The following is a 72,089-nucleotide window of genomic DNA, read 5'->3' as shown; positions in this document are numbered from 1 at the left end:
TTCCTCGTATCAGATTTAGTCTACTCCATTGGAAAAAGCCACATCCACTTTTCTTTTAAAGATAGACTTCTGTCTCTGGATTTGCTCATAGCTAGCCTAGTTTTTATATGATGGACGGGTTCCAAAAGCACCCAGAGAATACATCCTTGTGCACAAGCACTTTTCAAGCCTCAGCTTGCATCAAGTTTGTAAACGTCCCATTGGCCAGTTCAAGTCACATGGCTAAATCTACATTCAAGGGATGTTAAAAGAGACCTCACCCCTTGATGGGATGTGTTGTAAAATATTGTGGACATTTTTTCACAATTTACCACGTTATTTAGCAAGTGATTTTTCTTGATTTGTGTTTGCTATAGACTGAATGTTTGTGTCCCCCAAAATTCATCCATTGAAACCTAATGTTCAGTGTGGGGCTTTGAGGAGGTGATTAGGTCATGAGAGAGGAGCCTTCATGAATGAGCTGGTACCCTTAAAAAAGAGGCTCCAGAGAGTTCCCCTGCCCTTTCACCATGTAAAGTTACAGGAAGAGGATGGCCAATTATGAACTGCAAGTGGACCCTCATGAGACACTTAATCTTCCAGCGTCTTGATCTTGAACCTCCTAGCCTTCACAACTATGAGAAATAAATTTCTGTTGTTTATAAGCCACTCAGTCTGTGGCATTCTGTTACGGCAGCCCAAACTGACTAAGATAGTCTTATCTATGAAATAGCTTTTAATATGGGATTTTATTTTTCAATTCTATCTCATTGTGTAATTACCTGATGATTATTATGATGATTCTTAGATATGGTTTGTTTCAATGAGAGATAAGGTCCGAAGAACAGGGCATTCCACATCAGAACTACACAGACACTGTCCTCAGGGGAGCAAAAGATAAAGACTGGGTGAAATATACTAAAACGAGACCTGAGTATTTCCACACAAAGGTTACTCTTCCTCATTACAAAAGCGTCTGGATAGAGCAGCCCTTGTCATACAAGGGTTGCCATTCCATTTTCTGGATAAATTCTGTCCTTGTGGTAGGAATTTCTCTCCTTAGAAGAGAATAGCATGTTTCTATTTGGAATGAGTATGACCTAGCTCATTCTAGAAAGATGGAATCAAAAACTTGAAGGAGTCAGAAGTGGCTCATCTAAAGAGAAACGGGTAGACTTGAGGCAGATATTGCCAGGGGGTAAGAATTTGTTGCCTACTCCACTTCAGTGGTCCATAGGTAAATGGACCCACATGTATGCCTAAAGATGTTCACTGGGTGCTGTGGCCTGGGAGATTCACATAAAGAACCTCACGCTCCAGCCTAGATAGGAGGAAGTGGAGGCTCCTGCCCCGCAGAAGATGATAGGATCTTGGCCTATGAGCTTCTCCCCAAATTATATATTTTATAACATTCCTCAGCAGTCTTCTATCACCTTTTGGTGGGAAGACATCACACACACCCTCAAAAAAAAAAAAAGGACATGAGACCAAATTTCTTACCACACAGGTGAGAAGAGACTTGGAAGCAAATTAATTTAAAAAGGAAAATTAATGACATGATTTTTTTGCTTCCAAATTTTGTGGAGCAATTTCATTTCCAAATTATCTGTGTCACTCACAGTTGCTTCTCTGAAACTTATCTGCCTAGAATTCCTGGAAGACAAATCCAATTTTCTCTCTATCCAGGTCTGAATGAATCAAGATTTGGCACCTTGGGGGCAAGGTATTCAGCCCCTCTAGACTCTGTATATAGTAATAGTACCTACTTAAAGCATTCTTTGGAACATAAAGTTAGATTTTTAGCACAGTGCATGGTACATACTGAATGCTTAGTATATATTAGACAGTGTTATTAGAGCCATATTTAATTGAATGTTGGTAATTCAGATATTACATACCCAAAATGGAACATTAGTATACGAAGAAAGTTGAAACTTGTTCACACACTGGTATCTTGTTTGTTTGCCTCCATTTATACAGATATGAACAGGCTTTTAGAGGAGAAATGAGTTTAGTTTGACATTGTTAACAGGATGCTTTTGTTTTGGTCAGGCTCCTGGAGGCAAAGCACAAAACACTAAGATTTCAATGCTCACATTCCAGAACAAAGTTCTAAACTCTTTACGTAGGATATGTTGAAAAAAACAAATTTGTCTTCAGCTCACAACTCATCAAATACGTCTCACACAATACACCAGTTACAGGAGGAAGAGGAAGAGGAAGTATAAGCCATCTCTTTCCGGTCTCCTCCTTTGTGATCTGGGTATTGGGTGTCAGAAGTTGGTAGAATTGATCAAGAGACCATGGAGGCATTTTGACATAGGTGGAATTGTTTCTGGGACAAAGTTTAGCCCTACCTTCATAGATGATTTGATGCTCTTCTAGCACCCTGACGACTGGAAGCTTTCATAGCACCTAGACCCAGCATCCTTGTTATGAACATTGACATTCCCATAACAGGTCATGGCACAAGTGAGGTTTCTTCAGAAGACACTGGAAATAGGTAAGTGAGAGCAAGAGCACAAGAAGCAGAGCATGCAATGGGAGAGCTAAGAGGGATAGACTGGCTTTTGAACACACATGAAGACCTCCAGAGTATACTCTCTGGTATGACTTGGTGACATTATGAAGGGTGGCTGGGAGAGCAGTGAGGTCCTGCTAATACCTGGGAGGGAGCTACTGAGCCAGCAAGTATTTGGGTTAAGCTGTTATTGTTATTGTTATTACTAATATTCTGAAGAGTATTTGATTTCTCTCAGTTATTGAGGATAACTTAGCTCCGTGAACTGGAGTGGGTTTGTTGTTGTTGTGTGTTTTGTTTTCTGAATGTGAGACTGCAAGAAGCAGCATTTACCTTGGGTGCCTCACTTCTTTGCAGTTATCAAGTATGTGAATAAGTGGGATTCAGATATGCTCCCCAAATTAGCAGCCAGTGAATACACTTGATAGGGAGCAAATGAGATTTTCAACTGCTTCACAGAACCAATCCAATAGAATTTTAGAGCAAGCCAACTGAAATTTTAAAATGCACTTTGAAATAAGATGTTATTGTGCATAGAAATGTGTTACCTGTTAGTCTCACCAGCTATGTATGTGGATATGACACCCTATCACACTTTCTGAGAAAAGATTATGCTAGATTATGCTAGAAAACATGTTCCCAGTCATCCAAAAAAATTCACTCACAAATGAGTGCTGACCTTTTTGGGAAACTCCAGTACTCCTGGTTATTAATTTCAGGCCATTCACTGAAATAGTGGTCCTCAAACTTTAGCATGCATCAAAATCATCTAGAGGGATCATTAAAACACAGATTGCTGCACCCCATCCCCAGAGTATCTGATTCAGTAGGTCTTGGGTGGAGCCTGATAATTTGCATTTCTAAGAAGTTCTCAGGTGAAGCTACAGCTACTGCTGATGGGGACCACACTTTGAGAACTTTGGCACTAGAATAAATTACCAGATTTCAGCCAGAATTCCATGAACTGCTGAGGGATCAAATTGAACAAACCATGGAGGTTTACTAAACATTTTAGAGGACTACTGGAATCATCAAAATTGCCTCATCTTCAAACATCATGGCTGGGCATCTTCAGGTGTATACTGAATGTATTGTGGATTTAATGAAATCATAAAAATTACGTCGGCCCACCTAAACTGCCACTGGGAACTTCCTCATCTCTACGAAGAACTTTGGTATTGTAGGGGAGGAAGAACATTGCCTCTACCCACTGGGTCCTTCTGACTGGGCTACAAATTAAATTGACATGAGACAAAATAATGAGAGAAAATTAAACAAAGCTTTATACCATATATACATGGGAGAGACCCAGGAAAACCGAGTAACTCACCAAAATGGCAGAGGCTCTCATGTTAAATACATCTTCGGCTAAAGACAAAGGAGGATGTTGGGAGTAGTGGTTTGGGATTTCAAAGGGGAGAAAGGCAAATCACATGGGAATGGCAAAGCAAATGTCTGGTAAATAGAACTTTGATAAGAGTGGGCTTAGCAAGCATCCTCCCAGTCTACTGGATACCCAAAGTTATTTATTGTGATGACCTGTCCTGGGGACAGGGCTTTATTTTAAATTTCTTTTAGGCCGTTAGGGGGAAGGTCAAAGTTGCTTTCAGAGTCTTTTGTTTCTAAAAGTAATCAAGGCAAGGCAAAGAGACGCACTTTGGGGTGGCCAATTCTGATCACCCACAGTACTTACTGCCTTTGATGTACATGTGGGATGTCAACTTTGCTGGTCCTTTCTGTCCTTCAAGGACTGTGTTCTCAGAACTGTTCCACAACCATTCTATAGGAATCAGCATTCCCAGTGCAACTAGTAATGCATTTGCACCAGTTGGCATCTGTTTCACTTACATAGCCTGCAGGATAAATTTGGACAATTGTCAGTATTCAAACTACTAGATGACTAGAGAGGTTTTTAGTTTGGATTAGTTTGGTTTAGTTTAGATTCCATAGGTTTACAACCCAAATGTCTATTGAATGACTATTCAAAGTAATTCCTACTTCTAAGCAAAAGAATCACCTTTGCTGTTTTGAAGATGTTGGGAACGCTAGTAGGGCAGCATTGCTTTCTTGGTTTTTATCTGAGAAAACAAATGCTAGAAGCAATGTGGCTACAACTGCACGCACTTCTTGGGCTAATATGTCCTGGTTACCTACAGCAATGTAACCTGGATGTAACTGTCTGGAAGTTGATTTTGCCACCATGTGAGTAATTGTTGTAGATTATTACTTCATGACTGTGTGTGTGTCAGATACCTGTGACCATTCTGCACTACCAGTACTACCCTAAAATGCTTGAAGTCATCAAAGCAGGCCTTCCTTAACTTCCTGCTAATCTACTAACAAACTTACTTGAATTCACATTCATACTTTCTTTTTTTCCTCGTTGTCACGAAGAGGCCTCTGCATTTTCTCCCATCAACAAGGCAACCAAACCACTGCAGCTCTAGATGCTTGCATCCTTCAAAGCTCCTTGCCCAATCAACTATCTCTTTTCTCTGCTTTCTCTTCAGTCTCTCTCCCTAGAGCAGAGTGTTACTCAAAGTGTGGTCTTTGAGTCAGCATCATTAACATAATGTGGGAACTTTTTTAAAAGGCAAATTAGTGGTCCCAACCCTAGACCTCCTGAATCGGAACCTCTGGGGATGGGGTCCAGCAATCTGTGTTTTAACAAACTCTCAAGGTAATTTTAGTCATCACAAAACTGTGAGAAGCACTAAAATAGAGCTGGGGTTCTCAGACTTACCTACACACTGGAATCACCTGGGAGCTTTAGAAAACTATTAAAGCTTTGGTCCTAGCCCCAGAGATTGATTGCATTTATCTAAGGCACAGCCTGAACGCCGGATTCTTTTTTTTAATAGACTTCTTTTAAGAGCAGTTTTAGATTCACAGCATAGAGATTTCCTGTGTATACTCTGCCCCCACAAACACACAGGCCCTGGAATTTTTAAAGGCTCTCCAGGTGATTCTCATGGAATGACTCCCAAGAATATTTTTCTTCTCGGAATGTAAACATGCTCAGGATTCTCTCGTTTTTCCTTCAATTTCCCTCAATTGTAGATCTACCTCCACCTTTGACATTTTGGTGTTGTTCTTTCACACTTAAGCTTGAATTTTGTCACCTTTCTTTCTCCACATCCTCGTCTCCTATTCATCGTCCAGCTCGCTGTGATTTCTCTCTCATTTCCACCATTCCCTTATTTTCACTAAGGGATCCTTTTAAACCTTATCTTACTTGACTTCTCTAGGGCCTTGGTGTTGCTGACAACCTTCTTGAACTCTTCTCTTTCACTGGTTCCCAGACAATCCATTCTCTGGAGTTGATTCCCCACTTCTCACTCAGTCTCTATTAGGATTTCCCCTGCGCCCAAGCCTTAAATGTTGATCCTCCTCAAGTTTGCATTTCAGGCTCTCTTCTGGACTAACCAGCTTGTCACGAAGCAGGAACATTTGGGGCACATGGAGAATTTTTTTAAAGTAACTTTTGTTTATTAATGAAGAGCATATAGATAGTATAAAAAGCCAAACACTGCTAAAAGACTTAGAAGTCTCTGGCTATTCCCCTCTACCCATTTTCCACAAAAACAAACAAGAAAACTTTCTGGGATTTTTTTGGAGTTTCCTTGAATCCATAGAATCAATTTGTGAAGAACTGACATTTCAACAATATTGAAATATCGAATCTGAGAATATGGTATATTTTATGTAGGTTCTTCTTTAATTTCTGTCATCTCAGTTGTGCAGTTAGAAGAGTAGAAGTCTTACACATTTTTCATTGCTTCTTTTTACTACGTATTTGATGTTTTGATGCTGTTGTACATGGCATCTTTTAAATTATCTTTTCTAATTTTGATTTCTTGTATAAGGAAATACGATTATTTTTGTGCATGTTATCTTTCATACTATGACTTTGCTAAATTCACTAATTAGTTCTAGTAGATTCTTCATAGAGTCTTTTGGATTTTTTGTGCACACAACTGTCATTTGTGAATAAAAATAATTATACTTGACACTTTCTAATCTTTATGGATTTTCTTTCTTTTTCTTGCTTTTTTGAATTGGATAGGACCTCCAGTATAATGGTGAATAAAAGTATTGGCAGTAGACATCTTTTCTTTGTTCCCAAATTTCTTTAAGGGAAAACCTTTTAATATTTCACCCTTGTATATGTGATTAGCTCTAGGTTTTATACTCTTAATCAGATAGATACTCTAAATTCCTAAATTACTGAGATTTTTACCAACGTAAATCTAATTAAGTGATTTTTATGTATTTGTGATAAGATCATATGGTTTTTCTCCTTATTCTGATCAACTGGTGAACTACATTGATTGATTTTGGATTATTTACCTAACCTTGCATTCTTAAAATATCAATCATATTGCCATATCCCACTTGATCATAATGTTTTGTTAATTTTACTGGGCTATAATGGCTGATATTCTGTTAAAGATACTCACATCTATGTTCATGAGTGATTTTACTCTATAATTTCCTCTTCTTGTAATATCTTTGTCAAGTTATGGAATCAGGGTTAACTGACCCAGTGGTGTGCTGGTAAACATTAAATCATTGGCTTCCCAGAGGAATCAAAGGCCATATTTTATAGTGATTGATGATTACTTTGGTGAACATACTCTCATCATAGCTGATTTCAATCCACCAATGGGATGTCACTGAATGCAGAGTTGGGAAGGGATGCTCACAATTGGCTCTTGTTAGGCTTTGCAAGCTGGATCCAGCATACCACTGTTCTGACCTAAAAAAAACAAGTGGGGGCCCTGTTGCATATAGTGGTTAAGTTTGCATGTTTCACTTTGGTGGCCCAGGGTTCACGGTTCAGATTTCAGGCTTGGACCTACATGCCTCGCACTAAGCCATGCTGTGGCAGTGTTCCACATACAAAATAGAGGAAGATTGGCGCAAATGTTAGCTCAGGGACAATCTTCCTCAAGGAAAACAGAGGGGAAGATTGGCAACCAGATGTTAGCTCAGGGCCAACCTTCCTCACCAAAATAAAAGTTTGTAATTGTTCTATCATACTTCATACTCTGAATGAATTAGTGTAATATTGATATTTCTACTTCCTCTTTAAATTTTTCTTAGCATTCATAGGGTTGTAATTAATGAATTTGAATGCTGATCCTATTAGTCTTGAAAAAGATAAATGTATTTTCTTTTTCTTAATGTAAAAGAAATTTCCCTCTCCTACAAAGAGCATGTCCTCAGTTGTACTGTGTCTTTTGAGAGAAGCTCTTATTTAACATATAAGTGCCATATTTCCATATTCCAGGAAAAAGAAACTCAAATGAAGAAAAAGGCAAAAAGAACCTCAGGATCTTCCTACCTGACAACTACATTTGCAGTTGGCTAAACAATTAGCAGTGGCTTTTGTCAAATGCTATTGGAGAAAGATTTACACTAATAATGGTTCACTTTGTGTTATGCTAAGACATTAGCTTAATCAGTGGCTTACTTTCTCTTTAGCTAAAACATTAGCTAAATCACATTGAGAAAATAAAACCCAGAGGCAGAAACTAATTGGAAACATTGCTTTTAGGTAATGAAGCACTTTACACATCCATTTTGGGATTCATTAAGTTTTAGTTTGGAGAAGTTTTCACATAACTCACCTAAAAAATGCATAATTGTGACTGAGATATATAATTGCCAAAACCTGCATAAAAATGGGAATTTGGCATTTCATTTCACCAAACGTTCCATCAAAATTTTGACTGAATTTTAGGGGTCTGAAGATAAAAAAGATGAACAAGGCTGTATTCCACTACTTGAGGAGCCTAGTAGAGGATGAACACATTTAAACTAGTAACAACTTTACCAGGTGATAAAGGCAATTAAAGAGATTTATGCGAAGCACTGTAGGAACACAATGAGAGAGCAATCCGTTCTTTCTAGCTGGGAGACAAAGTCTATTGACAACGTTATAGCCTCCGTCTCTCTCTCAGCCTCCCTCCCTCTCTCCCCTCGTAGATTTAGTATTTTGAAGATCAATTTAAAGAAAGGTCAAGGAATCCCTTCAGTAAACCAGAGGAAGTCACTTCTGTCCCAAGTCCTGTGTTTGGTTAAGAGGTTTGCTCAACCCAAATGAAGGGGAATTCATTCCCAGTGGGAATGTTCCTTCCTTTGGAGAAGTCCAGAAGCATCACCGTGGGTGGAGAACACTTCAGCAACAAGTGAGCACATTCAGGGTCAATGAGTACCATTCTCACAGGAAAGAGAAAACTGATATCCGAGAGGAATAGCTGTTTACTAATGATGAAATGCAGCAGTCCCAGAATTGTTCAGGAACAATCTTGCCTGTTGATTGGGATAGGTTTTATCATAGTTTTAAACATGAAGACTGTTCAAAGAGATATTGAGATATTTTCTAGAAGCAGGACCAGCTATGTAATTTGCTGGACCCAATGCAAATTAAAAATGTAGTGCCATTTGTTTAAACACCTTTAAAATTTCAAGATGGCAACAGTGTCACATTGAACCAAGCAGGGGGTCCTGAATGACTGCACAGCTCCCGGCCTGTGAAGCCAGCCTTGACCAGAGGGCAGTATCACTTCATATATTAAAGCAAGATAAATCTTTCTTGATTGGTCTAGAACGGGAAACCATAAGCTTTAAAATATAGCAAATACAAGTCTGAATTCTGCCTTCATTGCACATTACCTCCTGGACATTGGACAAGTTTTGAAAATTTCCATTTCCTCACTGAAATGTGGCCATACAATTTAAAACTTCCATTGCAAGTTCCAACAATATATATGAACATACATGCGAATTTTCTATGGGTGAATTTACAAATAATTATATGCATTATGAAAAAAAAGAGTGTGCAAATTAGTGGCGTTACGATATTGCAGTTAGTTTTAGAAAAATAATGTAAATAATGTTAAATTAAAAGATTCCTTTGATTTCTTTCTTTTTAAACTTTCTTGTCCATTGCTGACATTGCTCATCTCAGTTGTGAGCTATCAGTCACAAGTTAGATCCAAAAAAAAGATCATTTTAAGATCATATTTTTTAATATTCAAATAATTTATGTATTTAGGATTAGCAACATCATATCAGGTGTATTATATATTCTGCATATTATATTCTTCGTTATTCTATTTCACCATTACTTTTGGTTATTCATAGATAGGTCCATTTAATTTACATTGTGTTTAACAATTTAAAAAATTATTTGCTAAAATAATATGGTGTTGGCATAAAACAGACACTTAGATCAACAAAACAGAACAGAAAGCCCAGAAATAAACCTACACACATATGGTCAATTCATTTACAACTAAGGGGCCAAGAATGTACAATGGAGAAAGGAGAGTCTCTTCAATAAATGGTGGAAAAACTGGACAGCCACATGCAAAAGAATGAAACTAGACCACTATCTTATACCATACACAAAAATTACCTCAAGATGGATTAAAAACTTGAATATAAGACCTAAAACCATAAAACTTCTAGAAGAAAATACAGGTAGTAAGCTATTTGATATCAGTCTTGGTGATGATTTTTTGGATTTACACCAAAAGCAAGGGCAACAAAAGAAAAAAAAGTGGAACTACATTAAACTAAAAAACTTCTGAAGAACAAATAAAACCATCAACAAAATGAAAAGGCAACCTACTGAATGGGAGAAAATATTTGCACATCATATACCTGACAAGGAATTAATATCCAAAATATATAAAAAACTCATACAACTCAATAGTAAAAAAAAAACAAACAATCTGATTAAAAACTGATCAGAGGATCTGAATAGACTTTGTTCCAAAGAAGAAATACAGATGGCCGATGGGTATATAAAATATGTTCAACATCACTAATCAGCAGAGAAATGCAAATCAAAACCATGAGATATCACCTCACATTTGTTAGAATGGCTTCTGTCAAAGGGACAAGAAATAACAAGTGTTGGCGAGCACGTGGAAAAAAGGGAGCTCTTTTGCACTCTTGGTGGGAATGTAATTGATGCAGCCAGTGTGGAAGTATGGAGGTTCCTTGAAAAATTAAAAATAGAACTGCCATTTGATCCAGCAGTTCCACTTCTGAAGGAAATGAAAACATTAACTCAAAAAGATATAGGCAGCCCCATGTTCGTTGCAGCATTATTTACAATGTAGTTTCCATACAACATATGGAAACAACCTATGTGTCCTTTAATGGATGAATCGATACAGAAAATGTGGTGTATATATATATATATATATGTATATATGCACACTCACACACAATGGAATATTATTCAGCCATAAAAAAGAAGGAAATCTTACCATTTGTGACAACATGGATGGACCTGAAGGGCATTATGCTAAGTGAAATAAGTCAGACAGAGAAAGACAAATACCATATGATCTCACTTATATGCGGAAGTTTTAAAAATGAGCTCATAGATATAGAGAATAGACTGATGGTTATTGGCAGTTGCGGAAGGGAGTGAAATGGCTGAAAGGGATCAAAAGGTACAAACTTCCATTTATAAAATAAACAAGTCATGGGAATGTAATGTACAGCATGGTGAGCATAATAAATAATACTCTATTGCATGTTTGAAAGGTTCTAAGAGAGCAGATCTTCATAGTTCTCACCACAAGAAAAAAACTTTTTGACTATGTATGGTGACCCATGTTAAGTAGTCTTATTGTGGTGATCATTTCAAAATGCACACAAATACCTGTCTGGAATCATTATGTTGTACACTTGAAACTAATGTACTGTTAGATGTCAACTACACCTTCTTGTTCAGAAAGATAGGAGTGCTAGTTCTTGACTGTGGTCCTCCCTCTCTGGGCGGCCTGGCAGCTTTGTTCACTGTCTTCAGGTGGCTATTAGACAGCTGGCTTTTTCTAGCTCATCAAGAATCTGGAACCACATCTTCAAGTATCTATTCCTCTGAGCAAAATCACTGTTATGCTCTCTCCATTAAGAAGAGAAAGCAGCAGGGGGCAGAGTAACTTTGTCAACACCCGGCCCCGTGGTCCAAGCACATTTCTCCAGGAAATTGCAAAAACAGGGACTCATGCTCCTGATGAAACTCATTATGTGATGCTTACTGCTGTCTGCCTGAGCCTTTGCAAGACAGTCCTCATTAAGTCACCAGAAGATAACAAGGGCAGGAATTATTCATCTCCTTTTACTAGTGAGAAACGTAAAGTCAGATGAATGAAGTGAAACACCCAAGGTCACAAATCTAGTGATCAGCATTGATGTGCCAAAATATACAAAGAACTCATACATCTCAACAACAAAAAAATTAACAACCCAATTGAAAAATGAGCAAAAGATCTGAACAGACATTTTTCCAAAGAAGATACACAGATGGTAAACAGGCACATGAAAAGATGTTCAACATCACTAATTATCAGGGAAATGCAAATGAAAACTACACTAAGATATCACCTTACACCCATTAGAATGGGTATAATTAACAAGATAGGAGATAACAAGTGTTGGAGAGGATGTGGAGAAAAAGGAACTCTCATACACTGCTGGTGGGTATGCAAACTGGTGCAGCCACTATGGGAAACACTATGGAGATTCCTCAAAAGATTAAGAATAGAACTAACATATGATCCAGCAATTCCACTGCTGGGTATTTATCCAAAGAACAAGAAAACATGAATGCCTAAAGATATATGCACCCCTGTGTTCATTGCAGCATTATTCACAATTGCCAGGACTTGGAGGCAGCCTAGGTCTTCATCAAGGGACAAATGGATAAAGACGATGTGATATATATACACAATGGAATACTACTCAGGTATAAAAAAGGATGAAATCTGGCCATATGTGACAACATGGATGGACCTTGAGGGTATTATGCTAAGCAAAATAAGTCAGAGGGAGAAAGCCAAACACCATTTGATCTCACTCATAAAAAGAAGATAAAGACAACAACAAACAATCACATAAAGACAGCGAACGGATTGGTGGTTACCAGAGGGGGAAAGGGGGAAGAAGGGGAGGAGTATGAAAGGGGTGATCAGGCACACGTGTGTGGTGATGGATTGTAATTAGTCTTTGGGTGGTGAACATGATGTAATCTACACAGAAACTGAAATATAATGATGTACACCCAAAATTTATATAATGTTATAAACCAATGTTACCACGATAAAAAAATAAATAAACAATGCAAGTATACTGGAAATGCAAAGGAAAATAAGTTTGCTGAAAGATAAACATCTCCAAGAGAAAAAACTTCATATAATATTTTTTTATAATCAGAATAAACTTTTAATTTTTACTGGATGAATATTTAGCAGAAATGCCTTTAAATACATGTTGCATTAATTCCTTTTTTCTTTATATATATTTGTTTCTTGGCTTTACCTAGAACCTTGCTACCTAAAGTGGGGTTCAATAGGCTGGTAACATCAGAACTACTTGAGAGCTTGTTAAAAATGCAGAATCAGAGGCTCCTTCTTAGAATCCATCTATCAAGTCAGAATCTCCATTTTGCTCGGGAGATTTGTATGCACATTAAAGTATGGAAAGCGCTACTCCAGAATTTAAACTTCTAGAGAGCAGGCACTTCACTCTTCTGTGTTCAATCTCCTGTGTTCTTCCATGTCATCCAGCACCTGGGCTAATGGGAATCACTCAATATGCCAAGCTGCACCAAGTATGAACAGAGCGCTCCATTATCAGACTATTTATCTCTAAGCATTAGTGCTTTTCCTTGGCATTTGTGTTGTTGACTAGGGAAGTCCATGTGGCAGCGAAAATACTACATGTTCACCAGCAATAGTGTATTAAAAAACTACATTTCCCAGCCACTCTTGCAAAATTCAAGGCCATAGTCTGAGTGTTGGCCCATGGGGTAGATCCGTGGCTGGAAGCTGTGGGCATGAGAGTTCCTATGCAACCCTCAGGACTGACTAATAATTTGTGGGGCCCAGTGCAAAGTGAAAATGCAAGGCCTCTTGTTCAAAAATTAGGAATTTTAAGATGGCAAGGGCAGAGCATTAAACCAAACACTGGCCCTTTCCAGTGGGGACTGGGTGGGCGGTGGGGGTGCAGTGCTCCTGCACAGGGTGCATGCCATGGAGCCGGCTCTGGCAGCACTCTAGTTCCTCTCTTCTCTGGCCCTGGCGACTCCTGAAACCATGTGTGAGATTGTGGTATTACAAAATGCTGGAGCCTCTGTCAACCTCAGTCCCTGAGTTACCCTGGGGAACAGAGCACCTGCCAACACTCTTTGGACATAGAGTGAATGAGGAAAAAACCTTTTGTTCCTGAAAAAAAATAATAGATAAATAATAAAAATTTTAAAAATTAAATTTACTCAAATTCTAAATTTGTCTCTACTGTGCACAGATTTTTAAAATTTTTTGCTTTTCTAGAAGTGCTGAAGCTCATATTCCTTGGAGGAGGCAGAACATAAATTTAATGAATATATTCATAAACTAAACAAATAGTAAATAAGTAAAATATATAGTATTTGACAAGACAATAAGTACAAGTATTCGAAAAAGTAATAGGTGCATGAGAAAAAAAGGATCAGGCAACTGGGATGGAAAATATACTGTAGTGCTAAAAGTTTAGATTGAATCATCAGGAAAAGCTTCATATTTAAGAAAAGGTTTGAGGAGGTCAGAGAGCAAAACTTGTGGCTATGGGGGAAGAGCATTCCAGTCAGAGAATGCAGCATTTGCAAAGCGCCTGCAGTGGGGTGTGCCTTGGATGTTGAAAAATCAGTAAGAGACCAATATGTCTAGAGAAAAAGCAAGAGAGTGAGAGAGTAATGGGAGGTGAGGTCTGAACTGCCAGATTGTGCAAGTCATTACAAGGAATTTGGTCCATACTTTGAGTGGACTGATGGGAAAACAGTAGGCAATTCACCTGTCTTTTTCTGAGGCAGCTGGAGGAAGACTCTCAACACCCAAGTCTACTAGGGTTCTCCTAGATGGCGGGTCATGAAGGTCAAGTTCTCATTAACTATGATATGTGTGTTCTAGCTTTTGGGGATCACCAAACCCAAATATACATGGTTCTACATAATTAAGTATCATCATCGTCATATTCATAGACAAGCTCTTCCCATGATTAAAGTCTTCGTATGATCTCTCACACTAAGAAGAGAACCTCTCTCATCTTCTCTTCTCAGGTTAAACTGCTGGGAGCTGGGTAGGGACCACGCATGACTGGAATCCTTTGTATGATGTATTTGCCAGACAGCCCTTTGTGACAGCGTATGAGGTAGCTCTTTAAAGCTTTTGTAATGATTAGAAATGACATCTTAGATCAAGTGAAAATCTGTTGTCCATCCCTGAAAATTCTTTTCTTTGTTTTCAACTCTAATACACTGAGATGCAAAGACACTTCTAAAAAGTTCTTCAAATGCTTCAAGACAATGGTCAAACTCATCCTCTACCCTAAACCTTTAGTTTTAGGGGCTAAGTATCCTTGGTGTTAGCTGTTTTTCAAATGAAGCCATGCTCAGGTGCTCTCTGACTCCAATGGCTATTCTTTAAGATATTCTCACCCCCACAACCCCATTTGAAATGAGGCTCCAGGAACTAAGCATGATATTCCCAGTAGATTCTCATCAGTGCAGTGTACTCATATACTAATGTACATGACGTTGGCATCAATTTCTTTGGAGCCATATGAGATGGCTCACTCATCCTGAGCATGGAGCTGGCTGACTTGTCTATTTATTTCCATTTCAGTAACCAAAATATAAGTATATGACTTACATGATTAGTTCATGGAAATTATGGCTATGCTTGGAACAAGAATTAAAGCACTGTAAAGTTTTAAACACAGCCAAAAACTAGCAGGATATTTAATCATTTATTTAAACGGATCGCCTAGTATTGTCAGAGTTGTTTTATATCTTACTTTAGGAATTCTGCTTACGGTTAGGAACTCACTAGGGAAGGTCCATCATCCATTCTCTCCTGACTTTCACTGAATGCAGTTGTTAAAAGCTTTGCCTTTGATTTCAGCCATAAGAAATGATGGGATTTGGATTAGCCAACTAATATCCTTCGGCTAAAGTCAGCACACACGAGATGGTTGAAATCATAGAATGATTTGCTGCTTTGGAACCATTTCCCACTGAAGATGAGCTATTCCTCAGCTGAAACTGAAAAAATATATACTCAGCCAGGCTCACGTGCTCAGGGTCCACATTAGCCTTTAAACAGAAAGACACTAATATAAGAAAAAAGTCCAGGGCACTGCAGGTCCCACTGACACTTCTTCAGTCCCCAGTACTCTCCTCACTGCTGAGACTCAAAGGCTCACATTTCATTCATTGGAAACTTACTAGCACTCTTGAAGTTTTGCTCATGAACTCTATAATTGGGTTTCAGGATATGTTCACATGCTTTGTCTTATTTGAATCTCACAATATTATGGAGTGAACAAGGAAGGTATTAGCTTCTCCATCGTAGAGACAAAAACACTGAGGCTAAGAGAAGTTAAGTAACTAACTCCAGGCCACACAGCTAGTCAATAGTGGACCAAAAATCCAGGCCCAGATTTTCATGTTTTCTAACACCCATTAGTCACTATAAAAGAGAAGGAACTGAGCAGTGGTTCTCAACCCAACTGCACATAAGAATTACCTCGAGATCTTTTAAAAATGTACCAATTCTTGAGCCCCATCTCTTAAGATTCTGTCGTTTTTCTGCAGCCCTGACATCAATATTTATGGAAAACTCCCCAAGTGATTCTAACACTTGTCATTGTTAAGAACAAATGCCAGAATGTGTCTAAGCACCCAGACTCTGCAGTGAGGCCGCCTGAGTGCAGATCCTGGCTCTACCACGGGAGAGCGTGTCATCTTGGGCACGTTATCAACCTCTCTGTACTTTGATTTCCTCATCTGTAAATTGAGTATCATAAGAGAATCCACTGAAGTTCAGTCCCGGGAAGACAAAATGTAATAATCCATGTGATCCACTTAGCACAATGAATAACAAATAATAAGCACTGATAAATGGGAACATCCATATTGTTATGGTGCTTTGCAGTTCTTAAAAAGTTTTCATGATCATTATTTCATTTGTTTCTTGCAGCAACACTGTAAGATAAGTTATGAAATTCAGATTTAAAATTGGAAGACCACAGCTCAAAGGTAGTTCTGGCCTGGGGAGACCAACTGTCCAGTTTGCCTGGAACCAAGAGGGCTCTTGGGACACAAAGCGCTAAAGTCGGAAAGTCCTGGGCAAACCATAAGTTCCTTTGACCTGAAATATGAGACCTTTTAAGGATGTCGTGCTTCTGAGTCAGGCTGGGAACTGCTCAAAGAAAGACAGTGCCTTTCTCTGCTCGTTTCCCCACTACAAAGTACTCCGCCCAACCTCCACTAAAAAACTCACCCATTTTCTGCAGAATTATGAACTGAGTGATTATTTAACTAACTGGTAGATTAAGGCTAATGAGTATATAATGAAAGTAATTCACATGATGTAGACATTTGCATATATACAATTCCCTTCTGCTAATAGCCAATTGTGTGCCTAGGAGTTATTTGTTAGTGTTCAGGCTTGGTTACTATACTGACCCAATAGTTAGCTTTTCTTCTCTCAGCGGTTGTATAGTATAGTGAGATGCAAGTAGCTGACTGCCTTCAGCTCTGCCTAATCCAGGGAAAGTTTGTCTTCTCCAAGCTTCAGCTGCCTGATCAATAAAATTAGAATAATAAGACCTACATCACGTGTTTGTTTTGAGGATTAAATGAGACAACAAATGCAGGGCTACTGGCACACTGCAGTGTATGATAGTTTTTTATGAATTTGTAGACAAGTTGATGCTTTATGTATGTGTTTGTTTGAATTTAATTGGACATTCTTGGGTAAGAAGAGGGAAGTTTTTGCCATACGCCAATCACCTTCCTTGTTCATCCTATCACACCACACACCTGGGGGTTGCTAATTCAATCTGATTTCAACACACCATTTGGTCACATTTGGTGATGGGTAGAGTCAATATGTTATAAAGATCGCATATATGGATGTGCCATTCTTTCCCCTGTGTCCCCATGTATGTTTAAATAAGTAAACCAGCCATCATGCTCACTCTCCTGCTCATGAACTGGTGTTAGGTTTGGGCCAAGAGGGAAGGAGAGGCTTCTAGCCAAATTATCCAACGAACACTGAGTTAGTGCTTATAGTAATAAGTGTGGATAACAGTAAAGTGTTAACATTAAATTGGCACACCTCTTGTTGTTGCTGTGGACCTGGGACTCCCCTCCCCAACCAGGAGATACCAAGGCAGGCAGGCAGAACTTAGCAATTGGGACTCAGCTACAAGAACCCTGGCCCCAGAAAACTCTTTGCCCCTGCTGGCCTGAGACTCTTGCCCCACTGGGTGACACCTGGCAGCCCAGCAGCCCAGCCTGAGGATACCCCTACTTCACCCTCAGGCAACACAAACAAGGGCTAGTGGAGGCTCTATCAGCACAAGATCTATTAAAGCAGACAAAAACAGCAGCACAAAAGCTTTGAAAAACTAAATGATTATTACAAGCACAGTCCAAAAAAGTAAGCCAGGACCTTCTTGCTAGACCTAAACAGGGTGATTGTCTGCTAAACATAAAAGATTTAAATAGGACCTAGAGTCCCACACACCTCATCCAGCACCTGAGAGAATTCCTATACAGGAAATCTGCAAGGATGTAGATGATCTGAGGAACACAATCAACAGGGAATAATTGACATATAAAGAACTCTCCAGCAAAGAACAGTAAAATACATGTTTTTTCAAGTGCCCATGGAACATTTGCCAAGATAGACCACATTTTTGATCATAAAATAAACTTCAACTAATTAAAAAGAATTGAAATCACACAGAATGTGTTCTCTGATCATAATGGAATCAAACTAGAAATCAGAAACACAAGAGGAAAACCTCTAAACACTTAGAAATTAAATGACACACTTCTAAACAATCTGTGGGTAAAAGATTACATAAAAAGCATACATAGAACTGAATGAAATAGAAATGCAATATATCAAAATATGTGGGATGCTGTTAAAGCAGTGCTGAGAGGAAATTTTATAGCATTAAATTCTTATATTACAAAAGAGGAAAGGTATCAAGTCAATAATCTAAATTTCTACCTTGAGAAATTAGATAGAGAGGCAAAATAAGCCCAATAAGCAAAATAAGCAAACAGAAGGAAGGAAGGAAGAGGATAAAAGACAAGCTCCAGACCGGGAGAAAATATTTGCAAACCACATATCCAACAAAGACCTATAGAGTACAGTACAATGACATTAATGTTGTTTTCATGCCTGTGAACACAACGTTCATTCTGGCCCATGGATCAAGGTATGCTTTCTATTTTCAATTGTTATTATCCAAGAAATACATTTGTTAAGGCTATAGCTACCATATGTGGTGATTCCTCTGATGGATCTAGGCAAAGTAAATGGAAAATCTTCTGGAAAGGATTTACCATTCTACATACAAGTAAGAACATTCTTGATTCATAGGAAGAGGTCAAAATATCAACATATTCAGGAGTGTGGAAGAAGTTGATTCCAAGCCTCATGGACGACTTTGAGGGGTTCAAGACTTCAGTGGAGGAAGTAACTGCAGATGTGGTGGAAACAGCAAAAGACCTAGAATTAGAAGTGGAGCCTGAAGATGTGACTGAATTGCTGCAATCTCATGATAAAACTTTAACAGATGTAGAGTTGCTCCTTACGGATGAGCAAAGAAAGTGGTTTCCTGAGATGGAAACTACTTCTGGTGAAGAGGCTGTGAAGATTGCTGAAATGGCAACAAAGGATTTAGAATGTTACATGAACTTAGTTGATAGAGCAGGAGCAGTCTTTGAGAGGATACTCCAATTTTGAAAGAACTTCTACTGTGGATAAAATGTTATCAAACAGCTTTGCATACTACAGAGAAATTGTTCTTGAAAGGGAAGGTCAATTGATGCAGCAAACTTCACTGATGTCTTATTTCAAGAAATTGCCACAGCTACCCCAACCTTCAGCAGCCACCAGCTTGATCAGTCAGCAGCTATCAACATCAAGACAAGATCCTCCACCAGCAAAAAGATTAGGACTCCCTGAAGGCTCAGATGACGGTTAGCATTTTTCTTAATGTTCTTTTTTTGTGTGTGAGGAAGATTTGCCCCGAGCTAACATCCATTGCCAATCCTTCTCTTTTTGCTTGAGGAAAATTAGCCCTGAGCTAACATCTGTGCCAGTCTTCCTCTACTTTGTATGTGGGATTCCGCCACGGCATGGCTGATGAGTAGAGTAGGTCTGCACCCAGGATCCACACCCAGGATCCAAACCCGCGAACCCGGGGCCACCAAAGTGGAACACATGGAGCTTTACCCACTCAGCCACGGGACTGGCCCCAAATAAAGTATTTTTTGATTAAGGTATGTACATTGTTCTTTGGACAAAATGCTATTGCACACTTAACAGAGTACAGTATAGTGAAAACATAACTTTTATACGCACTGGGAAATAAAAAATTCATGTGACTCACTTTGTTGTGATAATCACTTTATTGTGGTCTGGAACTGAACCCATCATATCTCAGAGGAATGCCTGTATAAAGAACTCTCAAAACTCATCAGTAAAAAAAGAATACAATTAGAAAATGGTAAAAGACACAAACAGATATTTCACTGAAGGAGATACATAGATGGCAAATAAGCTTAGGAAAAGATGTTCAACATCATTAGCCATTAGGGAAATGAAAATTAAAACTACCATGAGATATCACTATATACCTATCAGAATGGCTAAAATAAATGTTGGCAAGGATCCAGAGAAAAGGCATCACTCATACATTGCTGGTGAGAATGTAAAATGATAGAGACACTCTGGAGAAGTTTGGCAGCTTCTTATAAAAGAAGACATGCGTCTACCATAGAACCCAGAAATTGCAATCTCAGGAATTTATCCCAAGAAACAGAAACGTATGTTCATACACAAGTCATAGCAGCTTTATTCATAACAGCCAAAACCTGAAAACAGCCCAGATGTCCTTCAATAGATGAATAGTTCAGCAAACTGTGGTGCATTCATAACATGTAATACTACTCAGCAACGAAAAGAACAAACTATTGATACAAGCACCTTGGATGGAATCTCCAGGGAATTACATGGAGTGAAAAAAGCCAGTGCCTAAAGGTCACATACTATATGATTCCATTTATACAACATTTTTTCAAATAGCAAAATTTTAGAAATGGAGGTCAGATTCCAGGCTTCCAGTGTTAGCAAGAGGGAAGAAGGTGTACAGGGCAACTGGAGGGAGGTGGGCATGGTTAGGCAAGGGCGACACGAAGCATCCTTGTGATAATGGTGTGTTCAGTATTGTGACTGTGGTACTGGATGCCCAAACCTACAATTGTGATAAAATTATATACAACTAAGTCCCCCCCACCCCCCGCATGAATGTTCTACCTGAGCCATCTGTTTGCCTGATGTACAATTTTACTTTAGAAAGTTCTAAAGTTCTCTTTTTCTTTTCAGCCAGTCATTTCTGTTTTTGCCTTCCCGAGGTGACATTTGTAATCATTTTGACTTGAGTTCCACGTGTTCCCCAAACACTTACGTCACTCTTTTCCATTCTCTATTTCCATATTCTTGGAGATGCGACTCACTTACCCTCCGTGTATCAAAGACAATTTGATCTAGATAGTATAAATGAGTTCAAGCTTTTAAAATCATATAATCTACATCCATGGACACAAAATAACATGAAAACGTATTTTTGAAACCACTGTCAATTATATTTTCAACATCATAGAAAGTGTGAAGATTCAGAAACATAGGGAGAAACAAACTCTCCCAATTCTCAAAAAAAGAAAAACAATATTGACTTGTAGAAATGGCACACACACTTTGTGTTAGGTTTCTATGGCTGCCTTACCAAATTACAACAAACTAGACCACTTTAGACAACAGAATTCTGTTCTGTCACAGCTCTGGAGGCTAGAAGTCTGAAGAAAAGGTGTTGACAGTGTTGATCCATTCTTGGGCACTCAGAGGAAGAATCGGTTCCACGCTTCTCTCCCAGCTTCTGGTGCTTGCTGGTAATCTTTGGTGTTCCTTGGCTTGTAGACACATCACTCCAATCTCTGCCTCCATTGTCTCACCATGCTCTGCTGTGTGTCTGTCTCTGTTTCCAAATTTCTCTCTTCTTATCAGGACACTAGTCATTGGATTAGGACCCACCCCGATTCAGCATGGTCTCATCTTGACTTGATTACATTTGCAAAGGCCCTATTTCCAAATAAGGTCATATGCACAGGTACCAGAGATTAGGGTTTCCACAGACCATTTTTGGGGATATAATTCAACCCACAATCCACTGCAATGTCAATTTCAAGCAAATGTATAATATAATTTTTAAAAACAATAGTAAGTGAACATTTAGCAAAGGGAGTGGTGAACATTAAAAGTTTTGTATTCTCAGATGTTCAATTTCATAAAATGGACACATTTCCCTTTCCTTATTGTTACTATAGAGGAGTCATGAGAACACCACAATGAACATTGCTTTTAATATACATTAAGCAGAAATTTTAATTTTCTTTACTGGGGGCAACAAAGAAAAAAGCAGATTACATAACAAGATAGTCTAAGTGGATTTTTAGCTGATTGAATAACTACAGGAAGTATTGATTATTGAATTTCTGTCACCTTGGAAATTAGTCTCTAATAGTGACCTATTGGATTCTTTATTTGTCCCAACATTTGTCTCAGTGACATGAAAGCAGACATAAAAAAGCAGGATTACCAAATTTCATATGACAAAATCTAAGAAAAAAGCTAATATGATAGATTAACGGAATACAGATTCAAATTAACCTTAATAGGCTACATCTGACTTTAGTCATAAGGCTGAGAAGCTAAATGGGCTTAACGAAGAAGATGACATTATACAGCCAAATAAGAGTTTCTGTTTCTAAAATAAAAAATCAGTTGCCCACATAGACACCATATCTGTAGCCTTAAAGAGCTGATTTGATGATATTGCCTAAGCATGGCTAATCAGATTGTGTTCTTAAACTGCCACTGAAGGAGTCTGTGGCTGAGACCTCCCTAAATTAGCCCTAAACTGGCGGTAGAGTTACAAAGAGCACAAAAAACTTCCATTATAGGCGCTGTAGAGAGAAACAATTTTGTTACAAGGATTTCCACTTTTACTTACTTTTCCTGGTTAATGTGCCAGGGAAGTTAGTTTGAAACATAATAACATTGGTGTCAAATCCATCCATAAGGTAAAATGTAACAATGAGAAACCTTACTCTGAAACATATTGTTGCTGGCATCCTGTTCATATCTAATATGCACACATATAGAAATATTTCCCATTGCTCAAATACTCTCCTCACATTCGTTAGTTGGGAGTAAAGTTTATGGTCTCAGTCTATGTTACAATGTGTGAACATTGTGGAAGCCCTGGAGTACTTTGACTCCAAAAATGGTGAGGACAGCAAGGAGGATTAGGATTGAAAATGGTGGACCATTTGACTTATATTGTTTGCTGGCAAAACCATCAAGCCACTATTTTGGTTGCTGCAAAGAGACTCTCTCCCAGCATGCTCATCTCCCCCACCCCTAACTTCAGCCTGCTTTCAATTCTCATCCTCCGTATCCTCCTTTGTAAAATTCTTTGCGTGTCATTCTCCTTATCCCTTACATATAGACCTTACTGGACTAAACAGCTGAAGTCAGGAAACAAAATACTAACAATTATAACAATTTCTCCAGTATACAATGAAAAGACCCACTCCAGGGTAACTAATGTTGCAGTTTAACTGCCATAAATATACTATAAGTGATTATATGTCAATAAAACTAATGCAGTTGGGCCTCATTAGTACAGCCTTATGGATATTTCATTGTATTATATAAGTATCAGACCAAATAGTAGAAGGGAATTAATAACCCTAAGGAAGATAATCTCAACATAAGGAATCAGGAATGAAGACAAAAAAGTAACAACAAGCAACAAAATGGGTTTTCAGTCTTAAGAAGAAAATATTTAAGGAAAAGTGGATAGCTACTTACAAAAATGTAAAGGTTGGGGCCGGCCCTGTGACCTAGTGGCTAACATTTGGTGTGCTCTGCGTTGGTGACCCAGATTCAGTTCCTACTCACCTACCCCACTCATTGGCAGCCATGCTGTGGCAGTGATCCACATACAAAACAGAGGAAGACTGGCATAGATGTTAGCTCAGGGTGAATCTTCCTCAAGCAAAAAGAGGAAGACTGACAACACATGCTGGCTCAGGGCAAACCTTCCTCGAAAAAAAAAAAAAAAAGTAAAGCTTTATTGAATTAACGTAAGAAATACATTCTCTTTTGGAACAAAGAATAGAATCAGGAAACAACAAAGAATATCTTGTGAATATAGGTTTTGCTTAATAAAAGAGCTTCCTAACAGTTTGGCTTATCTAGCAATGAACTACTTTAAACTATTAGCAGTTTGTGAGAGTTAGAGTTCCAATAATGATAAGATAGCTTGTATTGGAATAACTTGCCCATAGATAAAAATAATGAATATAAAAACAACTATTTGAAGACATTGGAGAGCAGTCAAAACCAGAAAGAAACTGTAGGGGCCTTGACCAGTAAAAGAAGGCAATTATGATAACTGAGAGCCATGTTTATACAGCCTTTCCTGTGGGCATTCCCTAGTCCTCAGGTGCAGGGCAGATAGAACTCAAGCAGAATGCTTCAGTCTTATTAACTCATGAGGTCAGTGAAGAGATTTCAGGTTGCTAGGGATGCTATGCATTGAGGATAATCTCAGAAAGTAGAGTGACACAGAGAGAAGACATTAACACCTGCCTATAAACAGCCTTCAAATCCTTGATTAGTGTTTAACTATATATGTATTAGGGAGACAATGATGCCAACAGAAAGTAGTAGCTGAAAGGACTGAAAGAGATTTCAGTTGCTATGCACTGCAAGGAAACAGAGTTTGGAATTCAAGTATTGCCACAGATAGAGAGGCTTGGCAAAAACCTTCAGGCATTTGACAGATTGGCCTTAACAAAGTATAAAACAAAGACTCCAGGAGTTAAAGATGATCAGCCTTAAACTGCTTGCCAGAGAATAATTAATCCCTTCAGAGGAAGAAGACAGGAATCAGAATCTCGACAATATATTATCCACAATGTCCTGCACACAATAAAAAATTAACATACAACCTAAGAAACAGGAAATTGCTACTCGTTAAAAAAAAGAAGCCTATAGAAACAGATACCAAAGTGAAACAAATATTGGAATAGAGTAGTAAAAGAGGTATTATAAGCATGTTAAAAATTTAAAGAAAATGATGGCCACAATGAATGAACAGATGTAGAATCTCAGCAGAGACACCAAGGCTGCAAAAAAGAACCAAATAGAAATACTAGAACTTAAAAGTGTAATATCTATAATGGGCTTAATAGCAGATTGACATAAAGCCAGTAAATTTTGAAGAGCAATCCACAGAAATTATTCAATTTAAAGAGAAAAAAATTGGAAAAAAGGAAATAAAATCTTGGTCACCTGTGAGGCAACCTTAAGTGGTCTATCATACATTTAATTGAATTCACAGAAGAAAAGGAGAGAGAATGGGTTAGGGAGGTAATTTAAAGAGACAATGGTTGAAAGTTTCCCAAATTTGGTGAAAAATATCAACCTATATACCTATGATGCTCAGAGAACTCCAAGTAGGATAAATAGAGCAAAACCACACATCATAGACTAACTGGAGAGAGCCAAAGCAAAAAAAGTTCATCTTAAAGCCAGTAATACAATTCCATCAGAAATGGAAGTCACACTGTTGGGGAAGAAAAGAAAAACCTGTCCACCCAGAATTCTATATCCAGTGAAGATTCACTTGTAAAAAGCATGCAAAATAAAAACAGTTCTGATATAAAAAAAAAGAGAGAATATTTCTCTACCTGTTCTGCACTGCAAGAAATATTAAAGGAAATTCTCCAGCCTGAAGGGAAGTAACAACAGATAAAACTCATATCTATAAGAAAAAATGAAGAGCACATGAAATAGTGTATATAAGGGTAACTATAAAAGCTATCTTTTTTCTTCTCTTAATATCTGCAAAAGACACCTGACTGTTTTAGCAAAACAAAACATTTTATTATATAGTTTATAATTTGTGTGCATGTAAAACATGATAGCAGTGGCACACAGGATTCAGGAACTAAAAAGTGCTGTTGCAAATTTCTTAATTATACACGAAGACGTACGATATTAACTCTAAGCAGACTCTGGTAACGTAAGAACCACCAGTAAAAAGAAATTAACACAAAGAGATGTAGCTAAGGAGTGACAGAGCAACTAAAATAGGATTAGTATAAAATATAGTGAATTTATCACCCCCTAAAGTATTCAAGTTGAAACGTCATCAGAACAGGAATTTCAGAAAGATATGGGTTTGAATCATCCTTCTTTTCCTCAAAACTTGTGATTTGGGGCATATGACATACTTTCCATTATTTGTTTATTCACTCAAAGCAGTATGTTTCACCAAACATGTTTTGTTCTTGAATTTTTTGCCCTCTTTCATGTGGCCATTGGGGTGTCTACATTCATAAGCTATAATTTCTTAATGACTCTCATGAATTTAAAACAAAGCTAATACATAGTATTATATTTTGCTGTAGTTTTGGCACTAGTTTCTTTGTTTTATGCTTTCAACACAAGACTATTTCTGTATTTGAGTAATGTCCTGTACAATTACGACTGAGAAATACAATAGGAGCTTTAAAATCTATTCTCCCATGCATACTAACAAATAACATCTACAAAGGAAAACGGAAAATTCAAGACCACTCCCATATGCCTTCTCTATCCAAACTTCTCTCATAGTGGAGCACTGCCAAGTACCCGTCAAGCTTAATCTAATTTATTTCTGTCCAGTAAATTTGATTCTTTATAAGGTCAGGAACATTGAGATTCTCCCAGTTCAGGTCAGTGAATTGTGCTCCTCCCCATAGACCACGGAGGAGAACCCCATTAGTTTAAAAAAAAGCATTTGTGCCTAACAATGCCAATTCACAAATGGCATTTTTCTCCGTGTCAGAAAACACAGGCGACCCTGCCCCCTTTCCCCTCTTTCCTGGCGCCCCTCCCTCCCACATCAAATTGGTCTGCTCCAATGCATGGAAAAGAAAACAGAAACGCCTGGGCGGCGAGCCTGAGCGTTTCCAGCCGGCACTGCACGGCCAAGGTCAACTCTCTAAGCCCAGGGTCTGCGGGCGGGAGAGGATGCAAGTCAACAGGGCCCTTGCGGAAGAGGGCTCTCCTCGGCTCCCTTCCCTGCTCAGATCTCTCAGCAAAGCCCTCCCTCACAGACTCCAGGACCGGCCTTGCTCTGCTGAGAGGCCACCGTCGACCTGCCCTCATCTTCTCCTGCACATCACTTAAGGTTTTCTTCACTTCCCGCGCCCCTTCGTTTATTGAGAAGCTGACTCCAGCGGAGTCCCCCTCCCGGGCCCCCTGGCGGCTGCTCCGAGGCCCGGGGGCGTGTCGGGGGCGTGTCCGGGGTGCAGGGGCCACGCCCCCAGCCGCGCACCGCCCCCGCCCCTCGGGGCTCCAGTTTGTTTTTAATTTGAAAAATCCTCCTCTTCCTTTCCCCGCCCCCTCCCCACTCTCTCGCCCGCGGAGGAAATTCGGCCCCAGGCCTGGCGTCGCGGGCCCCGGGCGGACGGCGGCCGGGCGGGGAGCGGGGCCCCGGGGGCGGTGTCCTGGCCCGCAGCCCGGCCGCGCGCCGCATCCTCAGGTGGTTGCCGCAGTTGCGGGGGCAGCGGCGGGCGCGCAGCGAGCTGTCTGCAGCCCGGGGCTGGGGGTCGGGCCCTGGGTCTTCACGTGGGAGGCAGGGGCCGGGATGGAGGCTGTGGGGGGGGGACACGGCTCCCCACGAGCAGCGTCGTGCCGGGGCGAGCTGGCTGCCTCCGGGTCGCCCGGTCCCGTCTCCGGCGTCCCCCGCGGGAAGAGGGCGCGCTGTGCGGGCCGAGGGCGACCCCGCACGTCTCTGTCCCGCAGGCAGGTCCCGGGTGACCGGCTCCTCTGCGTCTCTCGCCGGCGTCGCCGCGCGCCGCTGCCCCGGACTCGGGCCAGGCCGACTCGCAGGTAAAGGGCTTTCCGATCACTTCTCTGCAGCTTGGCGGGCGGAGGGGCGGGGCTTCCGCGAGAGACCCCGGTCTCGCTGGAGCAATTCTGGCCGACGGGAGAGAATTTGTTTCGGGATCTCCTTGCATTGTTTCTGTAAAATAAAACGTTTATATTTCAAAGCTTAGATTTTTTTCCTTCATTTATTTTCTGGTCTTGTTTATCTTCTCTTAGGACCCGCGATTTGAGTTTGTAGTTTTATGTTGCATATTTAAAATGTAGCCGCCAGTTGGAGATATGCGCTAAGGTCGATTTCCCACCTACTTAAAAGGATATACATTCAAAATTTTAAATTGGGTGTCAGTACATTAGGAATAGAAAGATAACCTCCATCTATCTGTCTCACTATTGTGGTTAATCTTGAAACACTAGCATTACCTCCATTAAATTTGGAAAAGTCAAGAATGCTCATCATCGCTCTGCCATTGTTGTGAACTGTATAGGCTAGTGACATTTGGCAGGAGTGCACCTTAACATTCTGCCTAGACAAAAAGGCACAAACATCACTTTTGCACATTATGTGATTGTACACCTTGAATGTCTGCAGGAAACAACTGAAAATCTCGTAATAGAATTCTGTAAAATGTCCAGTTGCATCTAACCCTAATTTACAGATATCAGTAGATATATACATAAAGTAGGAAATACAATGGACCAAAATAAACCAATTTGGAGTGAAATAACACAAAATTGAAAAACATTTAAAAAATACGTATGAAACTCCAGGGATACATGAAAATAAATATATATATATAAGAATGTATAGGTAAAATAACAAAAAAGACTACATAACAGTTTTCTAGATAACAATATCATTTCTCTAAAAGAAGATTTAAATTGAATAGATTCCTAACTGATTTTTTTTTGTTTTTAAAGCAACTGTTTAGCTCATGGAAAAACAAACACTTGCCAGGAATATTTCAATTAAAAGAAAAATGTGCATATATATGGGGCCTTTATTACATAAGAAACGGTATTATAAAGCTATAGTGATTAAAAGGCAATTAAGTAGGGAATAGACCTACTGCCAGATAAATCAGTGAAACTGAAGAGACAGATTTAAGAGTGAAAGGAAAGCTGACATTTGATAAGCATACATTTTAAATCAGGGGGTGGGGAAGAAATAACATTTAATTGATCATGTTTGAACAATCGGGAATTTATTTGGGGAAAGTAATAATAAAACTGGAACTTTCCCTCGCTCTTAACACACAAGTGTAACCTAGATGACATGCTAATTTAAGTCTAAATGTGTGAAACCTAAAAGTAAAAGAAGAAAACCTGAATGAATATTTGTGAGCATGGCGTGTGGGGAAAGCATTTTTGAGATTGAGAGAAAAACCAAGAGCCCATTTAAGTATGTGATTCTTATTAACGTTTCCATGCAAAAAACAGTTTCAAACAGGGAAATTATAACAGAAAAAGAGCTGATTTTACTAATATGCCTAGAACTCTCATTAATGACTTAAATCATTCCAATTTGAGGATAAAAAGTCACATCAAAGCAAAAGAAATGCAAATGATAAGCAGTACACTTAGCCACACTAATTATCAGAAAAATTCGATTAAAATAAAAAAAGTTTTTGCCCGTTTTACTGATTTTGAAAGTCTGATAATACTCAGTATTGTTGATAACATGATGAGAGAACAAACTCTTATTGGAAATGTATTGGTAAAACTTTCTTATGGTAATAGCTATTAAATTTTTCAAATATTCATCCACTTAGTGGAATTTATCATGCTCCTAAGTGTACAAATAAAAATGTGTCCCAGATGGTCACAGTAGGATTGTTTGTAATATAGAAAACAAACAATTCTACAACCATTGATCGGGATTTGGTTGCACAATTTATGGTACATCTGAAAGTGAAATAACATGTAGTTTACGAATTTTGATAGCTCTAAATATCCTGACTTGGAAATACGTTCAAGGTATAAGTTGAAATGCAAAAAACAAGTTGAAACACAGTATATATGTTATATATATTTATATGTAATATATAGTGTATGCAAATAATGTAGAATATAGACTGAATTATGTATATTCGTGTTCTGTGATATAGTTCTATAATGTGTGATGTTTATGAGGAAAAAGTGACATTATAATAGGAAAAATAATAAAATAATAAATAATAAAGATCCTGAGAATGTAATTAGTAATTTATGCAGAATAATTCCTTTCTAGATATATTGTCATTCACTGTAGAAGAAATGTTTTCTTTTACAATGCTTTCCATATTGTTCTTTTCATTTACTTTCTCTTAGAATATCGTCTTTCAGCTTCTTCCTTTGAAAATCCCTTCCTTTATCTCTTTCCTTAGTCTCGATTGCTATGATGCTTCTTGTAGGCGCACAATGGGAGGATTTTGACTGTTAACTTTTCACAACCTGTTACCTTTTTGGTAAACAGCAAATGCAGGAACGGTCATACTCTATATTTCAGCAGCATTGTACTAAAATTCACCTTTATAGTACTCATCTTTCTGGATGAGAGAGATGCAGTAAAAATAAATGACAAATTTGGAAAAAAATCTTAAATTCTAGTACTATTCATATGAACAACACAAGAAGAAAATAAACTAGCAAACAGAAAAATGGACAAATGACAGACAGTTCACAAAAATGGTGATGCAAATGACTTTTAAACATAATAAAAACTACTCAACTTCCTCATTATATGATATGGAAAATAAAACTAAACTGTATTTACCTTTCAGATTGGCAATGCCAAAAGTTTTCATAAAACATCGTATTAGGAATATAACACATTTTTGTCTGGTATGTGAATTGATTCAAATTCTTTGGAGTACAGATTAACAACATATGTCACAATAAAAATGCACAATACTTTGACCCAGTTCTGCTTCCAGGAATTTAATACACAGGTACATAAAGAAGTATGTGTGAGTTTATTTCAGCATTGTTTGTCATAGCATACGTTGAGGAACAATTTAAATTTTCATCAAGTGGCCAGTTAAATTGTGGTGCAGCCATTGAAAAGAATAAGGTTCTATGAACTGAAATGTAATCACATCAAGATATTTTAATAAATGAAAAAACAAGATCCAGAAAGGTGTATAAAAGACTTCCATTTGTATTAAAATGCATATATTTTAGTTTGTGTATGCTTAGAAAATCTCTTGGAAGACGCAAAAAGTCTAGTCTCTGTGGTTGCCTTTGGAGATGGGAAACGGGGAGCTAGTAGGAGGAATTCTTACTACTCAAGGTATAAATATAGGTGCTGCTTGACTACTTGATTTATTCCAGTGATTGTTTGCAGATAACATTTAATTTAAAATATCTGTTTTTATAAATGTATGGTTTTCTTATGAAAATGATTTAATTGTAGGTCATGTGACATCCAGTTATAATTTTTAATATTAGAAAACTAGCCAGAAAATGGCACAATAAGACATTATCTGGTAATCTTCCAGGTACAATAATTGATATAGTAATGTTTCCTTCAGTGTATCATATAAGCATTGTTATAACAGTTTTCTTTTGATATTTTTTTGAGTATATACATTTTTTTAAAGATTGGCACCTGAGCTAACATCTGTTGCCAATCTTCTTTTTTTTCTTCTTCTTTTCCCCAAAGCCCCCCAGTATATAGTTGTATATTCTAGTTGTGGGTCCTTCTAGTTCTGCTGTGTGGGACGCCACCTCAGCGTGGCCTGATAAGTGGTGCCATGTCTGTGCCCAGGATCCCAATCAGCGAACCCCCGGGCCACCGAAGCAGAGTGGGTGAACTTGACCACTTGGCCACGGGGCCCGCCCCTTCTTCTGATATTTTTTGTACTCCAGGTGACAAAAATATTTCCCCCTTGAAAACTATAATGGGGAGACCTGATATTCTCTTGAAACAATTTAAACTAATTTAGTCTGTTTAATAAAAGTTATCTATGAACTGTGGCTGTCAGTTTGCTCCCATTTAATCTCATTCTCATTTTAAAATAAAGCCAAATAACCAACCTCCAGGATCTTAACATTCGCTAAAAAGAAGGAAATAGCCTACCATAAGCCTTTTGTTTGGAAGGAATGATGGTGTGACTAAAGTAAGAAATACGTTTATACGGATTATAAAAATATAGCAATATAAATTGATCAGATTTTGCCAGCATTTTCATTTGTTCGTGGTGAAAATTAATCACAGTTTCTCTCAAGTTTCTTGTAGGATTGATTTCATGCAAAGATATAATTAAATAAATGTATATTCCACGTCGAGTTCTAATGAAAGAGTCTGCGTTTCTCTGGGACATTTCTACTACGTGTTTCATCCCCAAGTAACAGACCTATGTTTATCCTGTTAGCGCAAGCCTCTGTGATTGGTTTTTGAGTAGGATAGTTTCTTAATTCCAGCCCATGTGATGGCAATTTGTGAAGTTGCCGAGATGTGGAATGGGAATGACTGAATCCTTCACAATCATTGGGCTTTCATTCATTCATCCTGACCCCCCTCAATTATCCATTTCCCTAGTAACCAAGAAACCCATAAAACAAATCGACACCATATACCACGGGAGCCAAGATTTTGGCTAAAGTCTATAAAGAGAAGGGTGTGTAAAACCCTTCATCTTTGGTGAACCCGAGGTCTTCTTAGTTGTAGATTCACAAGAGGGTAGCTTGTTAGTTCTATTTTTTTTATTCCTTTTTTTCTATTCAGATTATAAAATCTATTTTACATTTTTCTAGAAAATTTAAAGAGGAAATGTTTTTATGTGTTAGCATATTCTCTCTAGGTTTTAAATACTTTTTAAAAACAAGACTACATTATAATTAAGCAAGTTATTATAAGCATTTTAGTGATTTTTACAGAGCTATCTGTGACATTATTTTGTAAATGAATATGATTTTATGATGTTTCACTAAAACATACTTTTTAACTGTGGTGCTAGTTATTTGTGTGGTTTACAATTGCTATGGTTTACATCCTATATTCCTTCTATGAAAATGAGAATGTATCACAAAACAAAAATCTTACAGCAGATTTTGGATTTCTTTTGAACCTTGCAGGAAATTTACTAGGGCTCACAAATGAAGTTTCAGGAAAAATTTAGATAGGTATTGTATTAATAAATTGAAGATTTAATTGAGTTTATTAAGTGTGATTCCTTTAGGAGGTGGATTTTTATTTGAATGGGGAAGGGATGTCATAGATCTGTAACTGACCTTGTGTGGGGGGGTTGTGAGGGGTATTTCAAAATCACTTGGGAAATGGTTTCAAGAAGAGAAAGAAGTCCTCTCGATTAGGGGTTCTCAAAGTGTGACCCTGAGCCAGCAGCATCAGCGTCACCTGGTCTGAGATGATCAAAGGCATATTTGGAATAGCTCCGAATTTCTTTTGTACACTCACCTCCCTTCTCCGGGAGAATCATTTTACTTGATTGCTGAGCTACAGAATTTTTGTGGAGGAAGGAACTTTGGAAATCACTTTGTTCAAGCTCACATCCTTGTGTACTTAACACATACTTGTCTGTATGTGTTGTGTGTGACTGAAGCTGTTATGAAATATTTGCATAGTTTTTCTTCAGTTTCAATGTGACAATTTTGTAATTTTTACACTGTCACGAAAACTAACTGAACCATATTATTCAGTAATATATTTAGCAAATTGACTTTCTTAAATATTCTTGACAATATCAGAGCGTTTAAGAAGGCAAAGGAATGTCTGCATTCATTTTGGAAATAGTAACATCAAATGGTGAGCTAATGTTTGGAAAATCCTTGTAGAAACATTCCAAATCCTATTAATCATTGTTTTAAAAACTTCTACTGTGTCAAGTACCTTCGAATAGCATTTTGACAAGAGTTAAAAAAACAAACACTTGCTTTAATGTTGTAGTCTAAGAATATTTATCTATTTTAAAAATATCCTTAACAACTTGATCCAATTTAAAAATCTACACAGAACATCCCTTTCAGATTTGGCTAGGAAAGGTGTTAATTTTTACTTTAATTTTATTTTCTGAATTGTTTCCGTATTGTTTTAATGTGGGAGGTTTATATACTCATAAAAGTTTCTAAAGATGTTTTCCCAATAGGAAAATAAAATTTGATCATGTCCCAGATTTTTGGAATAATTTTCTTAGTTGTTTATAATATGTACGTAAATATTATATGTTTCTATATTTGAAAACTTAAATGTGCACCGTAGAAAATATATTTAATTCCTATACTTAAAAATATATATATTTTCTTCCTGACTGGGTTCTGATGTCAGTGGCAGGCCCTTATCCAAGGAATAATAAGATGTATTAAAACGGGTGATGACTTTATTGAGAGGCGATGAAATGGATTTTTCTGGGCTCATGATGTTATTTGTTTGTGATACATGTGCAAAGTGCTTAACCTAAACTGTGTGTGCAATGTTTTGGAGCAGAATTCATCTTTGTGAGAAGAATTGACGCCAGGCACTTGGACTCTAATATACGATCATTGCAGTAGCTAAGTCACAGGAAGCTGTTGACTGATCATCTTGCCGTGGTGCTATCACATTTTTTAAGAGGAGAAAGAAATCATCTATTAATATTTTTTAGTGGTTCTCTAAATTTAAATGGACAACATAAATCAGTTAGTTGGCAAGTAGAGAATACAAGATGGTATCCGTAATATTTCAGCTATACAACGGAGTTACATTATCTGTAGTTGGAATCCGGTATATGAGGTCAGGCTCGGGAGAAATTGCTCTGTGAATTCCTTTGAGTTTCTAAGATCCTTGGAAAACATACCTACTTCTGGAGAGTTCACCACATTTATGACCTATCTTTGCCATTCATTTCAAAGTATTTTCTTATTTTTCTTGATACATTCTTTTTGACTATGGATTATTTAGAAGCGTGTTGTGTAATTTCTAAGCGGTTGGAGATTTTCCTGTTATTCTTCAGTTGGTGATTCCTAGCTACATTACGTTATGGTTAGAGAATGCACTTTGATTTTAATTCTTTATAGTTTTTAAAGATTTTTTTTTTTTATGATGCAGAGTATGGTCTGTCCTAGTGAAGGTTCCATGTGTTGAAAAGAATGGGTATTCTGATGTTGGGTGACAACTGGCAGTGTTGGTTGATGATGGTGTTTTAGTTCTTTAGTATCATTGCTGATTTTCTCTCTACTGGTTTTATAGATTACGGAAAGAGGAAGTGTTCAAGTCTCCAACTACGATTGTGTGCTTGTCTGTTTCTCCTTTCAATTCTGTCAGCTTTTGCTTCATGTATTTTGAAGCTCCATTGTTAGGTACAATCACATTTACTATTGCTATGTCTTGTTAGTTTACTGACTCCCACTTTTAAGAGATGTCCCTCTTATGTCTGGTAATTTTCTTTGTTCTGAAGTCTACTTGTGGAATATTTATATCCAGCTTTCTTTCTTTTAAGAACTTTTGAGATATAATTGCCATATTATAAATTCACCCATTTAAATTTTATTGATTTTTACTGTATTCACAGTTTTGCGGCTATCACCATAATCTAATATTAGAACATTTTCATAATTCCAAAAAGAAACCCATGCCCAATAGTAGTCATTCTCCATTCCTGCCACTCTTCCTCCAGCCCCTTGCAACCACTCATCTACTTTATGTCTTTACAGACTTGCCTGTTCTAGTTAGTTCATATAAATGGAATCATACACTATACGGTCTTTTGTGACTGACTTCTTTCACTTAGTTAACGTTTTCAAGGTTCCTCCAGGTTGTAGCATGTATTACTACTTCATTACCTTTTATGGCTGGATAATATTCCATTGTAGTGATATATCGTATTTTGAAATTTATCCATTCATCAGTTGGTGGACATTTGAATTGTTTCTGCTTTTTGGCTATTTTGAGCAATGCTGCTATGAACACATTTTTTGTGAGGTTGTAAGAATAGATCTCTAGGTCATATGTTTAATCTTATTAATCATATTAAACTCTATATTTAACCTTTCACAGAACTGCCAGACTGTTTTCCAGAACAGCTGCGACATTTTACATTGTCACCAGCAGTGTATGAGGGTTTCAATATCACCATCTATTTGCTATCAGTTGGTATTGTCTTTTTGATTATAGCTATCCTAGTAGGTGTGCAAAGTAACTAACTGTAGTTTTGATTTGCATGCCTTTAATGACCAATGATGTTGAGAATCTTTTTGTGTCCTTATTGACCATTCGTATATCTTCTTTGGAGAAGTGTTCAGATCTTTTTGGCTATTTTTCAATTGGGTTGTCTTTATTATTAAGTTCTGAGCACTCTTTCTATATTTTGGATAAGAGTTCTTTACCAAATATATGATTTGCAAATATTTTATCCCATTCTGTGGGTTATTTTTTCATTTTCTTGATGGTATCCTTTGAACCACAAACTTTTTTAATTTTGATGAAGTCCAATTTACTGATTTCTTTTTATGTTGCTTATGCTGTTGGTGCCATATCTGTGAAACCATTGCCAAACCCAAGGTCATGAAGATATACTCCTGTTTCCTTCTAAGATTTCTTAGTTTTAGCTTTTACACTTAGATGTATGGTCCATTTTGACTTCATTATTTTGCATGGGATGTTGTAGGGGTCCAAATTCATTCTTTTGTATGTGGAGATACAGTTTTTCCGGCACCATTTGTTGAAAACACTATTCCTTCCTCACTGAATGGTCTTGGCACCCAATTCTGTCCCACTGGTCTATTTGGTCTTTGCAGTAAATTTTGAAATCAGGAAGTATGAGTTGTCCATCTTTGTTCTTTGTTTTCAAAATTGTTTTGACTATTATGGTTTCCTTTTGTTTCCATATGAATTTATGTTTAGCTTGTCAATTTCTAGAAAAAGGCAACTTGCATTTTGATAGGGATTACACTGAATCTGTAGATCAATCTGGGGAGAATTGCTATCTTAATATTAAGTTGTCTGATCTATGAGCTTGGGATGTCTTTCCTCTTATTTAACTCTTTAATTTCTTTCAACATTGTTTTATAGTTTTCAATGTATCACTACAAAGTACACAAACTCAGTGTACAAAGTATAATGTATAAGTTTTGTTAAATTTATTTCTAGGTATTCTATTCTTTTTGATACTATTGTAAACAGAAGTGATTTGTTTGTATTGTTCATTGCCAGTGTATAGAATTGATTTTTGGATATTGATTTTGTGTCCTGCCACATTGCTGAATCTGTTTATTAGTTCTAATAGTTTTTAGTGGATTTTTTGGAAACTTCTATGTACAAGATATGTCACATTTCTTCATTTTCAGTCTAGATGGATGCCTTTTATTTCTTTTTTCTGACCTTATTGCCCTGGCTAGAACCTCCAATACAATGGAATAAACGTGGTGACAGTGGATGTTCTTATCTTGCTTTTGGTCTTGGGGGAAAGCATTCAGTCTTTCTCCATTGAGTATGATGTTAGCTGTGGGGCACTTTATAGGTGCCTTTTATCAGCTTAAGGAAGTTTCATTCTACTTCTAGGTTGTTGAACAGCATTTTTTTTTTTATCATGGAAAGGTATTGAATTCTGTCAAATACTTTTTATGAGTCTATTGAGCTGATTTTGTGGGTTTTGATCTCTATTTTGTTGTTAAATCACTCATTGATTTTTGTATGTTAAACCAATGTTTTATATGGGTGTTTATAAATCCTGCTTAGTCATGGTGTATAATCTTTTTTATATGTTGCCAGATTCAGTTTCCTAGTTTAGTGTCTATATTCATAAGTGGTATTACTGTAGCTTTCTTTTCTTGTGATGTCTTTGTGTGATTTTGATATCAGGCTCATAGTGACTCGTAGAATGAGTTGGGATATGTTCACTCTTACTTTTAGAAGAATTTGTGAAGGATTGGTTTTTATTATTAAGTGTTTAGTAGAACCCCCAGTGAAGTCATCTGTGCCTGGGCTTTCTGTGGGAAGTTTTTTGATAGCTAACTCAATCTCTTATTAGGACTCTATTCAGGTTTTCTATTTCTTCTTCAGTCAGTTTTGGTAATTCATGTCTTTTTGGTAATTTTCCCATTTCGTGTAGTTTATCTAATGTTTAGCATATGGTAGTTCATATTATTCCCCTGTATAGTCATGTGTCACTTAATGATGTGTATACGTTCTAAGAAATGCGTCATTAGGTGATTTCTTCATTGTGCAAACATCATAGAGTCTAGTTACACAAACCTAGATGGTACAGCCTGCTACACACCGAGGCTCTATGGTGCTAATTTTATAGGACCACTGCTGTATATGTGGTCCATCACTGACCAAAACATTGTTATGGGTTGCATGACTGTATATCATATAAATATATGTGAATCTGTAGTATAAAATATAGGTAAGTAGTATATTATACATAAATAATTTAACACATTCAGTTGCCTCTATACAGCAGGGTTGTAGAGTTAGTATGTGGTCAACAGAATTACATTTTATAATTTATATTATGAGCAGAACAATGTAATAATATAGACTAATGCAAAAGTGCCAAAAACGTGCAAATTCAAGGGAAGTATCTCCATGTGAATCAACTACCAAAAAGCTTTTAAATAAAGAAATTTAATTTAACTTAATTTTATTCTAAACGTATTTAGAATACACAGCCTCCCTTTTTTCAGAGAAACTGATACATGTAAAGTGTGTTAATCCTGTGGTCTGTCAAGATCCAGAATGTGTAGGGAGTTATTATTCAGAGGAAAGAAAAATACACCAAGAGACATAGAAGAATAATTCAGGCTTTTAGTGTAAATTTTCTTGAAGGCTATAGCGTCCAACTTTACACAGTGAAAAGCTTCATTTAAACAATATTTATGCTATGAATGGGAAAAAAAGTTAAAAATCTCTTTCTTTAGGGAAGCTTACCTTCTAGTTGGGGCTTCCACTGAAATTTAATCTTCTTTAAGGGTCTTACCTCTTCAAAACTGCTTTCTCTTGTAACTGCTGCTAATTTTCTCTCTCTCCCTACTCTCTGTAAGCTTCCTTACCAGGGGGCTCGCTCTCCACTGCCCTACCTCCTCTTCTCCACTCTCTCTCCACCAGGGGCATCACCTCCAAGCCAGAAGCCTGGGGGTTTTTTTTGGTCCAGCGCGTCTATTGGGCCACAGGACAACAGCCAAGACCCCAGAACTCCATTTCATAAACATGATCTCCTCCTGGGCCAGTTTCCCAGGGAAGCCCATGAAAAGCATCTTCTTCACGATCTCTGTTTGTGTCATGAGAAATCTTGCTTCAGAATTTTTTGTGGAAGGAATTCTTTACCTACCTCGTCACATTTACTAGAATACATAAACTGATTTGGTGTACAGCTAACGTTATCCAAAGTAATGTCACCTATGAATTAGTGTATTTATAATCCACAAATCTTTCACTGAGCCAAAATAGATGGGTAAATATAAAGGTATCACCTTTACTATAAGAACATTTCAAAGACCAGACCCACCCAATTATGAAATGAATTTCATATTCAGAGAGAAGCGTATTTGAGCTAGTTGTTTCTGCTTTTTTATTCCATCAAGTCTATCACCAGAATTGCTGTGTTTTACGGAGTCAAGGAAAAGTGGCTCATTAAATTGTATTTATTTTTCTATTCTTTTTCCACTCCACCCTGCTTCAGCGGTAGATATTGAAGAGTTCTGGTGTGGCCGAAAGGCAGGTGGCTGCAATGGATGTGAGACAGGCACAAGTGCAGCTGCAACATTTTGTCGTCTCAAGGGGACCAGACTGCCAGGCCAAACCCTGGCCGTACTTCTCACTAGCTGTGCAAAACCCTTTAAATAACTTCTCTGTGCCTCAGTTTCCACTTCTGTTACAGTACCTCTTTTATAAAGTTTTTTATTAAATTAGTATTTGTAAATTGCCTATGAAGATGTTTTCAAAGTGTTTTTGTTAAGATAAAAAGGGATCATCAATAATGGGACATCAGATTCTGGTTTGATATAGTGACCATAAAAATGATTATCAGTTCTTGGGCATTCCAGCCTTTTTTTATCCATTAATGTAAAGCTAAGAAATTTAAAAAGGAAAGGAAACAAAGGGACACATAGTCAGTCCACTGAGTTTACTGCAAAAATCTAGTTAAACCCTAATGTTTAGGATTTGGGAAGGACCAGAGGCCACGTTTCTGGATGTTGCTATCAAATCTGACTGGAACTAGTGTGGCCATTAGCGGTGATTTCACAGAGGCTGCCCCTGAACATGGTGTTAATTTGGATTTTCTCTCTTTCAGACAGTAGTAACCTAGAGATTTTCATATTCAATCCAGAATCCACAGGCAAGCTAAATAGAAACATAATGCATCTGTTACTTTTAAACCTCCAGTTTGGGGGCTGTCTCCGTAGGCAGCCATTAAATTTCCATTTGTCTTTGTCTTCCTTAATTTGAAGAGGTGAATAAAAGTTTTATATGTTTTAACTAACAACAGGTTTTTAAAGGGTCACTTAAAAAGGAGGGATCAACAATCCTCTGAATCTGTTAATAAAAATTCCTTCCGTACAGTACTGAGTACCTGCTGTTTTGTAATATTTTTGCATTAGCGATTCTTTAAAATCTATGAAGCCACCATATCAAAGTTTCTCTTTCAGGAAGCACAGTATTATTTTTAATATTTAAGGAATTAAGAATTATATTTAATGGCATGGTTATACAAAAGGAAATTTTCATTTAGCAAGTTGGCAAAGATTAAAGGGAGATAAATTTAATACTGATATGGTCCCTCACATATGATTTAGGTTTAAAATGAAGGAGCCTTGCTACAAAGAAAATAATTTGGCAAAATGTTCCCAAATTTTAAATTGTAAAAAGTTCTCCTATAGAACATGAATCCATCGTAAATTATTTATCATAAGGGAATAGCCAGAGGTAGGTATAAATATTTATGGGAGAGGAAATTTTATAATATTAATTATAATACCAAAAAGATGTAAGCAAATGGAATAGATTGAGTAAGTTAAAGTTCGGTCATTGGTACCTTACATTTAAACAAATATATATTAGTTTCACAATATTTCTGATCATATTTATTATAAAACCCCCATACATACACACAGAAAGATAAACATAAACACACATACACACACACAGGCCATTCACCAACATTTTAATAGTAGTTATTTTGGCAAGATTGGTTTAAGCATTATGTTCCTTTTTTTTTTTTGCTCAGCGAGATTCACCCCGAGTTAACATCTGTTGCCAGTCTTCCTCTATTTTGTATGTGAGTTGCTGCCACAACATGGCTGCTGATGAGTGCTGTAGGTCCATGCCTGGGATCTGAAGCTGGGCCACCAAAGCAGAGTATGTGAAACTTAACCACTAGGCCAGGGGGCTGGCCCATTATGTTCATTTCTTTATACTTCAGTTTTTGATTTTTTACAAGTGATGATATATTACTTTTGTAATCATATGTATATACATAGCACATATATGTGTGTGTTTGTAATAGTTTAGCAGCTTTTCTAACAAACTAATTATAATTTGGTTCTGATGCTAAGCACCCGGAGTTAGCACAGACTCCCCACTAAGACTGCTTTCATTTAAGATGCCAGCCGTAAGTTTGGGGGTCTCCAGGCCACCCACACATCTGAGCAACTGGCTACAAATTCAGGTGTTCCCATCACCCCCTCAGGTTTGATCATTTGCTAGAATGACTCACAGAACTCTGGAAAGTGCTACATTTATGATTAAAGTTTTCTTACAAAGGATACAAATCAGGACTAGCCAAATGAAGAGACACATCGGGTGAGGTCTGGTAAGATCTGGAATTCAGAACTTTCATGTCTCCTCCCTGTGGAGTCTGGATGTGTCACCCTCCCAACATGTTGATGTGTTCACCAATCAGAAGCTCACTCAAACCTCGGTGGCAGAGTTTTTATTGGGTTTCGTTACATAGGCGTGGTTACTAGAATCATTGGCTGAGTGGTTGGACTGACTCTCCAGCCTCCTTCATCTCCCCAGAGCTCAGGGGATCAGTCACATATCACGTGGCTCACAGCCCCAGTCCTCTTAATCACATGGGGATGATCCTAGGATGATTAGCACATTAACATCTTCACTCAGCATGGATCCTCGTGAAATTAGAAGTTTATAAAATTTGAATGTTTAAAAAAAATATCAAAATTTACATTTATTAGGAGTTTTATCAGGCTGGCCCTGTGGCCTAGTGGTTAAGTTCGGTGTGCTGTGCTTTGGCTGCCTGGGTTCGGCTCCAAGGCATGGACCTACACCACTGGTTGGCAGCCACACTGTGGTGGTGACCCACACACAAAATAGTGGAAGACTGGCACAGATGTTAGCTCATGGCAAATCTTCCTCAAGCAAAAAGAAGATTGGCAACAGATGTTAGCTTAGGGCAAAAGAGAAAGAGTTTTATCAAGGCTTTCAAGAAAATTATAAGTAGTATTACTTTTAATCACTTATACATATATTATCTCATTTGAATTTTATACTGTGAAGTACTACACTAATATAAACTTAAATGTTCAATCTTTCATATTGCAGGATAATTAAATTAATAACCTCAATATTTGTATCTTGGAGATGTAATGGATATTATATTCGTCTAATTTTTAGAAGATGTCGTTAATGTAATTTTAATTGCTCTTTTTAAAGTCCATTTCTAGATAAATCCATTCAGGTGAATAATATAACATAATTAATGTCACTATCTTACGCTAAAGGCAAATCCTGTAGACACTTAGGCTGTACTCTAACCCATCTGTCTTTCATTTAGCTACAGGTAGGAAAAAGCTCTCCAGCAACATCTTCATTTTCTTTCTCCTAGTTCTTTCCAGTTTCAAACTCATTACAAACGGTGCTCATAAAATCATATCTGCTCGAACCATCCTCACTGGTGGCAGAAGATGGGAGTCACTGATGTCAGCCTGGAACCCAGTATAAAGTGTTACGCACGGTTGCTCAGTAATACATGTTAAACGGCTGACTGGCAGACAGCTCTTCTTTATACTACATTTGAATAAAGATAATTATTCTCGGTCTCTTCACCAGTTGGTTTATTTTATGTAGAAAATTATAGTAATAATGTGTATTTGTTGAGGATTTGCTATGTGCCAGGTACTGTTACATCCAAATGCAACCATTTTAGTCTTCACAACAGTTCTCTGAGGTGGATCCAGTGGTCATCATGCCCATGACACACAGCATCACCAAGAACAGAGTGTTCACTCAAGGTCACACAGCTATGAGGGATACCTAGGATCTGTCTGTCTATCTGAACCACTGTCCATACTGTCTGAAGTATGCTGCCATACACCTTTTACCAGCCATCAAATCTTCTGCCCTCCTCCAGTAACTTACCTTTTATACAAAGGACAGCATCTTCTAACATTTACATCTTAAACTCAAATAGGGGATTGTGGTAGATGAACCAGGACTTCACAGGAACTAGCTGTTTTCCTGCCCTTGCTGAGAAGCAGAAGGAATTGTACAGTGACCTCCTGCTTTCTTTTCTGTCCTCTCACAGCTGAAGGCACTGGCAATAGGCAGAGCCCAAGGTTTTAGTTTGCATATGCGTGTTTCCAAGCCCTGTGCCTAGAGAACTGCGAGATTCTCATGTGTCCGGAGGCTCCTTTGCGAAGGGGCGAGGACAGTGTCCAATACGTACTCAACTGCAAAGCGCTACTCATCATTCTCGGTTTTGTAACTGAAGTTTCAAATCCCCATGACGTGGCTCTGAAGCTGTGGTTTTGTTGAGCTTTGCTAACCTGTCCCTGTTTACAAAGCTGAAACTGAAGAGCGAGCATGTAACACAGCTGCAATGTTGGATGCGGCAAGTGGTGTCCATGTAAATGGTCTCCTGCTGTAGGATGCCACTGACAGCATCAGGGCTGCCTTGCAAAGCAACAGACCACAGCTTCACCAATCACGTCCTATCCAGGCCGTGTCTTCTTTTCCCCTTTATTATGTTCCAGGCAGCGTAGATTCCCCTGTATGTGGCTTAAGCCCTGAAAATGCAAAAGGCCTCTGCAGTTAAGAGCTCTCAGGACCAATGAAACGCTGGCCTGTTGTGGAGGCACAGTTCAGTTTTCCAATCTGGTTTCCATCTGAAGTAAAGCCAAAGTCAGTCTCTCCTCAACCTGTGGCACTTTTGGCCCTTGCTGAGTGATTGGGAAATCTGAAAACAATTCCCCGAATGTTAAGGGAGGATTAAGTTCCAACAGTCATGCTTGTACCAGCTGGAAATTATCCTCTCTTATATAACGTTTGGGAAAAAACTATGTTGTAAAATTTTATAAGAAAGGGAAGAGAATTTAACATAGTAAAAAAGAAAAACTAGAGGCTCCAAGGAGTGGGGAGGTAAACAAATTCTTGGAATACTGGTGGCTTGTCAGGCAATGTGTGGGTAAATTTTACTTAGTTCAAATTCATTGATATTAGTTTTTTAAAACATTTTTATAGATTTTTAAAATTTTCAAGATTGGTTTATTTTTTTCCAGTTGTTACTCAATCACTTGAATCAGATTTGATTCTCATTTCTGCCGGCATGGTTGAGAACTGCTCTTTTGCTTTTCATAATGTCAGTCTCAAACATGCCTGATCACAGAGACCACCTGGGACAGTGAAAATCTGTAAAAGTACATACTTCCAGGTCTGGACCCCAGAGGGACTATTCATTTTTGGGATTCAGAATTCTGGATTTTTTCCTTCAAGTTTTTATTTTGAAAATAAAAATATTCAGATCTCTATCTTCACCTAGATTGAGCAATTGTTAAAATTTGCCTCATTGCAGTATGCTGCACCGTTTGCCACTGTGGATAGCCGGATAGATGATGGATGGATGGATGGATGGATGGATGGATGGATGGATGGATAGACGGATAATGTGGCCCCTTTTCGACAAGGCACTTAATAATCTGTTCTAAGTAGTTTCCATCACGGTTCCTTCACAGTTTGCAGTCCCCATGGGTAATGTAGAAACGAACAACAGATGTTTAGTTAGAAGGTTGCTCTCAACATATAACTGTAAAATGATTCTTTTTTATTGTGAAATGATGTCATATATATAAATATGCATATTTAAATATATATGGCCTTTAAAGACTAGTAACATCCCATCGCCCCTATTCCCGCCCCCCCATTACTACTAGAATATTAGCAGGAACCTCAAGCCCCTGGGGCCGTGGCTACCCTTGCCCGCATCACTTCTCCTCCACATGTTACCATTTTCCTGAGTTTTATGTTACTAATTCCCTAACTTTTCTTTAAAGTTTTCCCCTATAGATATCAGAAAAAAAAAGTGTTTTTGTCTCATTTTCCTCCTTTTGAACATTCTTAAATGCTATCTTGTGTTCTCTGATGACTTGCTTTTATTGTTTTGTCCTGTGTTGTCATTTTAGGATTCATCTCTGTTGATGCGTATGGCTGTAGTTTGTTTGTTTCGCTACAGTATACTATTGCATCATATGACTGTCCTAGAATTTGTTTATCCAGTGTACCACTGATCGACGTTAGGAATGTTTTCAGTTTCTTTTAATATGAACAGTGTGTCAAGACCATTCTTATATATGTCCTTTGCATACGTGTGCAAGAGTCACTTGAGGGTACATTCCTAGGAGTGTCCAGAATTTAAGGTTCTAGAAATGTGTGGTCATTCTCCTAAACACCAGAGATTACCATCACTGAGGGAATAGGACCAATTCCTTTGAACTCCTTTGGTTGGCCCAGTTGGGTCTGGCTTTTTGGTGTGCCGCAGGATATTTTTTTAACCTTTAAGACACATGGGACACTGTACCACTAACTCCAGCTCCAGAGGTGAGTGGAAACAGTCCAAGACTTGTGGAATTCTGACCCATGCTTGGCAAGACAGTCATTTGTTCTGGGAATCTACATACTGGCTTACGCCATGGGGGTGCCCCTTAGTCAGCTCAGAACCCACATTGACTACTCACTCATATGGTCTTCTGATGCTTCTTTGACATATCTACTCAATATTGGTGACTTTCTACACTATGTGAAAACACAAATGACCACACTCTGTTCTCTGATAAACAGAACGACTCATTGGAAAGAAAATGGACTTTGGATTTAGAAGTACTTGACTTTAGCAGGGCTGGCCATTTACGTGTTAGAGAGATATTGTTATAATTAGAGATAAAATATGAAAAGTACTCGGCCCTTTGACATTTGATAAGCAGTCAGTAAATTATAGCCTTTGTTAATGTTGTTCTTGTTATTTATCATCGTTCAGAACGCAGAAGTCCTAAAATTCTTTTCTCTGATAACTTCTTTTTTTTTCCAATCTTGATTGAATCCATGAAATCCCTCCCCCACCCCTTGTTTCAAGTCTCATCTCAACTTCTAGTTGACTTCTCTGAGTTATTCTCGTAATGTTCACATTTACACATTTTTTATTCAAATGTTTAACGTGTCTTCTTTTGGCCTCTCCTTAAACATAACATGTCCCAGTTTGAACTGTTGATTCCTTCCCTCCCCAGTCCCCACCATTTTCCTCTCTATTTCGGTTGATAACATCCCATTAACCCAGTTTCCTGGCCTAAAAACTGAGACTCATCCTTGGCTCCTTTCTTTGCCTTAATCCATCAGCAACTCCTGCAGGTTCTGCTTCCACAGTATGTCGTACATCTGACCATATATAACCCTCTCCAGCATTCCCTCCCCAGTTTAAGCTCTCACCTGGATTACTGCTGCCACCCCTCCCTCACTGCTGCTTACTTCCGTTCTTGCCCCCTCAAGATAAAGTATAAGTCAGATCTCATCACTCCACTGATTAAAATCCTCCAAAGACTTCCCAACTGCAATTACAACAAATTCCAGACATTTCCGTGTGGCCCTCAGATGTGATCACACTCTGTCTCCATCTCTTACCTCTGTTCTCTTCCTTTGTTGCGTCTCAGTTGCACCTGACCTCATTCTCTCCCTTGAATATTCAAATCTCAGTGCCACTGCAGGGCCTTTGCACTTACTTTCCTGTCTTTCTGGAAGTCTCTTCCCACATTTTTAGTGTAAAGCCATCTTTCATATTTCAAATAGCTCAAAGGTCACCTCCTGAGAGAGACATTCTCTGGACTCCCCATCCATATTTTTCTTGAAATTTTTACTTTGTTTTCTTCATAACTGTGTTATCTAAATTTAAAGTTACATATTTGTTGACATGTTTTTTAATCTCACCCTGGGAGAATGTAAGCTCCAGTAGTGTCTGTCTGGTTCACTGCTGTATTTTCAACATCTGTAATAGTACCTGGTACATAATAGGCACTCAGTAAATATTTGTTGAATTAATGAAGGAATGAATGAAAGGTAACTGGAGGCTAAAACAATTATAGAACTTTACATGTATCACTAAGTAAAGTAGTAACTATATATATTTCCTGAGATATTAAAATGTTTTATTTTTCAGGACTAATTGGAACTCTTCAAAATGTCAGGTAAGTTTTTGTGAATAAATTTTAATATGCTTTATTTTCAAATGTGAATTGTGTGTTGCTTTCCTTTAAAAATTGGAGTTTATTTCATTTGGAAGTTTTTTATTGTTGTTTACCATTTGAGAAAAAAAATATATATATAAAAAAGTATATACAGACAGTCCCCGACTTACTATTGTTGGACTTATGATTTTTCCACTTTACAACCATGCAAAAGCTATACTCAGTGAGTAGAAACCATACTGTGAATTTGGAATTTTGACCTTTTCCCAGGTTAGCGATTCCTGGTGCATCCTCCATCGTGATGCTGGGCAGCGGAGCCCCAGTGGCTCCCAGTCAGCCCGCAATCATGAGGGTGAACAACTGAGACACATACCACCCTTCTGTCTGTCACTTTCAGTACAGTGTTCAGTGAATTACATGAGCTACTCAACACTGTATGATAAAACAGGGTCTGTGTGGGATGACTTTGCCCAACTGTGGGCTCCTGTGAGTGTTCTGAGCACGTTTAGAGTAGGCTGGGCCGAGCTATGGTGTTCGCTAGGTTAGGTGTATGGAATGCACTTTCATTTATGATATTTTCAACTTACAATTGGGACGTAACCCCATCCTAAGTCTAGGAAGATCTTTGTGTGTGTTTGTATATGTATATGCACATTTATAACACAAGCATTCTTATCTGCCTTTGATAGAAAAAGATTAAAAGAGATTTCTATTGGCACATCTGTACCAAAAGGTCTCTAAAGTATGTAGGGAAAATTAAGTAAAGGAAAAATGTGGGTAAGAATCTAAGTCTGCAAAGAGAGGTCATAGTAATAAAAAGCCCGTGACGCCAGCCTTCTTTCACAGAGGAGGGTTCAAAAGTAGGCCTGAGTTTTCAAGCAATGGAGAAGATGAAAGAAGGAGAGAATCACCGCATTTATGAGATTTATGTTTTTTATAGATAAAAGTCAACCAGTTAAGAAATTGAGAACTTCTCCTTATAGTGAGTCCAGGGAGAAATTTCTCTAATTTCAACAAGAGGACAAGGTGTAACATCATGAAAAGTGACTTCAATACAGTAGTCTCCCTTTTCATCCTGGGGGGATACGTTCCAAAACCCCCAGTGGATGCCTGAAACCACAGACAGTACCAAACCCTACATATACACTATGTTTTCTTTATACATAAACACCTATGATAAAATTTACCTTATAAATTAGGCACAGTGAGAGATTAACAATAATAACTCATAATAAAATAGAGCAATTATAACAATATACTATGATGAAAGTTATTGTAGATCTTAAACTCAGCATATGACTTTTTTCTTTATTAAGTTGAAGACTTTCACTTTTTCACTTAAAGGAAGCACTTTATGGCTTCTCTCTGCATATCCAAATGGCCAGCGTCACTACTCTTGTGCTTTGGGTCCATTAGTAAGTAAAATAAAGGTTACTTGAACACCAGCACAGCGATGCTATGACAGTCGAGATGATAACCGAACCGGCTTCTAAGTGACTAACAGGCAGGTGACGTCTACATCGTGGATCCCGTGGACGAAGGGATGATTCATGTCCCAGGTGGGACAGAGCAAGATGACCCAAGATTTAATCACGATACTCATGATAGCCCACAATTTAAAACTTATGAATCGTTTATTTCTGGAATTTTCCATTTAATATTTTCGGATTGTGGTTGACTGCAGAAAGCAAAACTATAGATGGGGGGGGGGGGCTGCTGTACCTCCCTTGTAGCAACTGCAATGACCTGGATTGCTTTCACTGGAGATGGAGGCTAAACCACCTCTTACTGAGTTTTGTGTGGCACTGCTGCTTTTTAAACCATTTAGTATTTATTGTGTTATGTTTTGAATTTATTTAAACACAGTCATTTTCCAAAAAGGATTAGGGAAAAAATCAGATTCACTCTACGTATGACTGAGTTTTCCATATTATATAATGGGAAAGAATTTTTGCCATTGTGCAGGGAACTTACATGGGTAGGAATCAGTCAGGTCAGCTGAAGCACGAGCATGAAAGCTCTTTGCTTTAATCATTGCACAATATAATTGCTTAGTTTTATTTTAAAATCTATATTCAGCCTGAAAATTCATCAAATATATTAATAGGTTGATGTCTAATAAGCATAATGAGTTATGTTTTTTTGTAAGAAATATGAGTGTATTTCAGATTGATTATACTCACTGATGCATACCAACAAGAAAAAATGAGCATATTCTGTCATCATATTATCATTTCTATTGTAAATCATGTCCCCTCGCTCTCCCTCAAGGTGTGGTCCCCACAGCCCCTGAGAAACCTGCAGAGGAAGGGGAGAACCGAGTAGAGGCTCCTGACCCAAGGCCTGATAACCCTCCTAACTACAAGTCCCATTGTGTGCAAGGTAAGTTAAATGTTCAGAGAGGATCTTTCCCTTCTCCAGAAAAACCATACTAATAGTTGATTGCTTTTAAAATTAGCCAATTAGTTGAGTGATTCAATAAATAAATATTCAATGCCCACAGGTGCCCAGTAGTTTACTAGACGTCAGTTAGAGCATATTCGTAGGCTACTGAGGAAGGGAGCTGTCCAAACATTGATGGTTTCTCTTCCTGTAGTTTGGAAACATGACGAGAGCGCTGTAGGGGCGCAGAAGACAGTAACTGACTCTACCAGGGGTTTAGGGGAAGCCCGAACTGAGGAAGTTAAGTTTTGTTGGCATGATGAGCTTCTCAATCAAAGAAGAGGGAGTGGGGCTGGTCAGGTGGCGCAGCGGTTAAGTTCGCATGCTGCACTCCAGCAGCCTGGGGTTCGCCGGTTCAGATCCCAGGGGCAGACCTATGCACCGCCTATCAAGCCATGCTGTGGCAGTATCTGACATATAAAATAGAGGAGGATGGGTACAGATGTTCGCTCAGGGCTGATCTTCCTGAAAAAAAAGAAAAAGGGGGAAGGGACCATGCCAGGCAGAAAGAACAATGTGTTCAAAAGCACCAGATCATGAAGGTCTGGTATGAGGCTGCATGGGACAAATGGCAGGCACAGTGCAGAGAAATGGAGGTGAATGGCCTTGAGTGTTGATTAAAAGGTTTGTGGTTCTGCAAATATTTTTCTAAGTCTGAATACACTACTGGTGGTGACTCAGGAAAATGGACACTCATACTGCTAGTGGAAATTTGAGTTATTATAGTTTTTTTAGAAAGTACTTGGGGAATATGTAAAGTTTTAAAAATTAAAAATACACTTACTTTTAACTAAGGAAATAGTTTTAATCAGGATTATATTTTAATACATTTTAAATGACTTAAAAAGTGATAGATAAGATGCAGAAATATTTCTTTAATGTATATTTAAGTGTCTATTTAGAGGTGGAACAGCAGGGCTTCCTTATCCCCTTTCCCTCCTGTGTCCCTGTGTTGTCTAGATCTGATCCAGTATAACCCCTCGTTACAGACTCAAGCCCTGCTAAATCCAAGGTCTGGACAATCCTAAATTATAATCACGCTATATCTGGCGATTTCTCTAAATTTACTTCAATGACTACCAACATGATCTATATAAACTTCTTTTTTTTTTTTTGGGGAAGATTAGCCCTGAGCTAACTACTGCCAATCCTCCTCTTTTTGCTGGGGAAGACTGACCCTGAGCTAACATCCATGCCCATCTTCCTCTGCTTTATACGTGGAATGCCTACCACAGCATGGATTGACAAGTGATGCCATGTCTGCACCCTGTATCTGAACAGCTGAACCCCAGGCTGCTGAGAGGCGGAACATGCGAACTTAACCGCTGCACCACCGGGCAGGCCCCCATAATCTATCTTATATTCACCAATAACTCTATCCCCGAGAACCTAGATTCCATTAGAACAGAAGTGCCACCGTTTCTAAGAAGTAAACATTGGTTATAAATCACATTCTGCTCATCTGGGAAAGTGTCTGTCTATTCTTCTCTATATCAAAAAATTAGCAAGAGAGTAGCATACAGCCTTCAAATTAAATGACTAGTTGAAAAATACTATAGTGCAGAAGATACAACTGATGAATTTTCAGTTGTGAAATATAACAAAAATTTACTGTGACCGCCACCTAGTGGCTGAACTATATACTTACTTATGATGCCTGACAAATTGTGTCCCTGTAATTCACATTAAGGAACTTGAAATACTATACTTCAAATATTTGGCATTAATGAATTTCTTTGAGTTCAATTAGGTAATTTTCATTTGAATTATAGTACTGGATATGTGTTGCCATTGAAAATAATATCTTCCATATATGTTTAAAAGTATGCTTAATAACGAAATCTTTATTGGATGTAGTCTATTTAAAGAGAAAATGACACAATTTCTTGAAATAAAAAAGGATGATTATATTCAAAATAACTAAGAGCACAAATCCCATAAAGCAGTATTTCTCTCAGTGTATTGGTAGGGCAATTCTCCATAACAGACTTTCTTTAAATAAGCGTGGAATCCTATAGTTACACAAAATTAAACGAGTTTTTTTTTCCTGCAGAATGAATCAGAACTCTTAACAGCAATTTCAAAGCTCAAAAGGGAGTAAAATAGGCTTGTTTCCCAAACATAATTTGATCATGTTTTTTCCTTCACTTCTCTTAAAATCTCTGAATAATACATACTTATAACAAAAATCACTTGGCTACATAAATTTGTATATAATTTTTCTTAGGAATATAATCTTTATACTGAATAGCCCCATAATCTAAATTATAATTTTCTTTCTGGTTTATTGATCCTCAAATTTTATTACATGAGAGACTTTTATATTAAAATCACACAGTTAATATCACAAGAATTAACCATCTACTCATTGAAATGATATAACAATTAGTATTCTTAAGATAGTTTATATGACTTTTAGTTGCATTGTTATTTTTAATAATAGTTCTTAAAAAGTGAGGAGGGATATCTGATTTCCAGTCCAATTTGAGGATTCTAAAGAAATTGAAGTATATTCTTCAGGAGCAACTGAAGCATGTAATTTCCTCCTTTCTTTTCTAAAGACATTGGGTCTTTTTTTCTCCCTTAGCTTTAATTTGACATTGCTTTTCTTACTGTTATTTTTCCTTTAGTCTCTCCTGACTCTCAGTCTCTATCCAGAGCTTGTATCCCCTACCTTTGAAAACTGCCCTTCCCTGGAGCTCCTTGGTCCACTGCCCTGCCCTGCGCTGCCCCGCCGCTCGGTCTCACAGATTCCATTCCCCCTCCATTTACATGCTCTCCTCAGAGGTCTGGGTAATACTCATGGTTTCATTTGCCTTTAACAACTTATGAAGCTCTTATCCCCTGCCGGTATCCATCTCCTTCCTCTAAGCTTACATTTCTAACTGCCTGTAGTCACTTCCCCTGGGTGACCCTGGACTCAGACTCAATGATCTTCAATCCGACTTTGGTGTTTTGCTCCTGAATACATACCTTCTAAATTTTCTGTACTCTGGAGATGCAGAGGGACCCTAGTCAGAAACTTGAGACTCTTTCCTTGCCGCCAGTCTGTTTCTAAGACAATGTTGTCTCTTGAGTGTCGATTATTATTTCTCCACTTTCTGCTCCTTTCATCTCAATCAAACTTCCTTGCCTTCCGTCCGGACTCCTACAGGCATGTCCTGCCTAATCTAACCTTCTCATTCACAAAGGTTCTAAGTGTAAAACTAATCACTCCACTTTCCATTTTATCCGCATACAGTTCAAGTTCTTTGCACAGAGTGTAGGTCTTTCCTAATTCTCACTCCCTCCCCACCTCCTTTCTAGCCTTGTCTACTAAATCTCCACACGTGGCCTTTAATCCCGCAGGACTGAGCCTCCCCTGTGCGACGGCTCGCTTTGCACCGGTTCTCTCTGTAAAACCTTCGCCCATCACGGAAGTGCTGTCTAGGTCTAATGTGTCAGCATTTCATCATGGGGGACCTCCTTTGCCTGGGTTAGGTGTCCTTCCTTTCTAATCCCTTCACACCTCATGCTTCTACTTATGGTTACAGCAATTACTCACTTCATGATAATCAATGACTTTTTCTCATAAATATGTGTATCCTTCACAGAATTGGATGTCCCTAAAAACAGATGTGTCTTTGAACATCTTTCTGTCGCTGGTTGCAAGCACACAGCTGGTCCTTGAAATGGGCTTGAGGAATGCTTCCTAGATAAAGAAATGTTTGATTTATCTCATAGCCTTACTTTCAGATAGTTTTAGGAGAAATGGCTTCATAATTCATGACTTTTATGAGTGGGATTTTTACGTGTAACCAAAAGGTCCCAGACCTCATCAGCTTCAAAAGCCACTCTTCCCTTTAATGCCCGAATCACTGGAATCTGAGCCTCTGTCCAGTTTGCCTGACAGGAAGTGCCATCTTTGCTTTATTTCTCATCCCAAAGAACTTCTCCGGCAATGTCCTTTCCTGCTGGTGGCTGGATTTCTCAGCATTGGCTGAGCCCAGACCACTGCTTGGCCTCTAGGCTCGTCACCTCTTGCTGTCCTGAGACCAGCTTTCTGCTGGCTAAGCTATTTTTTCCTGTACTGTGTTGTCCCCTGGGAGGTGGGGGATGTGCAGAACCTAAGAATTTCAGGACTTGAAAATAGCGGCCAGCTAGAGTTCCCCTTCCAGTCTACGGTTCCAAGGCTCCCCGCAGAATCCTGTTCTGGATATTCCTCTTCCCAGCCTCTGATCTAGGGAGAGTGTTAACATAATTTATTTGAGGATGCTTGTGTTTTAGTTCTGACTCTGCCATATATTAGGTATTGACCTTTGAGCAAGTCACTTAACCTCCTTATGCCTCAGTTTCCTCCTCTGTAAATGAAGGACAATAAGAGTACCTACCACATAGGGTTGATGTAAAGATCACAAGATTTAATACCTGTAAAGTACTTAGAACACTGCCTGGCACATAAGAGCTCAGTAAGTGTTAGCTATTATCATGTTGGTTTTTTTTAATAGTCAATGTAGCTCCCTTTAACAGGAGTTCCAGATCTGCCTGGTTTCTAGGACCCAGGAGAGCAGCATCTCCACTTTACCCTACTCTCTCAAGTCTTTTTCCTTCTGCAGAAGTGACCTTTTTGAAGAACAGCGGCCAGTGGAACCATCCACATTTTTCAGGAGATATCAGTCCCTGCCCTATACAGCTGTGAGCATTGCTTTTTGGTTACAGAAAGATACCAGATTACCTAGTCTGTTGACCCACGGTGCCCATGGCCTGGGTGACCTAGGGAAATGTGGCACCATTTGTGGAGCTTCGTCATCACAGCCAAGTTGGGCTTCCACTATCCAGTCTTGTTCCCTGTAGCCTTCTTACCTGGACATGAGGTGGATCTTGGCTTCTCATACCTCTTGCTGTCATCTGCCCAATAATTCTTGAGCAGATATACAAGAAAACACAGATATATGCACCTACATACACTATAAGAACAAACAGTAATTTTCAGAAAGAACCTACAGTTTAACCTATATTTAGGTCAGATTCCTTTTTTCCTCAAGGAGGGAATCCACAGAGAATGATCTCCAACCGTGGTGAAAACAAGCTCCTGTGTAATTATACATCACAGTTTTGTGACATTGTCTCCATCTTTTCCATTCCAGAATAGAATCTTTCCTCTCTTTACATTGGTTAAATCAAAGGGTCTTTAAATCAGTGGCTTTCAAAAATTCTTGATGATAATTTACTATGACCCACAATAAACAATACATATATATTTGTATTTACTTATATATGACCAACACAAATTTCACTGAGCAGTACTCAATATGGTGTGTATACAGCACACGGGCAGTATAGTATTTTCTATTTTATTTTAGTTCAGTCTAGTCAATTTTATTTATAAAAATTGCAGTTGTGAATCATTAAATTGATTTCACAGGCACAAATCTCTCTACCATTTTAAAACACTGAGTTAGAACAATGTTCCTCAAACTTAGTTGTTGATGAGAATTAATGAGATAGCTGTACTTGTATTGGACAAAATATACTTTAAGACAAAAATTGTTATTAGAGATAAAAGACATTTCATAATAATAGAAGTGTCAATCCATCAAGAAGACATAACAATTGTATACATATACATATACCTAAAAACAGCTCCAAAATACACAAAGCAAAAACTGACCAAACTAAAGGATGAAATAGATAATTCAATAAATTAATTGGAGACTGCAATACCCCACTTACGATAATGGATAGAACAACTAAGGAGAAGATCGAGAAGGAAATAGCAGCGATAAACAACACTATAAACCAAAATAGACATAACAGACATGTATAGAACACTCTACCCAACAATAGCAGAATATACATTCTTCTCAAGTGCACATAAGACATTCTCCAGAATAGACCTCATGGTTAGGCCATAAAACAAGTCTCAATAAATTTAAAACAACTGAAATCATACAGTTTATTCTGCCACAATGAAATAAAGTTAGTAATCTATAATAATAGAAGGAAATTTGGAAAATCATTAATATTGGGAAATTAAACAATACACTCCTAAATAACCAAAGAGGCAAAAAGAAATCACAAGAGAAATTAGAAAATACTTTGAGATGAATGAAACAAAAACACAATATACCAAAGCTTATGGGATGCAGCTAAAGCAGAGCTTAGAGGGAAATTTATAGCTGTATAAACCTACATTAAAAAAGACAAAAGATCTCAAATCAGTAACCGAACTTTCCACCTTAGAAATAAACCAAACCAAAAGCAAGCAGGAGGAAACAACTGAGATTAGAATAGAAGTAAATGAAACAGAGAAAAGAAAAACAATAGACATAATCAACAAAACCAAAAGTTGGTTCTTTGATAAGATCAACAAAGCCAGACTGACCAAGAAAAAATAGACTCAAATTATTAAAGTCAGGAATGAAAATGGAAACATTACTAACAACCTCACAGAAATTAAAATGTATTATAAGTTAAAACTATGAACAATTGTATGCCAATAAATTAGAAAATCTATATGAAATAAACAAATTCCTAGAAAGACGCAAGCAACTGATACTGACACAAGAAGAAATAGAAAACCTGCATAGACCTATATAAGAAGTAAAGAGATTGAATTAATAATTTAAAAATTTCTGACAAAGTAAAGCTCAGGCCCAGATGGCTTCATTAGTGAATTCTACCAAATACTTAATTAGGATTTTAATACTAACCCTTTACCAAAAAATGGAAGAAGAGTGAAAGCCTCCCAACTCATTCTATGAGGCCAGTATCACCCTATTAGCAAAGTCAGACAAGACATTACAAGAAATGAAAATTACAGACCAATATCTCTTATAAATAGATGCAAGGGCTGGCCCTGTGGCATAGTGGTTAAGTTTGTGTGCTCTGCTTCAGTAGCCTGGGGTTCACAGGTTTGGATCCTGAGTGTAGACCCAGCACCACACATCAAGCCGTGCTGTGGTGGCATCCCACATACAAAATAGAGGAAGACTGGCACAGATGTTAGCTCAGGGCCAATCTTCCTCAAGCAAAAAGAGGAAGATTGGCAACAGATGTTAGCTCAGAGCCAATCTTCCTCACACACACACAAAATATATATAGAGAGAGAGAGATGCAAAAGTACACAACAAAATACTAGCAACATGGTAACCAAATCCAGCAACATATAATAAGGATTATATAACATGCCCAAGTGGAGTTTATCCCAAGAATGAGATGTTGATTTATCATATGAAAATCAATCAATATATGGACCATATTAATGCAATATAGGGCAAAACCCACATGATCATAATCAATAGATATAGAAAAAGCATTCAATAAAATGAAACATCCTTCATGATAAAAACTCTCAACAAGCTAACAATAGGGGGGAATTTCCTCACCATAATGAAGGGCATCTATGAAAAACCCACAGCTTAACATCATAGTTAATAGTAAAAGCTGAAAGCTCTCCCCATAAAATCAAGAGAAGAGAGGATATTCCCTCACGCCACTTCTAGTCAACGTTGTACTAGAGGTCCTAGCCAGGGAAGTTAGGCAGCGGAAAGTAATGAAAGTCATCCAGATTGGAAAGGAAGAAGCAAAACTCTCTCTATTTGCAGATCACATGATCTTACATATAGAAAATCCTAAAGAACACGCGCGCACACACACACACACACACAATTAGCACTAATAAATGAGTTCAGCAGTGGGAGTGTAAAACAGTGAAGCCACTTTGGAAAATCATTTAGCAATTCCTCAAAAAGTTAAAGCAGATTTCAGTCCTCAGTATATACTCAAAAGAATTGAAAACATATGTCTACACCAAAACCTGTACACCAACGTTCACAGCAGTGTTATTTGTAACAGCCAAAATGTTGAAACAACCCAAGTATCCATCAACTGATTAATAGATACATAAAATCTGATATATCCATACAATGGAATATTACTTGGCCGTAAAAAGGAATGAAGTACTCCAAATATGTGCTACAACATGGATGCACATTGAAGGTATGATGTTAAGTGAAAGAAACCAGACACGAAGGCTGCATGTTACATGATTTCATTTATATGAAATGTCCAGATTAGGCAAATCTGTAGAGACAGTGGTTTCCAGGGGCTGGGGCAGAAGATGGAGAATGACTGCTAATGGGTGTGGACTTTCTTTCTGGGAAAATGAAACTGTTCTGGAGTTAGATAGCAGTCATTAACAGCACCCTGTTGAAGTTAAGTAGACTTACTGTCTTTGTGACCTTAAACAATGATAACAATAAACATAATAAAAATTTACAGTGCTGATTATACGCTAGGGCTTGTGCTAATCTTACTACAACCTAATGAAGTAGGTATATTATAATCTTCAAAGGAGAAACCTAATACCAGAGAGGCTAACATGTTACTTGGTGTCTCAAACCTTATTTCCACACCTCTGAAACGGGAATAATTATCTCATAAGGTTTAAGAGGATTAAATAAGATAATATGTAAATCTCCTCAGTCCCCTGTTGGTATGTGGTATACATTCAGAAAATGGAACTTCTGGGGGGCTGGCCCAGTGGTGCAGTGATTAAGTGCGCACGTTTCTCTTCTCAGCGGCCTGGGGTTTGCTGGTTCAGCTCCCGGGTGCAGACATGGCACCGCTTGGCATGCCATGCTGTGGTGGGCATCCCACGTATAACGTAGAGGAAGATGAGTACGGATGTTAGCTCAGAGCCAGTCTTCCTCAGCAAAAAAAAGAGGAGCATTGGCAGCAGTTAGCTCAGGGCTAATCTTCCTGAAAACAAAAATAAATTAAAAAAAAATAAAATGGAACTTGTTACTTTTTAAGTGAATGTTGTGTGATCTATATTATCTTCATTTAAAAAATCATGCTAACTTCCAATATATTATAGTGTTGATAGTGTGTAACACTTTTATTTGTTTTTGAACACAGGGCCCCCTGGACCAGCTGTTCCTCCACCTGCCAGCTGCCCAGGAGGCTTGCCTATGAGATTCTACAGTCCACAGCAGCCCAGTACCTTCCCCTTGTACCAGCCAACTAGTGGTATTGATCCTATCCAGTACCAGCCTGGCAAACATCCTATGCCAAATCAGTCGGCTCCAATAACATGGATGCCAGGACCAACTCTTATGCCAAACTGTCCTCCTGGTCTGGAATGCTTAGCCCAGGTACTCCACGTAAATCCAAATTATTTTCTTGTGAAGTGTGACTGATCTGACAAGAAGAGACAAAAGGCTAGATAGATAGAGAGTGATGGGTCAGTGATGACAGATGTCCAGTTTGTGAGACTGTAGGAATGGTACTACGAATATCAGAAATGTGAAGGAGGAGCAAAGAGGAGAGGAATGTTTTTGGTGGGATGAGTATGGTTTTCTAAAGGATGTATGCTGAATTTTAAGACAATCAAGATGTCCTGTTGAAGGCAGTTTAAAAAACAGGAACCAGTTTAAAACACAGGAACCAACCAAAAACTATCAAAGATGCTAATTGAGGTGTCATTTGCTTAGAAGTAGAGTTAACGTCAAGAAAAACAGCATAAAAAAGAACAGAACAGTAGACACTGAGTGAACTATGGAGGGCTTCAGCCCATTGCTTTTTCTCACCAGCCATAATTTTCATTAGCCATTCCTGCCACTCCCCAACCATACAGTGTAAGTAAAAATAGCGAACCCACCAAGGATGTTGCTTCAGACCAAGTTCCAGAGAACTCCTTCCCACAGTACAGTGACTTCTTATTTTCTGTCTTTTTAGACATTCTGGAGCCACCAGGACATTCAGATCAGAAACTGGGCCAATATGTCAAATTGATGTACCAAATGGTATTGTTTAAAAACACATGTCAGAAACTAAAAAGAAAAAAATACTTAATGAAAATAAGATAAAGCTAGTATTAGAAAGCCCTTAGAAGCAATTGAGTCATTGTTTTGCTTTTAGAAGAAGGAAGTGTTGGAATACATTCTAAGCAGGGGACTTGCCAGTTCAATACGTGTCTCCCCACATGGTCAGCCAGATCTTCCTTGGGGTTGACATATTTCTCTTCTCAGCTTTATACTTTGATAGAGACCCTGTTAATCCTATGCATTGAGAGCCATTGGTACAATGTTATAGTGCGGATATTTAAAGCCAATACAGTTGCATAAGAAAAACTGAGATTGTACATGAGCCAAAAATTTTATTAAGTTATTGTTTTGGCAAAATATTCACAAAATACAAAGCCAGTTATTCAGGTACACAGTCCTAGAGGAAACCCCTACATTATTTCAGAAGCTTATAAAATGTTTATCGTTAAGTTTAGAAGGTCTGTTTTTTATACTTGATGATAAATATGGAAATCGTCCTTAGAAATCCAAGATCTGGAGTCATTTCTCTTTTAAAAATGTGAAGCTGTAATATGCATTTAAATATTTTAAAAATGTTTTTTTAAATTTCATCTATTATTCTGACGGAAGTTAAATGAACATATTTTATGAATTCTATTTTCTCTTTCAGGAAGGTTTTGAATTAAAACATTAAATGAAAAAGAAACAAAACAGATTTGGAGCCAGACAAACCTGGTTTCTAATTCTAGCTCCACTTCCTCTTCACTGTACAACCTTGAGGAACCTTCCTGACCTCTTGGTGCTTGAATTTCATCATCAGCAAACTAGTACTAGCAATACGTACCTTATTACATTGTTAGGAGAATTTTTAACGAAATGAAGTTTGTAATGTGCATGCTAGTTTGGGCACCCAGGGCCCACCCAATGGGTGATCGCTGTGTGGATGTTATTTGTTGAAATACCTTATATGTGATTGGAAGACCCAGAGCCAATCATTCTCTTTATCATGTTCTTTATCTTAGTGTTTTTGCAATCTCAGGTGCAGATTACGTGAATCTTTATCAGGACCATCAAAACTCCGTAGCATCCAAAGTAGCAGGATTCTGTTCTTTCTGGAGTGTTGGCTTGGTCCGTGACTCCAGCAAATTGTTAGAGAACTGCTCCTAACAGCTGTAGTGTCTTACTGGGTAAACTTCATCTGCACTAACGGGCATCATTTCTTTAGAATATTTTGCTCAGTAGTGCACGCTTTTACCAAGAAATGAATAATTTTACTTTTTACTTCTAGATTTTAACATCCTGGATTTTCATTTATTTATTTATTTTTTTAAGGAAAATTAGCCCTGAGCTAACATCCATGCCCCATCTTCCTCTATTTTATGTGGGATGCCTGCCACAGCATGGCTTGACAAGTGGTGCGGACGTAGGTCTGCATGGGTATCCCACCCGGCGAACCCTGGGCCACACAAGTGGAACGTGTGCACTTAACCACTGCGCCACAGGTCCAGCCCCCATCCTGGATTTTTTACAGAGACTATAAACCACCTTAGTGGCCATTTTTGGTATTTTATAAGACATTTCTAGAGCACCTCACCTGATTGTGTTTTTATACAAGAAAAAGCTTTTAATGGAGGAAAGATTGTATCATCTCTATAACCTCCTGTAATAAGTCATACCACAAAACATCCATGTCCAGTTATTTCTCATTTTACTTGTTACCATATTCATGTATTTTTCATTAACCAACGTATTTAATGAATGTTTGGTGAAATACGGCATTTCAGGGAGTATTCTGGGCTCAGGGGTTAGGAAAGATCTAATTATATTATCTAAAATTATATAAATATGATTAGTCCGACTTCAAGGAGGTTTCTTTTTTTCTGCTAGAATGTTCTCAAGTTTAACAGATAATAGGCCCCTTAGACTGTCTGTAGAGTGATTCTTAAGTAAAGTTAAGGTAGAAGTTTATCTAATGGTATTCCCAACCTCCCTTTTCAGGAGATCCCGTCCCAGAATGTTTCCTCCCCTCTGCCCTAACCCTTCACATGCTTCCTGCCTTCATGGACCCTCCTTTTATTAAGGATGCAACTAGGGAAGACCCTGGCATTAGTAGCTCAAGTGAATAGAATTCAGTGTGTTAACCTTCTCCAGAGGTACCTGTAAGACACAGTCATGCGCCACATAATGATGTTTCCATCAATGACAGAGCACGTATACAACAGTAGTCCCATAAGATTAGTACCATATAGCTTGGGTGTGTAGGAGGCTGTACCATCTAGGTTTGTGTAGGTACACTCTATGATGTTCCCACAATGAAATTGCCTGAGTCATTTCTCAGAATGTATCCCTGTCGTTAAGTGATGCACGACCGTAATATAAAACTGGACACTCCTGTGTGAGGTCCACCCTGGCGAATTCGCTCTCTGTAAGTCCACTGAGAAAACTGCTTTCACTATGGCTTGTCTGTGTTAAAACATACTGAACTTCCTGAGCAACTCCAGTCTGGGTGACATGTCAGAGAGATCAGTGAGTAGGGACTGAGCTAGGAACGAGCTATGCCCACACAGGTTCTTCTAGATGCTATTACTGTAGCGGGAAGATGATTTTCTGATATACCAGGCAACTGTTTATCTTTTAAAGTAGCACTCGAGAAAAGTGGTTTTCCTGTCCAGACAGCTCTGCTAATAACCATCTGATGAGGTGCAAATGGGCTAATTTCACTGGATAAAAATTTTTTTTGATTGTATTCAATTTCAAAAATATATTTTAGTATCAACTGATGCATTTTAACGTCTCATCAGTTTCTTTTCTAATGCTGACTTGATTTAATTCTGATATTTCTCTCTCCTAATTGCTTTGTTCTATCCCAACAGTTGGACAACATACACGTTCTTCAGCATTTTGAGCCTCTGGAAAGTATGTACAATTTTGTAGTGTCCAGCAGTATGTGAATCAGGTGGAAATTTGCATTATCCAGTATCTAGTTGCTTATTTGTATTGATCACTTTTTAGTAGTGGAAAGAGAGAAGACTTTTCTCTATTACCCTTTCTTCAAGAAAGTAATTGTTTTGTGCAATTTTATCCATTTATATTTCAGATGTAAGCTCTTAGACTTGAAAAGGACTTATACTTTATCTGGTCACCCCCATATCCCTTACCCACCCCCTCTGCTTCCTGTTCACTTTTCATGCACGAGAAAAAGAGACAGCCAAAGCCTAAATGAGCTAGCCAGGGGCACCATAGTCAGCTTAGCAGTGATAGAGCTAGAAATAGAATCCAAGTCTGCTGAATTCTTGTCCAGTGCCCTTGCTTTGGAAGTAAGAAGAAATCGCAGTAAACACAATGCCTGTTCTCAGTTCATCCTCACTAGATTCCTCATGTCCCAGACCTACGCATTCATGACCAGCACATAGAGCCTTTGACTTTCCTTGGCTCATTTTCTTATTTGCAGTTAGCAATGACCCTCATCATCTCAGCATAGTTCATGAGCTGATTCATTTATGGTCCAATGTATAATTTTATTTAAATAGTTTTATATTTAAAGTTTTCTGAATTTAGGTACTCCAAGAATACTTTTTGAATCTTTGCTTTTGTGTGGAATAGGTTTTAAAATTATTTTATACTGAGCTTCTTAAAAGAAATGTTTTAAATTTTCAAAATAACTTAAGTACTTACAGGGCATATGAGTTACTATCTTTATGTTCTAATCAACTGCGTATATTTCACCTGAAATTTTTAAAAAACTATTTCGTTTTAAGCCCCTGAAAAACGCTACAAAAGGACTTCTTGAGGCCCATTTTAACTGCTTCTAATTTAAGATGGCTTTCTCATTTTATTTTTTAGAGGTGACAGGTTTTGAAACTAATAATAGATATGATATTAAAAATGACCTGGACCAGATGGTGTACATCGTAACTGAAGACACGGATGACTTTACCAGGAATTCTTACCGGACGCTAAGGCCCTTCGTCCTCCGGGTCACTGACTGTGGGGGCCGAGAAATCATGACAATGCAGAGACCTTTCAGATGCACCTGCTGTTGCTTCTGCTGTCCCTCCGCCAGGCAAGAGGTCAGAGAGCAGAAGTCTAATCCATTGTTTCTTTCTGTTCCACCTCTTCACGGCATGGCTGTGCTCCTTCAAAAACTACACAGGAGGGGACTTTCACTGGCTCTGCCAGTCAGAATGAGAGAAGATAGTGGGGAGGGAGGAAGCCAAATTATCTCCCCTACAGAAAATCACACAGGACTTTTTCTTGTGGGTTCATGTCTCTTGCTAGTTGGTGGGTCAAACTGATAGAACACAATTCTGTCAGTTTTGTCTCCTGAATTAGAAATTTACCTATCACCTAGAACAGATTTATCTAAATATAACTATGTATCCCCAGATAAGGTGATACTAAGCACAAACATGTGCTTTTAGAATCGGAAGAGACTTGAGATAACTTTACACTATGCATCATAACCCATCTCTTGCTACAGGGAAAGAAAGGGTGGTACAAAAGGTGGCAAAGTGCCTGAGGATGGTGTTACACTTTACCGAGCACTGGGACCAGAGTGCGCGTGCGCTGGCTTCCAGTCGGGTTACTCTTCTATGACCTGTGCAGCTCTAGGAAAGTTGTTTGCTGCAGGGAAAAGAAAAGCAATTTTAGAGAGAGGTCCAAGAGAATTTGAATTTCACTTATGCCACATACTTAAATTTGGCCAGTTTACTTAACCTCTTTGAGCTTCAGTGTTCTTATACACAAACTGGGCAGAAGAATACCCTTTAGGATTACTGGGATATTTAAATGATATGCGAGGTACTAGTGTTTACAATGGCAGTTTTTTTACAGCCCTCTCTGTGCCTTGATTTATTCACCTGTAAACTGAAGATATTAATAGTACCCATCTCAGAGGATGATTGTTTTGAGGACTAAATACTAAATAAATGTCAACTGCTTAGCACAGTGTCTGGCAAACAGTGTAGCTCAATGAATATTAGCTAGTGTTGTCAGATATCTTTCTTCTTTTCATTCTTGTCTTTGTAATATTAGCCTTATATTTAAGGTGAACCTCTACCTCATATCCTTGATGCTGTCAACCCAAGTAACCAATAACCATTCTATAGATAGGAGAGAGAAGGTAAGTCAAGCTGAGGATTATAACCTGGGAGAGCAGCCTTCACAAGGGAAGAAAGCGCTCTGGGGAAGCGGTTTTCAGTACAGTTTTATATCTTTTTAGAACAAAAAGCGTACATCAAACACGCCCAGGATACATATTCATCAAGTTTCAAAGAGATATTCAGCTGCAAATTACCAGGTTAACATGACCCTGATGTCTGGGAAAGGAAACTTATCATCAGGAGTGCTGATACTGGCGTCAAGAAAGGAAGCATGCGTCCTTATCTTAAGGGTGCATTCTTTTCCTTTGAGATGTTTAATGCGTTCTTTACTTTAATGGTTAAAACAGATGTACAGTGTATGTTGATAGGCCATAAGTCAAGCTTCTTTAGTTCAAACCAAATCAGTTTAAGCAAGAATAGTTACCCCGTATACCTCCATATGTGAACATCTCTTGTCAATTGCATGGTAGGCATTTTTCGTCATATTTATGAGTCGAACTTAGTAAATCAAAGCCTCTAAGTGCAGCCTTCCAAGATTATAGGAAGCCAGCATAGAGTAGATAAAATTAAAATTACAACCTTAGTCCAATGCATAGAATTTTTGTCCCACAACTTATCTAGATTTTTTTCTGATTTCTCCAGTTTTGCTTGTATTCATGTGTGTGTGTGTGTGTGTATTTAGTTCTATGCAGTTTTGTCAGCTGTGTAGATTCCTGCATCCACCACCACAATACAAATACCAAACAGTCCAATTACCACAAAAAAACCTTTTTATAACCACACCTCCCTCGGCCTCCTCTTCATCCCTAACCCCTGGAAACTACTAATCTGTTCTCCATCTCTATAATTTTGTCATTTCAAGAATGCTATATAAACAGAATCATAGAATATGCAACCTTTTAGGATTAGCTTTCTTCACTCAGTGTAATTACCTTGAGATTCATACAAGTTGTTACATATATCAACAGTTCGTTTCCTTTTATGGCTGAGTAATGTATCATGGTATGATTTTTTTTAAGCAATTTATTTGTATACAGTTTTGATTTTTTTATCTTTTAGGCCTAAACTTGTATGAGATCTCAATCCTAGGAAACTATCAAATTTATATGTTTGTATATATGTGCGAATGTATATATATGAACAGTAATATCTTGATCTGACAGTTCATGAAGCTGTATAGTCCTGCCCCATGGTGAGACCCAGGGGACTCGAGATTCTTAGGAGAGTATATATGACGCCAGAGAAATCATCAGTAGAACTTTTACTTTGGGCTTTTACCAAATAATTTAATTTTATGACTCTTTTGTTACTAAATATGAAGATCTAAGTTCTTCACAAGAGAATATTGTAAAGATAATTAGCTAAAAGAAGGTAGTGGACAATATTTTAAAACTCTTTGAAAATAGCTTTATATTCCCATACACACTTTCTGTTGTTTTTACAATATACAATTTTTAAAATGCTTCGTTTCTCTTTTATTTTCTACGATAATTGTCATGTCTGAAGATTTAAATCTAAGAAGTTAGCTTGTTGCTTTTTCATGGGTTATTCCAGAAGACATGAGACCCCTAGATCAGAGACAAAGAACTTTATTACTGCACAGTAAGCAGCATGAGCATCAGCATGTTGTGTAGGTCCGCTTGTCTTTAAGTTGTAAGGGGTTGACTCAGGAGCCCAGGCAGATGCTACATGTATAGCTGAGGACAACTGAGCTTGGAGAACTGGTCATTTTATAACTAACAGTAACTTTATCCCAAAGGGAAGCATGACCTCATCTCTCAAGGCTGTTCACTGAAATACAATGTAAGAACCAGCCCAGGTGAAATGGAAGCCTCTCTCCCAAGGACCATTTCCCCAGTCCTTGAAATAAGAACATATCTATGTTGTGTGTATGTGTATATGTGCGTAATCGCATCCTCGCCTCTGTCACTGCTTCACTTGCAGCTGGAGGTGCAGTGTCCTCCTGGCGTCACCATTGGCTTTGTTGCGGAACACTGGAACCTGTGCAGGGCAGTTTACAGCATCCAAAATGAGAAGAAAGAGAATGTGCTGGGAGTACGGGGGCCATGCTCAACCTATGGCTGTGGTTCAGATTCTGTTTTTGAGGTAAACAAATGTAAAAATAATGTTTCTACTATTTTTTCTGCATGTACTGACAGCCCTCAGAATGATCTGGTTTTAGATGAATTTTCCATGCGAATGAATAAAGTAGTATGAGGAAAGAGTTAATTAACCAGTTGACATCAAATGATTTTCAAATAATTGTTAGTGGATTGCTTAATGTTTTCCAAGATGTGAGCTTCTTTTTCATGATTTCAGTGTTTGATAAAGGTAAGAAGAAATCACTTAAAACATTAAACCTGAGAGGGAATAGCTTGACCTAATCCATTCATTTTATTCTTGGCTGCATTTAATTAACCATTTTTACAAAGATTTCCAGGATCGGAATATAAGTCCTAAGTAATGAAAGTGCATAACGTATCACAGAACATAGAGAGCACCCCTGAGGTTATGCAAATTGCTTGTTTGCAGGATACAAGTCTATCCACATCCTCAAGAAATAGGACAACACTGACAACATGGATAAAACGCAGAATAGGCTATGACATTTTCTCAGGAAATAGAAAAATCCTTTTGTTTTGCCTTTATCTCAGTGGCTACAGAATGATTGCTTATTCCCCTACAATTCTGACAAAGGAGATTCCTAGAAATCTTCTTAAAGAGTTCTTTCTGAATGCCTTGCAATTCAGCAAGACTCATCATTTAAAATTGCTCATTCAGGTAGTTCCTGTGACACGCAATAAATTTCCTTAGTTCTCATTTTACCTCACCATGTCATCAAGCATTGCTTGACAGAAGACCATTGTAGAGAAATAGAAACTGTCGATAAGCCAAATTTCAGGGGTAGATCTGTGGATATTCTAATCACCAAAAGTTAGTATTTGAGTATTTTCCTTGTGGCAAGTGCCAGGGTCCCCCTTTCAGAAGCTGAAGCCCTTCAGATCCTGGTGTCCTTTAAGAAGACAGAGTGGATGAAGCCCACACAAGCTGGAGTGATTATAGGAAGTTTGACAAGTGCACAGAACCATGCCTCCTTGCTTTTGATCCTGTGTTTCCCTCAACTGGAGGAGACACCCTCCCCATCCCTAATTCCCATCCTTTGGTATGTTGAAAAGAATTTCAAAATCAATGAAAATCATACCTCCTCTGACAGACTCCCCTAATAACTCATTTGAGGATGAAGAGAGAACACTGGCCTGAGATTATAAGATATATCACAGTTCAGTCATTAACCCGTTGCAAGGCATTAAGCCTTCTTGGACGTAATTTCCTATTTGAAGTTATATTATTACTGTGTTCATTTCTTGCACTATGTTGATGCTATCTCAGTGTAAATGGCTTATAAAAAGAAGACTGAAACCTGTATTATAATATCTTTCAATCATCATAAAGTCACATTCTTGTCTCTCTAGGTCATATCCCTTGATGGTGTATCCAACATCGGCAGTATTGTTAGGAAGTGGAATGGTTTGTTATCTGCAATGGGCGATGCTGACCACTTTGAGATTCACTTCCCATTAGACCTGGACGTGAAGATGAAAGCCGTGATTTTTGGAGCTTGCTTCCTCATTGTAAGCCTTTTGCTTTTGAGTTATCTTGAGAGAATTATTCTTTCTGATGAGGAGCGGTGTAGTACAGTGGAAAGGAAATAAGCTTTGAAACTAGGCCAACTTCTGTCTCTGCCACTTACTGGTTACATGTTATGCAAAGTGTTTAACACTTGCAAGCCTCAGTCTCTTCATCTCTAAAATGGAGATAAAAATAGTTATATTTTTCAGGGTTTTGAATATTAGCTATCATATGAGTAAAGGGGCCAGTAGAGTGCTTGGAAGATATTAGGCATCCAATAGGTGTAATGGTCATCATTGCCTGTATTTATCATTCTCACTATTTAAAGAAGCCTGTCCTATGATTTCTTAAGAACTAAGATAACTCTAAAGCTGATAGTCTTTTCCTCCACCTACTGCCCCTCTATCAGTGTACTCCTTGGTGGTGTACCATCCTTAGATTTATTAGGTACAATTCCCTTGCTGTATTTCTGACTAATTAATGGTTAGTATTCATAAGTTAAGCCTAGAAATAGAATCCATAGCATTTACCTAAAAACCTAATTACCATATTGCAATTGGTATATTTAACATGTTTAATATTGATTTTCAAGTTTTTCTTCCTTTTAACAATGAAGCTTTAGTTAATTGGTACCCCAAGTGGAAAGCTTATTGGCCGCCAACAGCTTCAAGTTTGTAATTGCTACTGTTCGTACTAGATTCTCTTCAAAAAGATTTCTTTGTTCTTAACTGGAATGGGAGGATTACCTGCTACATTATAAAGGATAATATTTTATGCCTTGAATCTAATTATTTGTCTGCCTACCTACATATAATTCTATATTTATCTATCTACATATAGTTGTATATTTATTTATCTACCTACATATAATTCTATATTTATCTATCTACATATAATTCTTTTTCCAATTTCAGGACTTCATGTACTTTGAAAGACCTCACCACAACGTTCATCAAGATAGATCGAGACAGTAAATCAGCAATTATAATTAATAAAAACAAATTTAGAGAAGTTGCTTGGGCTTATGGTCAATCCTCAATTATTTGCAAATACATTTATCTGTTTTTGCAGATTGCTTGTATTGGGTGTTACTTTCACAGGTGGGCTGAGAGTATAAGAGCAAGAACACTGTCTAACCACGTGTTTCAATTGAGTATCTGTCTCCTTGTCTATGTAGTAGACTAGGAGTTCACCCTGAGAGCACTATGACTCGTTAACCAGGTAAATGTATATACAATGAGCTTGAAAACACTTTATCGTGAGATAAGGGAAAATGCATCCCAGAGCTCTCACATTAATTGGTAGCGAAATGGTGGGGTTTTGCGAGCAATCCTTGAGGAGATAGAGTAATATGGTTTCCATCTCTAACACTGTCCTCTCCATCAACATGTCCAGTTACTGAAGACAAATTTGATTCCAGGTGAAAAGAACGATACTCTTCATCTTTAAAAACAAAAAGAAAGCAGACAGACATATTGTTTTACTGCAAAGGAAATTTTTACTTGGGCACATGTATCAAAACCTCTTTTTGCAAAGTTTATGAAAGTTTTGATGGAAATTTTGATTTTATTGTAAAATAAAACATGTTTTTTATGTGATAAGGTTTATATTTTCCATGTCTGTTCCCTCATTCACCAGCATGGACAATCAGGGGCTGCCTATATGTGGAGACAGGGTCAGACGATCAGGAAAAGAGGTGACCAGGGCCACAGCCAATCTAGATCACTGAGCAACTTAGAGACATCAGAGCCCCATGAGAAGCTTGCATTTAATGCATTTAACCTCTCTTGGTCACAAACACCCTATGGATAAAATACATTAAGCTGAATCTCTAAGATTGTCTGTTGAACTTTTGTATCTCATTTGATATGACACAGAGGATATAATTATTTTTTCTCTCAAGAAGTCCATGATAATCACCGTGCTGTTCTAATTGCAAGAGTTGGCGTTTTGTTTTTAAATTTTGAAATGTGACATTCTGTACAGCACTTTGTAAAAGCAAAACCTACAAATTCTGATACTGCTTAACATTGCTTTGCTGCTTTTTATTTCAATGATAGATAAATCTATATCTGTCAAAGAAAGTTCTAAAACACAGCAAGCATGCTACTTCTCTGGGATCTACAGCTTGTGAGTACAGATTATGTAGAATCAACATAGTTAAAGTATAAATTGTATGTGTTTGTGTTCACTAGTTAGAAGCAGAGTGTGTTAGTGAATACACTGATGAGTCAACTTGCAATTATTGCACTTCAGCTTCCTATCTGGACAAGGACTGTGTTCTTTCAACGCAGCCAGTACGTAGACTGGAGTGTATTCTTCTTCTGCTCCTTATTAAATAAAGCCAGCCCGAGTGTCCTTAGATGTGGTTATCCTCAGATGAGGGCCTTCGCTCACAGTTCTTATGGACGTGAAAAAAATGTGCCTCATTTTTAATGATAGTCATCTTTTCAAGGTAAAAGTTGTTTTACTTGGTTTCTTGTAATGTTCATTTTTATGTACTACTACCAGCTTTTTTAAAAAAGTGTAAAAGCTGCTGCTTTCTAAAATAATAATTACCTTATATTTGAAAGTGCAATTGCAGTCTTAAACAGACATGCGTATTATTTCCTATAATGATGTCTGACATTTTATGTAGAAAATCAGACAGTGTTCAGAAAGCTTATCTATGTAAACTTTCCACTTTTACTTGCCTACATGCCTTCATTCCAAGACCTGCTGCATAACACTAAGAAAAAATTATTTCCAGCATGATATTTCAAATTCCTGCTTAAAGTCTTTATGGTATTATGTCTCTTACAGTTATAATATCTTGTTCTTTAAAAATAATACCGTGTGTCTTACATTTTTATACCACAGTTCATATAATTTCTATATTTCTTAATGGGATTTCATTGTGTAAAATTGATCAGATTGATTAATAAAAACAAGCTATTCTCTCAAATTTGTGTTTCATGCTTCCTGATATTGTTTTTGGCTTTTAAATAAATGTGTGGTTTACAGTAAAATCCTGTTTTATTTTTTGATTTGTGATTGAGTCTTTGCTACAGACTGAATGTTTTATCCTCCCCCTCCCAAATTCATGAATTGCCCCAATGTGATGGCTTTAGGAGGTGGGACCTTTGGTAAGCGATAGGTCATGTGGGTGGAGCCCTCATGAATGGGATTAGTGCCCTTAGAATCGGCCAGCACCTTGATCTTGGACTTCCCAGCCTCCAGACTGTCAGAAATAAATGTTTGTTTAAGCCATGCAGTCTACAGTATATTTGTTACGGCAACCCAAACAGATTAAGACAGAAAGTGGTACTGAGAAGTGAGGGTGCTGCTGTAACACCTAAAAATGTGGAAGTGGCTTTGGAACTGGGCAATGGGCAGAGGCTGGAAGAGTTTTGAGGTGCATGCTAGAAAAAGCCTAGAGTGCAGTGAATTGAATTTTAAAGATGATTCTGGTGAGAGCACAGAAAGAAAAGAGGAGAGCTAGAGAGAAAGCCTCAATATTCTTAGAGAATCCATAACTAATCCTGAACAGAATGTGGGTAGCAATGTGGACACTAAAGGCCATTTTGATGAGAAATGGAAATGAGATGGAAATGAGAAACCTGTTATTGGGAGCTAGAGGAGAGGTGATCCTGATATGAGCAATGGGCTCCCTCTGCTTGCCTCGATCTGAGCCAATTAATCACGACGAGTTAGGGATCAAGAGAGGAAGTTTAATTAGATTAGCTGGCTAATCAGAAGACAGGTGACTAATGTCTCAAAAACCCATCTTCAAGGTTTACAGAATCTTGAGGCATTATATAGGGAAAATGGGCAGTAAGGAGGGGGTCCAGGGATGTTGGTCTCCAGGCTTGATGGGCTCCAGGCATCACACTGTTCCATTCTTCTGTCAGCTGTGATGGATACCTTGTAGATGTGTTTCCCACCTGTGGTCACTTTGTTCCTGGAGAGAAACTCATAGAACAAAGTTTTAATTTATCAAGGTATCGGGGAGTACATACATAAGTGGAGGCCATAAATGAGGAGAGCATGTGAATTTTTTAGAGTATGTGCAGAGCAATGAGTAGTCACACAGAGGAGGGGCTGGGGCCATTTAGCAAAACAAGATGGCCTCACTTTTGCTCGCTTAACAATCCTTGTTATAAGGTGTCAAAGA

At 38.0% G+C, this 72,089-nt stretch overlaps 1 protein-coding gene across 1 annotated transcript; it reads left to right on the top strand.

Annotated features, from left to right (window-relative positions):
* The first annotated feature begins 27,162 nt into the window (after positions 1-27,162).
* On the top strand, positions 27,163-70,880 carry PLSCR4 (phospholipid scramblase 4). Its single transcript, XM_044754713.2, has 10 exons — positions 27,163-27,250; positions 27,514-27,600; positions 46,947-46,974; positions 49,246-49,356; positions 58,318-58,553; positions 62,078-62,120; positions 63,048-63,274; positions 66,251-66,412; positions 67,780-67,938; positions 68,851-70,880. The coding sequence occupies exons 3-10, from the start codon at positions 46,968-46,970 to the stop codon at positions 68,908-68,910; spliced, it is 1,005 nt and encodes a 334-aa protein (XP_044610648.1). The 5' UTR covers positions 27,163-27,250; positions 27,514-27,600; positions 46,947-46,967; the 3' UTR covers positions 68,911-70,880.
* The last annotated feature ends 1,209 nt before the right edge of the window (positions 70,881-72,089 follow it).

This window comes from Equus asinus, chromosome 21, assembly GCF_041296235.1.
Source record: "Equus asinus isolate D_3611 breed Donkey chromosome 21, EquAss-T2T_v2, whole genome shotgun sequence".
Taxonomy (NCBI): Eukaryota; Metazoa; Chordata; class Mammalia; order Perissodactyla; family Equidae; genus Equus; species Equus asinus.
Note: the sequence above shows the minus strand (reverse complement) of the source record. Positions and strands in the feature narration are given on the sequence as shown.

Coding starts and splice junctions, on each gene's coding strand:
- PLSCR4 (XM_044754713.2), top strand. Junction 62,121..63,047: donor GCATTTTGAGCCTCTGGAAA/GTATGTACAATT, acceptor TTTATTTTTTAG/AGGTGACAGGTTTTGAAACT. Junction 67,939..68,850: donor TTGGAGCTTGCTTCCTCATT/GTAAGCCTTTTG, acceptor TTCCAATTTCAG/GACTTCATGTACTTTGAAAG.